At 44.5% G+C, this 72,089-nt stretch overlaps 1 protein-coding gene and 1 long non-coding RNA gene across 11 annotated transcripts; both read right to left on the bottom strand.

Moving 5' to 3' along the window:
* Positions 1-12,785: 12,785 nt before the first annotated feature.
* LOC139827892 (uncharacterized) lies at positions 12,786-15,862 on the bottom strand. The gene is made up of 3 exons (XR_011739015.1): positions 15,769-15,862; positions 13,225-13,420; positions 12,786-13,168 (listed from the first exon to the last, which is right to left on the bottom strand). It is a non-coding gene; the product is annotated as an uncharacterized lncRNA (long non-coding RNA).
* Positions 15,863-42,203: 26,341 nt separating this feature from the next.
* ST3GAL5 (ST3 beta-galactoside alpha-2,3-sialyltransferase 5) lies at positions 42,204-67,264 on the bottom strand. Of its 10 annotated transcripts, none has more exons than XM_065837559.2 (7): positions 67,107-67,264; positions 54,568-54,679; positions 52,707-52,821; positions 50,496-50,839; positions 48,942-49,128; positions 46,186-46,344; positions 42,204-44,820 (listed from the first exon to the last, which is right to left on the bottom strand). In XM_065837559.2, exons 1-7 carry the CDS (start codon positions 67,189-67,191, stop codon positions 44,557-44,559), a joined length of 1,266 nt encoding a protein of 421 aa, XP_065693631.1. In that variant the 5' UTR covers positions 67,192-67,264; the 3' UTR covers positions 42,204-44,556. The 10 variants fall into 10 exon arrangements, with proteins under 10 accessions (XP_065693631.1, XP_065693632.1, XP_065693633.1 ...); XM_065837560.2 differs by having other exon boundaries at positions 52,713-52,821; XM_065837561.2 differs by having other exon boundaries at positions 67,155-67,264.
* Positions 67,265-72,089: the final 4,825 nt, after the last annotated feature.

Below are 72,089 nucleotides of genomic sequence, written 5' to 3'. Positions count from 1 at the left end.
ATGGCACCATTTTAAATTCATGCACAAGACAAAACACTGCAGAAACACCTGCAATGTATTCCTTGCATGTCAGTCTATCAAACAAGGAGGCAGCTCGTTTCTGGATGTGTCCTCTGTGGAGAGCACATCATAGAGTATCTACCCTGTTTCCCCAAAAATAAGATAGGGTCAGTATTATTTTTTCCTCCATAAGATGCTTGCTTTTTTACATGTATAGCTGCCTGGACACTATTTAAATTGACTTTTTTTAATGAACTGTAACTAGGGCTTATTTTTGGAGTAGGGGTTGTATTTTGAGCATCCTCAAAAATCCTGAAAAATCATGCTAGGGCTTAGTTTCAGGGTAGGTCTTATTTTGGAGGAAACAGTGTAGTCTGACATTGGAGCTGTAGTGTGTTCTGCATTATCACAATCATTTCACTGCCTGAAACCCTACAAATTATAAATCTACTTAACAAGAGCACCCAAACCCTATAGACTGGCCTTTCCCAACCTCTATACACTAACCTTTCCATCCAGCTACCGCTCAAGCGCTCAGTCCTTGCAAAGCCTCAACCAGCTTGTTCAATGCAGAGACACCACTTTCCCCAGGACAGTGGGATGGAGAGGAGGAGCAGTCACCCAACCCTCAGATGAAGGCTGGTGCCTGTGGAGGTCCCAGCCAGGGACCCCCACAAGGTTTGCCGTCCCCCTGGGCAAGAAGGGGCAGCTACAAGCACATCCATCGCTCAGCTGCAGGAGCCTGCAGCCTGGTGAATTAAGTCTTCAGCAACCACTAAACTCACAAATAGACAGTAGGCGCCAGAATCCTCAGCTGTGGCTCTTTGGACTACACTGGATTTACGCTGATTTAAGCCAGCTGAGGATCCGCGCCACCGGGCCAAGTCCCGCTGGCCTACCTCAGGCTGATGGCTAGTTGACGTGACTGATGACTAAGATTCCCATTTAACGTAACTCAAAGCATGAGCAGTGCCTATGTAGTGCTACCATTGTTGACTCCAGCCTTTTGTCTCGGGATGTAACCGATAGGCCTAATAACCGAAATCATACTGCATGCATTCATTCACCCTCTTCGCAAACAGCATGTTATTGAGCTCAGTGGTGAAAAGGCATGCACAAACACAATGGGGCTGGGATTAAGCCCAGCTGCATTACCAAAGTAAATACTTTTGCTGCTGACAGTTTGTCTGTAGGGATTTGGAGAAAAGTTTTGTGCATCTACTTAGGCAACATATGGTTTTATTTTCCCTGTTAACAAAAACAGTAGTGGTCAAAAGTCAACACCCTCTGATGACTGTTTGGTGGCCAATGTGGAATGGGCTTGGTGGTCTAAGTCCAGTTCCTTACATGTCCACATAAAAATGACCATTTTCCTGCATTCGTCTCTCACTTGGCACTGAGGTTTATAGTCTCCGCAAGGAAGTCAAGGGGTTTTTGAGGTTAATCTCATCTGTCCTCCTTCCTGATTGAAAGCAATGGGTGACATGGTTTGGGTTAAGATACTTTGCTAGCTTCTTTAATTCCCCTTGTGATGAAAACCCCTCCACAATCTGTTTCCTTGAAGCCTGAAAAGGGTCAGAATTAATCCGCATTAACCAGCAGATGGAGTGTGCCAGCTAGTCAGCCTTCTAAAGCAAACACAGAGCCGATGAGGACGAGCATCATGCCAAGAACACAAATGTTCTGAATTTAGCCCTTCGTCTCCGAGCCGAACGCATACTGTTCTCCAAAGATCTCTGCAACACTCAATCAACAGCTGGTCACCTTCACATCTGAAACTGAGAAGGAAATCCACAAAGGTCTGGCTTTATATTTGGCGATGACTTCAGTGTGGTGGTAAAGGGCAAAAAGTTGTCCGAGTTCCGCGGGTGCCCATCTCGCATAGCTCCAGTGAAGTAATTGGCAGATACTGGCACTCAGTATCACTGGGAAGAAAAGAAGCTGACCACCACCACCACCAAACCCTCCAGAGCTGATCGCCCTAAAAGATTTTAGAGCTTTCAAGGTGCAAACAGGCCTTGTCTACACTGAGGTAATGAAATTACAGCAGCTCGAGCACAACTGCTAACACTAAGCATCTGCAGCCTCAGAGGCAGCTCAAGAGCGGCAAAGGGCTGTTAACTCGACCCGCCACATGAAGTAATTGTTTTTAAGGGAGTGTATCCAAGCTGGAACACAGCAATGCATAACATGCACACTAAGACAGGTGTAATCCCAGGCATGGTGGGTGGGAAGCAAGGCTGGAAAATCACAACTAAGAAGCCAAGAGGTGTTGCATAATGCAGACTTCCCTGCCAAGACAAAGGTAGTTTTATTGAGAGCCAGATCCTGCACAATACCCAGTTACTCCCACAATGTGTTTGCCATCCTCAGATTCTACTGACATCCCTGGAAGCTGAAGGTCCAAAGTATTTGAGCAGGACCAGTTGTGATAGGACAAGGGGTGATGGTTTTAAACGAAAGGAGGAGAGATCTAGGCTGGACATGAGGAAGAAATTTTTTACATTGAGGGTGGTGAAACCCTGGTCCAGGTTGCCCAGAGAGGTGGTGGATGAACCATCCCTGGAGACATCTCAGGCCAGGCTGGATGGGGCTCTGAGCATCCTGATCTGGGTGAAGATGTCCCTGCTCATGGCAGGGGTGGCACTGGATGAGCTTTGAAGGTCCCTCCAAAGCAAACTATTCTATGATTCTATGATTTTGCAAGGGATGCTCAAACCTGCCAGTGATGGTCAGGCAGCCAGGGCTGGAGGAGCTGAGCCATGAAGAGAAAATACCGCAGGTTGACATGCAAAGGGAGCTCGCAAACAGGCCACCACAGTCCCATAGTTGCACATGCATCCATCCACAGAGGAAGAAGGTAAAGCCAGAAATTGTTTCTGTTCCTATGAAAAACAATCGCTGCAAACAAAAGTTCATCTTAACATTTGTCTGCAGAAGTTTGGGGGGTTTCATTCAAAAAGCAAAAACCAAAAAATGTTTGCTTTCTGGCAGTCAAAAACTGGAAACTTTCTGGCCACAACCCAAAATAATTTGGGGTTTCTGGGGTTTGGTTTTGTTTTGGGTTTTCGCCAAACTCCTTAGCTTACTTTTGCCAAAAAATCTGCACATTTTTCAAGCTTTTTCTTCCTCAATGAAAACCCTAAATTTATTGTTGAAATTGGACATTTACCACAGAATTATTATTATTTTTTTTTTACAAGAGCATTTTCATCAAATATAATGTTTTGAATGAACAATTTCATCCTGCTCTGTAAGAAGATCCCTTGGAGAGACTATCACACCCTCTACTTTTATCTCTTCTCCCCAGCTCACTTTTCTCACCCATGGGACCCAGGGCTGTGACCATGGTGTGGTTTTGACCACCATGTGGCCAAGCTTTACAGCTGTGGAGCAGCCATACTGGCCTTCCCAGCAACAAACACCTCTAAGGTGGGAATAGCTTGAGCTTTTTCTATGAAATACCAAGTATCTCTGTGAAAATAAAGAAACATAGCAAAGGAAAATAAGCATCTGGAGTCTAGATTCAGTGGTTCTTGGACCACATTTAGGCCTATGGTTCTGGGAGATGAATGTGCTGTTACCTGTCCTCCAAAGCGCCCAAACATCATTTACCCACAGGTTCGTTAGAGCTGCTGGCCCTGTGTCCACCATAGGCTCCACAAAGTACACAACTCATACGGTCTGCATTAATTTTTCAAGGTCTGGCACAGGGAAGGTGGACATGAAAAATGGACAGGAAATAATAGATATTATGGACTCATGAGACAAACCCAATGCTAGCGACTAAGAAGAAAATTAAAAACTGTAGTATTTTTCTACCCCAAGCACCGAACTCAGAGATGGAACTGAAGAGTGAACCCAGCTCAGAACTGAGAAGGTGTTTGCACCCTGTCTCCGGGAATAACTTTGATCTGACCGAACGCTGAAACCAGAAATTGCACTGAAGTGAGGGAAATTTGGACTGGAGTCTGAGTCACAGAGCTTGAGACTGCACTTTTATGAGGCAGAGCCAAACTACAATAACAAATCTTAGCTTCCTGAAGTTTTGTGAATGCGAATTTGGTCCGGGTTTTGAATTTCACTCTTCCAACCAATCTCCCATTAAATGGCCATTGAAAGAGCCATTCCTTCCCCAGTTAAAACTAAGATATCTTGGAGTTTTTATAACAAAACAGATCCATTTCAATGGCTGCTTTTTTTTTTCCTCTGGAAATAATCTATTTTCTTGCTTTTGAGGTCTGTTTGGATGTTTTCTTTGATTGAACCACTGAATTAGGTGTCTGATGACCCTACCAGAGCTGGGACTACTGTGAGGAAGGGCAGGAGAAGGAAGACCAACACAGAGAGGGCAACCACGCAGGTCAGTGGCAAGTGGGAGAACATGCCAGGAGGGACAGGGGAGGCGATGAGTCTCAAATTGAGGCAAAAATGGAATTGCCACACAAAAAAAAAGCCATCTTGGAGGACTTTGAGCAGTATGTTTGGAGGGTTCAGTCAAGAAAAGAGCTGATGACAGGAAGAGATGGACTTGGGGTGGGTTGGAGAAGGGAAGGAATAAGAAATGTGTGGGTGAGGAGGAGGCAGGTCAGGGGCTGGCTATGAGGATGAAGGGATCTGTCAGGCATTGGGGACAGGTCAGGGATAAGGAGGAGGATCTGAGAGGCTGGTAAGTTCTCACAGATCAGGTCAAGAGAAGGGGGTAATGAAGGATTAAGAAGGCTGGGTGGGTAGTGAGGAAGAGGAGCAGATAAGGTCTTTTCTTTTCTCTTTTATTTTATCTTATTTTATTTTCTTTCTTCTTTTCCTTTTCCCTTTCCTTTCCTTTCCTTTCCTTTCCTTTCCTTTCCTTTCCTTTCCTTTTCCTTTCCTTCCTTTCCCTTTTCTTTCCCTTTTCCCTTTTCCCTCTCCCCTTTCCCCTTTTCCCTCTCCCCTTTCCCCTTTCCCCTTTCCTTTCCTTTCCTTTCCTTTCCTTTCCTTTCCTTTCCTTTCCTTTCCTTTCCTTTCCTTTCCTTTCCTTTCCTTTCCCATTTGGATAACAATGGTCCTCACACTATTTTTTATCTGATTTTCAGCAAAGTTTACTTAAGCCTTGACATAGTGCAACACTGCCTGTCAGCTGAGCCATGGTTAACAGTGCTGTCCCCTAAGCCCAAGACAAGCAAGGCAAGGAGAATAAATTAAAGTCTTTGCAAAAGGTTTCCCAGTTGAAAGGGGGTGAAAGCATAGGCACAGTAAATTACCGCAGCTCAGCTCAGTGTTAAGTCATGCATCCTGCACATACAGAAGAGACACTCTGCCATTAATACAAACCTAGAAAGAAGCTAAAACATTAATACCAGCACAGGCTGGTTTTCAAGGCCCTTAAGCAGAGCAGTTAGGCTGGAAGGGGAGCTGGGGCTGCTTGTGATGAAAGCCTCACACATGGAGAGGTGGGGGAAATGCCAGACAGCCCTGGGAGAGAAGGAAATATTTATATTGATTTACTCTGACATTTGAACTGTAATGTCCTCATAATAAACCGTGCCCCAGGAGTGGGTGATATTTGGATTGTCTCGACACCAGACAGTGAGAAACCCAAGAAGGGGAAACTGAGGCAGGGTCAAGGTTTGACATCCAGCTGTGTAAGCTCCCTTCGTGGTCCTTTATCAGGACTGTTTTCACCCATCATGTACTCACATAGTTAAGAGGATCTAGGAAGCTACAATTCCTTTGCTTTCCAAAGCCATTACTCAGGAAAAGACTAATTAAGTGGCAGTGTTATTACAGCAGGTCCTCGAGTCTCCGAACACAACCAACAGCGATTAAGCAGGCGTCAGCTACTGGGCAGGATTTCCCACTGCCCAGCTGTGTAATTATCACAGCAGCTAAGCCAAAATCATTTGACAAAGAAAACCAGCTGCAGGCTGCAGGTCTCAGAGATAGCACATGTCCAGCGGAGAGAGAAACAATAACCACTTCTCCTCTGTATTTTTCCAAAAGAAGACAAGCATGCCACATTCCTAGAGGAGTAGAGAGCAATATTGATTTCTGGGGAGCACCTGGAATAAGAATCAGGGGTACAATACAGCTTACTGCCGTTTTCTTGGAGAACTGAATGTTCACCGCTGCCTCCCTCACCCAAGGACATGGAGTTGGTAAGGGGGGAGGATTCGTTGTGCGGCTTTGAAATATCGACCCATGCTGCAGCATCACCCCCGCAGAGCAGGGCTGAGGGCTGCCTTTAATATCCCAAATAGAGCGCTGACGTGGACTTTGAGTGATGGAAAAGCTTTGAGTTTGTTTCCTGAATGGAGAAGCCTGTGACCGTACATATCCTACTGCCTCAGTTTCCCCATCTCTAAAATCATAGGATCATAGAAATAATTTTGGTTGGAAAAGACCTTTAAGATCAAGTCCAACTGTTAACCTAACACTGCCCAGTCCATCACTAAACCATGTCCCTAGAAAGTTCTACACATCTTTTAAACACCTCCAGGGATGATGACTCCACCACTGCCCTGGGCAGCCTGTTCCAATGCCTGACAACCCTTTCCAGAAGGAAATTTTTCCTAATATCCAATCCAAACCTCCCCTGGCACAACCTGAGGCCATTTCCTCTCATTCTATTGCTTATTATCTGGGAAAAGAGACCAACCCCCTCCACACTCCAACCTCCTTTCAGGCAGTTGCAGACAGTGATAAGGTCTCCCCTCAGCCTCCTTTTCTCCAGGCTGAACAGCCCCAGTTCTCTCAGCTGCTCCTCATCAGACTTGTGCTCCAGACCCAAATGACAGCATCTGTGTCAGCTGCCTCACTGGTTGTCTCAGCCACATGGCGCGATGCCTTCAAACAAACTGTACAGAGCCAACCCCACAGCTTGGGGGCTTTCTCCTGCCTGTCTGTGCCACCAGATGCACCTTCAAGAGATGTCTTCCCTCTCTGTGGTCACAAGGCTTTTGATTGCCTGTGATATTGCTGTTAGCATCTCCAAAGCTGTTCTCCCCTCCAAGCCACAAGCTGTGTGCCGTCAGGGGTGGCTGATGCACAGGGGGAACAGAGAGCCAAACACAGGAGAGACAAATTGGGCTGCCAGTGTGTATAGGAGAGGAACTGGAGTTATTTGGAAGAGCATACGCAGCTCCTTGCCATGGATCAACAGAGTGTTTAGTGGTGTAGCATGACCAATGCAGGTTAAAAGAAGATGTTGCAGCTGGGGAATGCACCACTGCCACCATCACCAGCATAGTGATATCTCCACCCGGCAAGCTACCCACCAGGTTCAGCTGACCTGTAGAGGTAGAGAGTCTTCCCCCAGTTGTTTTAGGTAAGTAGGTGTCACAGCACATCGCAGCATGGTGTAGAACTGGCTGTGAGGATCTCAACATGAGTCCCACATCCAGCACGTGATGATGGCCAGGACTGGACATAGGACTTGCCTGGACCTCCTGGCATGAAGGATGGTGTGAGTGGTAAGGTCCTTGGAAAAGGACAAGGACAAAAGACAACATTTTCTAGAGTAGCAGCACAAAGACATCTATCTCCATTTATATGTTTCCTACCCAAGTCCATTTTCATATCATCATCCAAAGCTCTCTCTTCACTCCCATTTGAACTTATTTGGAGTACTTTTCTCCCTTCTTTCAAACAGCCTGACAGGACCTTTTCTATAGGTCCCTCATGAACACTGTTTGCTTGGTGGAGCCTGCAAGCAGGGGCAGATCTCACTGCTGCTGCTGCACAGGGAACTCATCGCTTTCACGAAGGTCCGAGCCCCAGCCTCTAACTACATTCTCAGTGCCTGTGCAAATCTGCCAACCATTAGCAAATGCCTTCTCAGAGGGCTCTTCAGCCTGCAAATCCATTTGCACTTAAATTTCCGGCCACACAGCACTTGGCCTAGATGAGTAACGAAGTGTGTGACCTTCCAGCGATCAAGCATTGCTAATATCTCAACTATTTCAAATGTTTAATAACTTAATTTAATGCAGTGAGAATGATTTAATTGAATGCACAATATCTGTAGCAGCTAATTAACCACAGTAGCCCAAAGAGGTCTTGGACTTCATACAACCTTTCAATATAATTACAAATTTTTAACAGCAAAATGAATTTAAATCCAGCCTGACAGAGCAATCCATCTTCATCTCCAGATAAAAGGTAGCACACGCGGTATTAACATTTAAATAAAAGCCATGGGCAGTGGAGAGAGACGAGGAGCATTAGCAGATGTGCGGAATGAATTGCTAACAGCTCTGTGAGAGGGGAGGATGAGTGCATTGGATTGTGCAGGTTGGACTTACAACACAGACACTGACATTGCTTGCTCTGCCTGGAATCCATGAGTTCAGACTTCATGGCAAAGGTCCTTTAGGTCTACCTGTATCTCCCCTGGAGGACCAGAGGTGTTGTTACTGACTCAGCATGGCACACACCGGCAAGCACGGGTGATCACACCCCTGCTTTTATTAGAGCTGTTTTCCGCCAAAGTGGATCTGAACACAACAACCCTCTGACTCCTCTGTGCCTGTGTGGGCAAGAAAATGTCCCAATGGTCTTCTTGCACCCATCTTGCAGTGCCTCATCCTCTACCACCCTCTGACCCACCCCTGGAGCTTCTCCTGGAGATTTCCTCCTTTCCCATCCTCCCAGAGATGGGTTATGTGCCATGGCTTTGCAGGGACATGCAGATTCGGGTACAGAGCTTGCAAGGTCAAAGACTGACCACACTTGCTAGAGCCATGGTGGGGATTAAACTGGACTTTAAGAAACAAGGTGGGATTCATGGCCCCTTAGTGCAGCATTTCAAGTAATTCAGGGGAGCTGGAGGAGCCTGTTCCTCTCCACTGGCTGCAAAACACGTCAGAGGTGATTCAGGAAAGGAATATGTTTGGGTCCATCCCACATGCAGAGCATCTATGCGCACAGAACTGTTGTTTGCATTAATGGATGCAACAAATGTGGCATGGGGTCACTTCCTTGCAAAGCCCTGACATTCAGTAGTATCTGACCTGAAAACTCGACAACCATGAGATACCTTCCCAGACACCTCCTGGGTAACAATAACAAGAGGGGAAGAACATATTTGGAGTTTTAATTTGCTTTCTTGGTTTGAGCCTTCTGCATTCAGAGCCTCTCCTGAAAGCTGTGAAGGCGAGAAGCGGACTTTAAGTGAAAGGTGAGATTCCTCCTTCAACAAGCAACCACCTGCCCTCAGCCACTCGGATAAGGCATTTTAAGCCTCTCTGGAACCTGTAGTACTGTAAAGCCAGAGCAGTCCATTTCCATGGAAGTGCTCCCAATTTACACTGGTGTAAATAAGAGCCAGACTAGACTGACAGTAAAACAGAAAATAAAAAGCTAAAAAAGAAAATAAAACACAGATGTCCTACAATCGTGATAGTGTGTAGCATTAGTGGATATTAGTAGCTCAAAATAAATAGATAGGACATATAGGAACTATTTGTTCTTGCTGGTAAGAACGTTTCAGATTCCTACTTAGCTTGAATCTGTCAAAGACATTTTTTCCCCCAAGAGTTTGTGAAACATTACCATAAATCTGTCCCATGTAGAATTTTAATTGCCGAGTTCAAAACTAGGCTGACTCTGCCAAATGTGATAGCATCAGCTGGTGGCGTCATTTGTCATTGTTACAGGCAAATAAACCAGTGAGTTAATCAAAGGGGATGAAAAATGAGGTGGTTTCGTTTTTTGGAGTCCTGAATCCAATTCTTTCTCCTTTCTTCTCACCAGTCTGCACCAAAATGCCAGCAGCACCAGCTGGCCAAAAGGCGCTCGTTCAAAAATCTATTGTAGATAACACATACATTCTCAGCTGATAAGATCAAGGAGAACCAGGAGGAGATAATAGGGAGTAGGAGACAAAGAGAAAAAAAAGTATCTGGACAGTGCAGCTGAAGGAGATGAGCAGATAGGCAACCACTGCTGCTCAAACAGCATTTCGGTCCAAGGTCCCTCCAGATCAAACTGACACGAGATCTCTCTGGAAGGACAGAGCGGTGGAACATATTCTTTCAAGGGCCTTGGACTACTGCAGAAAACAAGCAGAGATCAAAATCTTAATGGGTCCGGGAGTTTGGGAATCCCATTTGTCAGCAATCTGCTGCCTGGAAGCTCAGATCTGGGCTTCTGCCAATCCTACGTGGATCCCAGCCTTGAGGTGTTGATTGACCACACGATCACTGCCCTTGTCTTGCAGACAGAAACAGTTGCCTCTTAATCTTTGCTCTTAATATGCCAGTGCTGGCTTTTAGCAGACTCAAAGTAGACATGAAGATAACATTTTTTGGTCAAAAGGCACCCTGTTTATCTCTTTCTTAGATCCCGTTGGTGAAAAGACAGGAATTACTAACCAAATGCAGACCTAATGTGTTTCATGTAGTACCAACTGATAGAGCAGGTTCCCTAACACTCAAGGGATTCAGTCAAAGGTTTCTCTTATCTCAGACTCCTGGCTTCCCTGAACCACTGTGAAGAAGTGATGCAGCCAGCACCACACTGGAAGTCTGTGTAGATGTACAGGCACTCACAAATGATCACAGCAGTGGGTTTAGCATTTGAAATGATAGCTGAGTGTACACAGTCCTAGCCTGTTACAAATGCAAAGTAAATGTATGACTGGAACCTTTGCACCTTGCAATTGTCGATACGTGCTTCATGGTTGACCCCAGGACAGAGCACAAGTCTTCAAAGTCCATGGCCAACACCAGGAAGAACATCTCTCTTCATTCTGAATACTTTGAAGACATCTTCTCATACTTTCTTTTCCCGGTTTGTTCGTCCCCCGCTACCTCTCCTAGCAAACTATACTATGAACCTGAACTCAATAGTCCTGATCTTACATTTGTGAAAAAAATGGAAGACTAAGAGCAAAACAGGGTCTTCTGCACAGCTCCACTCTCATCCTCCACTCAGCTGTTCTTACCCCTGCCAAAAAAGCCCCCAAATCTTGCACACATAACAGTTTTCACTCCTGCCTTTTCTATTGCTTAGTTTTCCCTCTCTTTAATGAGAAAACCACACTTTACTTTCATCATCCCTCAACCTGAAGTTTGCTCAGGCAGGATCAGAACAGATAAAGGGTGAGGACTAGATGCTTCTCTACAACCAGCTGTGACTCCTTTTAACTCCATCTTCTTGGCAATTTCACATCCAGAGGTGGGCAGGTCTGGCCCTGCCCAGGTGCTGCTTTCCTGACTGGGGGGTCTGATGGGGCAAGGTCAGCTACTCAGCTTCGCACTTTGAGATGCCGGAAGAAAAAAGCTGTTTTCTTCCTCCATTTTAATGGAATAGCTTCCTCAATAGATGTGGAACAGGAGGAGGGAACAGTAACATTCCCTCTTCTCAGAACTTCCACAGTTTTTAGGACATTTAAAAATTCCCCAGAGAAATAAGTGCGGACTTAGCCCAGAACCCAACAGCATCTGTGAAAAAAACCAAAAGGGTAATTTGAAGAAAAACAAAGTTGCCTCTCCCAGGGCTTGATCTTATGTTCTCTGAATTTGACCTCCCATCCACTAATGTGTATGAAAAACCCTCCACAATGAAACATTTCTTCATAGGCAATTATCTTAATTTTTATTACACAGGAATTCCTTTTCCTGTCAGACGGGGTTTGGGTGAGCTGAGTGTGGCTCATGGCATCTCTAGTTCCTCCCAACAGATATCTCAGTGGATGATCTCACAGAATGTGCATTTCCCCTCCACACAAGTTTCAAAATGGGACCACATCCCTGCAGATCTCCTACAGCCTGGAGGAGGGTGCATCTGATTTGTCCCTCCAGCTCAAAAAGAGCAGTGGACAGACATGCCACAAGTTTTCAGGAGGCAAAGGTTGAGACAGAAGAGAGAAATGCCATTCTAATAAACAAGTGGCAAGCAAGTATATGCTAGAAAGAAGGAACAAACTGCAAGAAAGAAGCAACATGAAGGCAATTTGGCATAATAACTGGTACAGTAGCAAGCTTCTTCAAGTAGGACATATGACCAAGATCTGTTTGCCTGAAATACAGTAAGTAGCACACTGGTATAGTCCGTACAACAAAAGCTGGCCTCAGAGGTCAAATTATCCTACGAGACTTGAGATCATCTACTTTGCAACAAGTGAGAGATCCTACGGATTAATATCTTGAGCTTGTGTCTACTGAGGATGGTCTTTGTAGCCCCACTTTTGGCATCATAGAGCACTGGTCATGGTCTCAGACCCCAGTGCCCTGTGGTAATGGCTCACTACTTCAACATGTTCCCGTTCTGAAAGCAGAAACCAAACAGAAAACACGTGTCATCTTGCCAAAACTCACAACTCCACTCCAAATCTCATGACCTTCGAACTCTCAGATCCTAGAAGCAAAGCTTTTACCTCTACCTGGAAATAATTCCTTGGTGGAGAGCACCCCATCCCTTACAAAAAGAAAAATAGTGCATGTTTTCACTCAACCCTACCAATGAGCTCCCATCCCCACTGAAGAGAGCCATTGTGGAGCAACTGCATTATACAAGATGCTAAGACCTCGTCCAGACCATAAAATATGCAACAAAACAGATTGCCAAATACCAGTCTTTTCCATGGTCCAAGACAAAGAGCCGCCCTGCAAAGCATTAATCCCTGCAGCTGCCTTGAACTATTCATGTCTCTTGGCTTTACGTAAGGACCCGCTCCATTTTGGCTACTGCTCTCACGGAAACAGAGATTTGCAGGGTCTTTAACACAATTAAAGGTCATTCTGTGAACAGAAAACCCAAAGATTTGAATGGGAGACTTATTTCCTAGTAGAGAAGGCCAGACTATTTATGTTAAGTGGAGAATAAATTTACTCAAAAATGCAGTTATGATTACACACATCAACACCTCTTTCTTTTATCTAATAGCTTCATGGTTTGTACACACACTTACACTAGAAGGGACCGCACTTCAACTTCCTCCTTCTCCTGGGGCAATCTGAACATCACACATCTTCCTGCTCCAAACCACCAAACCACAGGGCAGAGCTCCATAATTAAGCATTACCAAAGCCCAGTGAGTTGTCTTCTTGAGGTCAGCTCCGCAGGAGAAGTGTGTTGTCCCGTGGTCCAGCTGGGGACCATGCACCACCTCCTACTGCTGGGGGTGGCAGTACTCAGCTTCAGATGTCCCCCAAGAGAAGGTGACCTGTAGGAGACAGAAAACCACCTGCAGAAATGTGGGAAGCATCATGTTTTGCTGAGCTCTGGACAAAATATACTTACAGTCTAGATACAGGCTTCAGTGTGCCATCTAAGTCACCCTGTTATAGATCTCTGGTGGGGTTGCTCATCTTCTCATACAGACAGTGGAGGAAACTGCATCTAAGTTTCCTTCACTGCTCAAATAGATGTGTCTTTGCGTATGAAGCAGCTCCCACTTCCACACGGCTATTTGGTTCTTTCCTTTTCACACAAAGGCCTGAAAATAAAATGTTTTGCTTTAAACCAAAAGAACATTTGGTTCGACACAAGAATGTTTTTTTAATGTGTTGGGTTATTGAAAGAAAGCTAAAAATTTTGAGCTTGGCTGGAGCAAACCCTAAACTTTTTACAAATGTTTGGTTCTGTAACTAAGGCACACAAACAAACAAACAAAAATCTGTTTCTCACAGCTTAGCTTCTCATCCCAATAAAAGGTCTTTCTCCAAACCACTAGTTTTCAGTGAGTATGAGGTGCCATCTTTGGTGGTTTACTTATCTGGAGGCTAGGAGACCTCTGCTTAAAAGCAACTAGAAGGAATTCTGCCTAGTGACAAGAAGCCCATGTTTCTGGCACAAAAAGCTGTGGCAGTTTATGGCAAGATCAGTAGTAGCGAAAGTCATCACACCAGCAGCCAGACCTTATCGCATGTATTTTAACTCAAAATCACACAAAATGAGAGGCTGTGGTACTACACTTCCACTGTCCATGTGGTAGATGAGAACTTCTGGCCCCAGGCAATGTCTTATGGGTATAACTCTGAACAAGAAACAAAGATAAAGTTGTTTTGTTAGCAAAGGGACTTATTTTCCCCACCACTCTGGTTCCTGGCTGTCCTGAAGCCCCTCATGGCTCTGCTGCCATTACTTGCAAGTGCTCTGATAAAGTACTACCAAATCCTGGCTCCCAAGCCCATCCCACACCATTTTATGTGGCAGCAAACCCTCAGCTTAGAGGCTCACAGAAGTTTAATGTGCAGTGACTGAAATAACTTGTCTGTTTGGTGACCCAAAATGGCTCAGGCAATTACATATCCATTGGGATTCTTAGAGCTGTGGGGTGTATGGAAAGCAGTCTATATTGAGCCATCAGCTGTGAAAGCATTTTCACTCCTAAACATGTGAACAAACTGGGGAAAAAAAGTCAGGTCAGTGTTTTTCCAATGATTATGGCATTTGCAAGATGAATTTTTTTGTAAATCTGACAGCAAGCTGGACACAACAGCAAAAATTGAGGTATGTTGGTGCAGGCTCATCCCTCCTGTGTACCAGCTCCAGTGGGGTTAGAGTTGTTGTTGCTCCAAACACCCAAAATAAGGGTTATGAAATACAGGCTGCTTTATACTGTCATGTTTCATGTACGCAACTGTAGTGTATTAGGTAACCTGGTTTTAGAGGGGAGCCACAGATGGGGTTATACATCAGCAATTGACAAAAACACCTTTTGGAGCCTTCTCCAGCACAAAGGACTACTCAGAAGAGGACATGAAAAAGCAAAACTAACCCCCCAAACAGATATATTTTAAGGTGCACTGAAATAATGGATTTTGAACTGTACGGATTAAAAAATTGGGGTGGCAGACCTAATGAAACCTGTTTTACTCAAGGCTTTTTCCCTACAACAAGTCCACCCCGTCCCAGGCCAGAAAAGATGTGGCCAGTGGTGCCCTATGCAGCCATAATCTAGGTCCCTCCCATCAGTTTGTACAAATCCATTAAAACCCAATTGATCTATGAGACCACCTTGCCTTGGTCAAATTTGGTTACCCAAGTGATTCAGGCAAAGTTAATGACTGGATGGCAGAGAGGCTGCTGAGGAAAGGGAAAGGACCAAAGGAGGAACAAAAACATACCCAAGATACTTGGAAAAATCCCTGGGCTTTGAGCTGGCTACCAATTAAAAACCACAGGCAATGTGACTTAAGCCAGACTTGTGCAACAGGCTGCTTAGGAGTGTCCACAACTATTGAAACCCACGGACAGGGACACATTTCACTAATATCTCACTGACTTGCACCAACCCTCCAAGCTTGAACAGCGCTCGGCTACAAGCCCAAAGCCAAACTCTGTTAGTGAAGGCACTAGAAATCAGGACCAGGTTTTGAAATTGTGGGTAGCATAGACTTGAGTTAGGCAGCTTCAAGCAGAGGGGCAAACCCCCCATGGTGGGTGGAAATGCTTCACTTACTCTCTTCCCCAGGCTAATTCTCTGGATGCTGCAGAAATGCATCAAGCAAAGGCACTTTTTAAGCCTCTGTGGCAGAGGGTGAATCTGCTACCTCCACAATGTAGCTCCTCTGGCTTTAAGGGTTTGCCAGGCAATTGAACACCTGTGAGCAAGAAACCACTCCATGCTGCCATGGGGAAAGCAGGACTTAAGCTTTCCCTTGAAATACAAATGCTGATGCCCCAGAGTGGCATGAGCAAGGGTATAATCCCCATGAATTTCCACCCCATCAGGAAACCACCTCCAAGGCAAAGTTCAACCACAAAGGTTCAGAGTGGAAACGTTTCAGCCACTTGCTTTTCTTGGGCTCCTTGGCTGTTTTTGCCTTTTGTTGGCTTTACCTTCCTGCTGCTTTCTTGTTCTCCCCTCTCCCAATCAAATCTTTCTTCTGCAACTCCCACGCTGATCTCTCCGTTCGGTCCTTTTCATGGCATTTCTTCACCTGAGAGAGAAACAAAAGGCTTTATGCCCAGTTTCTATGCTCATTCCGGCACGGCACATGGCAGCTGTTCCCACAAAACACATTGCTCTCCTCTCCAAAATCCCCATTCAGTCTCCTTCATAGAGGAAGACATCCATCCCAGCTCACAGCGTTCAGCAGGGTTGATACGAGCATCGTGGGGCAAACCCTGACCCAACACCACTCCGTTATTAAAATGTGCCTCAAAATCAGCCATAAAAGCCCTGTGGACTGATCGTCGATGCTGCTGCTGAGCATTTTGCAAATATCCAATGATACAGCCCCTCTCCTACAGACACCACGATATAATTAGGCAAAAACGCGATGGAAGGAAAGATAAAAAGAAAATATGGGTAGATTTGGCACACAGCCTGCTGCTCTCTTCCTTTGTTTATAGTATATACGAGGGAGAAAAAGCAGAGAAGAACGGAGGATTTTGTGTATTTGCAGTGCACTCAGGTCTCGCAGCATTATTAAAGGCTAGTTTGGCGATCTGCAGTTTTACATTCTGTTTTTCCCAGGATTTGTGAAAAAGTACATGGGATAGGCAAAAAACACAGTACGAGGGGACTCTAAATCTCCTTCCAAAGACAATTAACTGCTATGATTATTCACTAATAATGAATCTGTGTTTGCAAACTAGCCCGACTTCAGAGTATGCTAAACACGTTATCATCAGCTCCGAGCTCGGTGAAACCCGATAGTGCTCCAAAACACGTCGGGTTCCTCGCTGCGAGGAGCACTGCTTGCTTTTTTATCTCCTGCCTCCACATTTCAGTATTATTTTAAAACTATAATTGAATTTCAATCGTGTGTGTGTGTGTGTGTGTGAAAAAAGGAAACACTTCTCCAAAGATTTACTGCACGTCTGTTACTGTGTGGGCTGTTTTGACTCCGCAGCATAGCAGAGACCATGCAAACCGCGCACTATTGGAATCAGTTCAAACTTTTACAGTCCTTCAAATTGGGGCTGGAGCCGGAGAGGAAATACTAAAATCCTGTATATACAACTTCTGTCTGTGAGGGGGAGAGAAATTCCATGAAAATTAAGAACTCAATGATGTATAAATTTATATTCTGTTTAAAGGGTGGGTTGGGTTTTTTCTTTTTTCTTTTCTTTTTTCAGCCTTTCTTTTTTTCTGTTGAAAAAACAATTGAACTCTTATATAAGGAAACCTAGGATCTTTAAATAACACTGCGCCCTGTGAGCTGGTAGTAGAATAGGGGCTCAATCTTTTTAAGCCAAGCCATCTAATTAGCATGTAAGCCAAGTTTTATGAAGGTGAGTCACTTCAGACCTGTTGCTCCTGAGCAAGCCAAGCCAATTTCTTTTAATGGCATGTGCTGTGAGTAATTAAACCGGATTCTGCAATCACCGTATTGTCCTTCCCACCCGCAAACAGCCGCCAGTAGGCTACAGTCAACTGGCACATCCAGAGCAGCTCCTGCCTGGCAGGGATCAGCAAACCCCACGGCCAAGATGGAAAGAGGAGAGGATTCAGGATGCTTGTAGCACCCTCTGATGGCTGCACAGCTTTGCCCCAAAAAAGCCTTTCAGTACAAAAGAAAAATTAAATGAAACAACACCATATTGGGGTTCCTAATCCTCCAGCACGATGCCCAGTGCCTGGTACACAGCTGGTATGGTCCTAGTACTGCACTGGTTTTGGAAACATGGACATTGTGACCCATCCTCGGTGGCTTTCCAAAGGGATCTCACAGCCTCGGCGCATGGTTCTCACCCAGAGGGAAGCTGCTCTAACCGGGACTATTCCCATATTGTTTCCATTATATTTTTATGATTGTCATGTGGACAGGGGAAAAGGGGAGGCGAGGGGAGACAAATAAAAGAGAAGCAGGATGTCAAGTTCTGCCTTTGAGGAGGGAGCTGACAAAAATGCAACGGTCAACTCCCTCCAGCACATATTTGCAGACACCAAAAATCTGAGTGAGCATTGGCATCCCCCCGATGGGAAGGACCAAGTGCTTCCCTCAAACACAGTTTTGCAGCCCTTCTTGCAAGCAAGAAGGTTACACTCTTAGTCCCTCTTTGGGGGTTTTTGGTAGGGGTTTTTTTTTTTTGGCCTGGGCAATTTGCTCTCTGTCACACAGGTCAGACAAAGGTAAGCAATACAGTTTGACATATTGCTTTTTGTCTGGAAACCTTTGTGCAGCTCCAGCGGGACACAGCGCTCAGCCCTTCCCCAGCCCATCCACCCATCCCTGGTGGTGACACCACACGACCCCGTGGGTCACAGCACCCCAATGAGCACAGCCAAAAAAACCCACAAACCTACCAAAAAACCCCAAAGGGGGACTAATCGTGCAAGAAGGGCTACAAAACTGCGTTTGAGGGAAGCACTTGGTCCTTCCCATCGGGGGACTGCCAATGCTCACCCAGATTTTTGGTGTCTGCAAATATGTGCTGGAGGGAGTTGACCATTGCATTTTTGTCAGGTGTCCCTGGTGGTGACACCACACGATCCCGTGGGTCACAGCACCCCAATGGGCACAGCACAGCACCCCAGGCTGTTCGCAGCTCACATCTGCGAGATCATGGACACCAACATGGGTCTCCAGACCCTTGCTGTTTGCTGGAGTGGGCCAAACCATCTTTTCCCTTGTTCCTGTGACAAACATCTGACCCTGCTGATCTCCATCTGGAAAATGGGATAATTTTCTTTCAGTCTGGGTTCCTCAACTGGCTTCCACTGGTGCTAACAGGTTAAAGTGCTGCAGCTTGGCTCTGGGTTGATGCTGCTATGCTGCAGAATCTCTCCATCACCACACCACATGGGTGTCCATGCCACCAGGGTTTGGCTCTGCTGCACTGGTTTTCATTGGTCCCTGTCATCCCTCCATGTGCTAAAACATTTCTGGAGTTTGTCCTGCTGCGAAAGAGGAGAAAAACATGAATCTTGCAGAATTGGTCAGCAGGAAAGAAGTTTGATAACCTGGTCAGGGCATGAAAGGCAGAACTGAAGACTTCTCTTTTGGTTAAGAAATGGGCAGCAATACTGGGACTGGCTATCAAAGGAAGAGACGAAAGACAGAAGAAAAGGGGAAATTGTCTTCTGCAAGTACTTTTACTTTGTAAAAACCCTGCACTGTATGCAAGCTCTTTCTGTAGCTGGCCCTCACTGTGATATTTCTTAGAGTTGTACGTGAGCACCTATCTTATATCTCCAGTACTATATTCATACTGGACGAGGCTCAAAGTGCAAAGAGGCTCATCACGTGCAAAGTGGTTGCATCCAATGCTCTTGTCTCTTACAATATGACATGTACATAACTAGTGTGGATTATCTTGTCCACATAGGGTCACATGTCCATCAATATTGGTTTTAACTTTCCCCAGAAAATGACATTTCTGTCACAGAAAGTTTTTGGCCACAAGCAAATTATCAGACACAAAACACACGTTGCAGGGCGTTATGGCAGCTGTAGATCTTTCTTGGGGTTTCTAGCGTCAGGAGGCACAGCCAAACCATCCCCACAAACACAACATGAGAACAGCTTGCGGTGAAAAAGGAGACATCAGGGCAGGCAACCAGGTGGCAGAAACAAATCTGGATGGGAAAAGCAAATTACCACTTCCAGTTTCGGCTGTAACATTGTCAGTTCCTTTTTGACAGACCCAAAAGGACTTCCATTTTCATCAAAAGTTTCTGCAAAAGAAAAATCACTTTCACTCAAGGAGTGGTTTTTTCCTTCCTTTCTGCTGAGTGATGACATACCTCGCAGAAGTCCCATGCGTAGGTGAAGTAGGAGAACCACACAAATACATGCTGAAATGCAGCTATACCTCCTTCCTGTGAAATACTGTCAACTCTTGCAAATTCTGCAACTTGAGCAGCCGGGGCAGAGGTGGCAGGGAACAATAAACAATGGAGGAAGCATTTGCTGGCACTGCTGGAGAAGCTCCTGGAAAGCTCAGGAGCAAGGTCTCCCGTGGTGCTGTGTCCATGTGGTCCCCAGGGGGGTTACGGGCCGAAGAGACCATGAAAAAGCAAAGAGAGTTGGAATAGCTGCCACAGAGTGACTTAACACATCCATGGCAAAGCCATGGTCTCCATCCCTTGTCTGGAGACCTGTGTCTGAACACCAGAATGAGTCAAAGATGAGAAGTAACCTTTCATTCCCACAGTTTGTGCCTTTTTCTCCACTACATGCTCCATGATGGTTGGAGGGAGCAGGTCAGGCTTTGGTACATCATTTTGAAAGCTGACCAGAGGTAAAAAATGTACCACCTCTCCAGCTGAGCAACTTACAGTAGGAAGAGGCATCTCAGGACAGAAGTGTCACATTCTGGTCTCATGCTTGCACCACTTCTTAAACTTCTTAGGGAAAGAGTAAAATTATTTGCTTCGGGGTCTCTCAGTTGTTAGTAATTTCTCAGCATCCTTCTGGATGTAGCAAAAAGGTAGAACGACAGCACCACATAATGCCACATAGATTCGATCTTTTGGGCACCATGACACTCGTGTGTTGGCACCTAGGATGTACCAACAGGAACACTGGCTGCCCAGGTTGCCCTACAGCTCTTAATTGGGACTGCTCAGCCCAACACCCTGAGGCTGCCACGGCCACCAGCCACTGCCAGCCCAGCTGAAATGTGTCTCCACATCTCTGCTCCCTAGGTAATCATCTCCTAAAAAAGCTCATTTAGGCCACAGAATGAAAGCTGAGAAGAGACACGGTTGCTGTCTATAAATACATCAGGGGCGAGCACCAGGGAGGCAGTGGAGCTATTGAAGCTAAAAGACAATGTTGGCACAGGAACAAAGGGGTATGAAGAAGCCAGGAATAAATTAGGCGAGAAATTAGAGAGAGAAGACAACCCTCTGAGAAGCTCTTGCCTGGAACAGTCTTCCAATAAGGACTAGAAGACACAAAGCACTGTTCAGTCAGATGGATCTGACTAAATATGTGGGCTAGACATGGGGTGGCTGTATGCCACTGCTGCCTGAAACACAAAGTGTCACAATGGGCATCCAGGTGATCCTTTCTAGTCCCACATCCCACGTTCTTATGAATGTGTAGGTACCACTATGTCAGACATACAGGTAAAAAGAGATATAGCTACAAATGCCAGATTTGACCTCAGCTGCTCCAGTGTCGCATCAAAGTGTCCACGTTTGTAAATGCAGCTAAGGGAAAAGAAAGCCCACTATAACCTTTTTCATGAGTTTGGCCATTTTTGTTAACTCTTCTGTGCTGATGCCCACCAGCACACGGTTGCAACATGTGCTGATAAGGAACCATGGTCCCTGCTCCACAGACCTAGCCCAGATCTTCTCCAAAGTGCAGGTAAAATTGGAATTCACTGCCTTGATGAGAAAAGGGTAGAACTAGACTGCTCATCCTATGGAAAAAGGTAAGGAAACAGCCTGATCCATCCAGAAGACCAGATGGAGAAAACCAGTAAGACTCACTTTTTCAGAACCATTAAGATAACACATCCTACCATCAGTGGTTGGCACCACCACATCACAATTTATTCTAGGTGAACCTGCTTTTGCAAGTGGGTTGGACTAGATGATCTCCAGAGATCCCTTCCAACCCAACCATTCTGTGATCCCCTGCCCTCCATGGACAAAGCGGGCAGTGAAACAAAGCCCTAAGGTGGAGCAAACAGAGAGCTGCTTCCCTTTGCGTTGGGAGTGGAAGGAAAGACACCGCACAGCCCTGACACAAAGCAGCACCAGGCATGGCCGTGGTGTTGGAAGCCCATGAAGCCTTGCAGGCTGCTGCCCCATCTCACCCCCAGCATGGATAGTGCCCCCCTGAAACACCACTCCCCCATACCTGGGTCTGATTTTCCCCCTCAGGAGTTGCACACTGGTATCCTCAGGGCTTTAAACAGATTTAAAAGGTCCATCCTGCACAGATGGATTCTCCCTCAATACCATGCAGGGCTCCCCAAGGAGCCTTTTCAACCCACGTGCTGCAAAGCCAAGGGTGGGCAAGGAGGTGGGCAGAGATAGGTGCAGTTCTCTGCATTGTCCATGCACACAAACTTGGGATTTATGGCAGCTGAAAGGAGACATCTCACTTCCCACCAGCCCTCAATACCAACATAAGACTAAGTAATAACATCTGCTGGAGGAAAACTGTAGGTGCTCAAAAAGAAATATTCATTATATATATATTTTTTTTTTTTTTTTTTCTACTCCTCATGCTATGAGGAAGATCTGGTTTATCAGCTGAAGATTTGCCAAAAGCCGGCCCCCATTACAAGATCACACTTTTGAAAAGACTGCAGAAGTAGGTTTGTGCTTGAATATGTATAATGCATAAACTTATATGATATACAGGTCCCCTGACATCCCTGAGGTAACCTGAGTACAGTCTAGATATCTCAGGTACTGTAACTCAGATTCATTCTGTAAACACTTTCGGGCTACATTATCTTTCACATCTATTTTACTCAAGCTACATTATCACAGTCACCTCAAACAAGAGCCAATAAACTCTTCCTACCACACCCCATATCATATATTCCCTTTATACCTCATATTTAAGGATGTTTTAATCTGATAGTTTTTAAAAAATACATCTATAAAGAGAATTCAGGGCAGATGGGTAGGTGAAAGGTCTGTTTATTAAACTTAAAATTCATATATAGTTCTCAATTCCTCTGTACATTTAGGTTCAATCCAGGGAATGCTGTTACCAAGTTTAGAGCTCATTGCACATGTTTTTTTTAATAAAAATCAATGGCTGCTCTCACAGGTACAGAATCACCTCACATAAAACCCCACAAGCTCTTATTCTGGCCCACTGTCTTCAAGTGTTTTTAGGATCTTTCTGACCATCAAAGACTCTGAAAATGTGAGCAATGATTTCTAAGAGATGCTGGATGGGGGACCAACAGGAGCAGGGTCATTTCGTGCAATTCTCCTGACTCCCAGAGAACACCAAAAGGCCCCACCACATCTATAAGTGCATCTAGAGGAAAAAAATCCATTTAATTCACGTTAACAACAGAGAGAAACACACTCTTGCAGCTGTGCAATGATCAGCTGTGCAACAGCCCATGTATTGCAAGCTTAATATTTATTCCAAAAACACATTCACCTCAGATGCACTTGGTTTGCAGACTTCAGGAATGTGTTCCCAAGGAGGTGAAGGAAGGAGACATTTGAAAGTCCTCTCTATTCTGCATTGCCCGAAGGTGTTCCCCCCCAACCAGTGCCCTGAAGGAGAGTAGCATGAGCCCCACACTTGTGAATTGAGACCATCGTCCCACTCCAGCACACGGCTCTTGCACATTTTTGCTTCAAAATGAAATGGTGTTAAGGAGGCCTTTGGGAAATGAAACAAAAATGGCTTTTTTTACCTCTGTCCATCACTTCTCCTCAAGACCTGAAGTCCCAGGACCTCCTGCCTGACACAATCAGAGCTGCCCCCTTTGGGCTCTAAATGAAGTCACAGTTTCAGGCTTTCCAGGCAGAAAGTTCACTGGAAATGCCATGGGAGGGGTTTTGTCCTTCCTAAAGAGGATGAGAAGTTGCAAGTGAAACCCAGATGTTGGTTGCAAAGGTAGAAACCAAACTTTGGCTTCTCAACTCTCTGAGGAGCAGGACAAACCCATGATAAATGTTTCTTCTTGTGTCCATATTGATGGTGTTAAAACAAGGTATAGCTTAATTCAAAAGTGTTCACAGCAGCTCACAACAGTGACAACAATTAAAAGGCCATAACATTTCACTCCAGGAGAAGTAGATGGGGAATTTGCAGATGGGAATTTATGAAACCTATGAATTCCCTGCAGCCTTCTCCTCTCTCTGTATTCATCTGGAACACCCATTTTTCATTTCCCTGTTATAGCACAGGAACAGCTTTTCTTTGCTCGCTGGGGAGTCACAAGAACATGAGATGCTTAAATATTCTTGCATGGGAACATCTCCTATGTACCCGAAGAACATCCTTCCCTCCATGCCCTCCCACAGAGGACAAAGAGCCCCAGCTCTGCCTAAGTAACAGTCTCAAGAAGGAGGAAAGGAGGTGATACCTTCATGCTTTTTGTATTCCGTAAATAAAGGAACGCAGGAGGGGCACACACTGCAGCTAAATGTGCTTCTGGTTTTGGAGATAGTTCTCCTTTTTATGATTATGTGTCACTTTGCTGTCACTGTGCAGGGGCCTCAGTAAATGTATATGTTGTGTGTTCAAGCATAACTCTTGGAAGCTACATGGAGACTCAGAAGTCCCTAAATTTCAACCTCAATTTCCTTGCTTTGCTGATCTTTCATATGCAGCAAGAAACAGGGATTTACCTTGAAAACCAATGACAGCAATTTAGCCCATTTCACCCCCACTAAAAGCAGACAGGAACATATAATCTGGAAATCGTCATTACCTTCTAAGAGTGGCCACTTATTTTGAAGACTCAATAAGTCAGAGTTTGCCTCATCTGTGAAGTTTGGCACAGCTTTCCTCCCAACTTTCCTATACGAAATTTCAGGCTTAACACCTTTTTTTTCTGCAAAATTTGCCTTTGAGCAGTCAGCTGTTTTCCTGCTAAAGTATGTCTCATGCTGAGATATGAAAAGTATAGATTTTGGCTAAAAAATCTGTCACTGAGGTCAGAAAGCTTCTACAGACTTCATAAACTCCATAACCCTAAGTGATTTAAGGCTACAATCCTCAGGTTTCTTTTGGGCCAACCTTTGACTGCACCAGGAATTTGGTTGACTGCCTTTCAGTTCCCAGCAGAGACGGTCGCTTTGTGAGATATTTTACAATTTGAGATGGATTTTAAGATGGTGTGTCTGACAGAAACATCTATTGTGTTGTATGGACCGTTGAGACAAAGTTTGTTGCAGCAACAGAGCTCTGATTGCCATCCACAAGATTAAGCAGCGCAAAAAGGGAGGAGGGATCCCTCCACAGGCCCCTCTCCTCAGTCTCTGCTCCTCAGCATCATAGGCTACTGGCTTTGCATGCCATGCTCATTATTGCTCCATCCCAGAGCACTGCAAGCTCATTTTTACAAACCTTTCACCATTTCCCTCTAAAACCCGCTCCTCTGCCCACTGAAAGGTGTCTCCCTCGCCTCCCGTGTTGGGATGCAGAGGGCTCAGCCACCCCAGCACAGCCACCTGGGAGCCAGCGGGATGCCAGGGCCGCGGTTTCCAGCGCAACAAAAATAACATCAAGACTATCAACCTATTTCAGGACCGTTCCCTCATGCAGGGCTACCCAGCCAAACTATTCCAGGCTGCTACTGTACTTGCTGACAGCCGTGGCCTGCGTGTGCCTGGCATACTGTACGTTCCCTTGTAAGGGCTTGCCCCATTCCCCGCTGTGCTCCAAGTCGTCATCTGGCCACTTGCCCCACACCTGCTGACGGGAAGGTCCCCACAGCACCCACTCCTGAAAGTGCACTCCTGAGGCTCTCCTGGGAGCTCCCTGGCAGGCTATGATGGCTTTGAATTGAAGGAGATGCTCCCAGGGCAGAGATGAGGTGGTGCATTGTGGTGGGACAAGGCACTGAAGAGGGATTAGGCACAGGACAAATTGGAGAACTGGGCAGTCACCAGCCACATGAAGCTTAACAAGAGCAAGTGCTGGATTTTGCACCTGGGACACGGCAACCCTGGCTGTACATACAGACGGGGGGACAAGATGCTGGAAAGCAGCTCCACAGAGAAGGATCTGGAGGTTCTGGTCAACAGCAAGTTGAACATGAGCCAATAGTGTCACTGGCAGCCAAGAGGGCAAGTGTGTCCTGGGTGCATCCAGCACAGCATTGCCAGCCGGGCAGGGAGGGGATGGTCCCGCTCTGCTCTGGTACATCCTCAGCTGGAGCACTGTGTGCAGGTCTGGGGACACAGGATAAAAAAGATATTAAGCTACTGGAGAGTGTCCGGAAGAGGCTATGAAGTTGGTGAAGGGTTTGGAGGGGAAGTCTTATGAGGAGCAGCTAAAGTCACTTGGTTTGCTCAGCCTGGAGGAGACTTGAGAGAAGACCTCATCATGGTCTACAGCTTCCTCACAAGGGGAGGAGGAGGGGCAGGTGCCAAACTCTTCTCCTTAGTGACCAATGACAGAACCTGCGGGAATGGCGGGAAGACGTGCTGGAAGGTTTAGGTTGGACATGAGGAAAAGGTTCTTCACCCAGAGGGTGCTGGACACTGGAACAGGCTCCCCAGGGAGGTGTCACAGCCCCAAGCCTGACAGTGTTCAAGAAGAGACTGCACAACGTCCTCAGACACACGGTGTGAACTGTGGGGTTGTCACATGCAGGGACAGGAGCTGGGTTCAAAGATCATTGTGGGTCCCTTCCAACTCAGGACATTCTATGGTTCTGTGGTCCTGCATCGCAGGGTCACGGTGCTCTGGTCATGCAGCAGATGTGTGTCTCATCAGGAAACTTTCAAAAAACACTCCTCTTTTGTAGATCCTATGCAGTCAGCTAAGACCTGGGACTGGGGTGCAGGAGGAGGGAGGGGAACGCAATAGCTGCGTTCAACACGGGATCCCCAACTTGGGTCTACATCCAACAGACGCTCTGCGGCTTTTTGGCAGCAATGTGTCCCTGATGTCTCTGCAATGCTGCTTCCAGACGTGCACAGCCTTCAGTCAAAAGCACCGCTTGACACTGGGCACCTTCAAAACATCACCCAGCAATCTCGAGCCAGCTCATTGCCCCATCATCCCATGCTCAGATGAACTGTTTTGCAAAATCTGGAAGCCATTCCCTTGATCCATCAGATAAGGCTGCTGCAGGAGCCAATTTCTCAGCAGCACTCCTGGCCCGCAGCTGAAGCGATTCCTGCAGTAGCCCAGCCTGATAAAACCACTGCTAGATTCCTCCCTTTTTGGCTGAAGATTTAATTCGAGATCTAGTATCCCACTGTGCACTCCCCCAGACTTCCAAAATGTTCTTCTCTAAACAGCTTTACCGGCTCATGCTGCCAGGCTTTGAACATCTGGAGTCCAGACTTCATTGTCGCTGACCCGGGACTCGCCATAGTTCTCCTCCTCCAGCTCAAAATTAAACACACAGAGTCATCCTGGTCTGAGCAGAACCCTTCTGCCAGGTGGTGTCAGAATCCCACAGCGCCAGGCCCAACAGCTCACATTTATTTTTAATACAAAACAGCCCCAGCTCAAGGCACCCACGCTGGATTTCTAGGAACCCCAAAAAACCTCCATTGTGTCCTTAGAAATCACTACGGCCTCTCCACCCACATCAGTCTGAGGACAAAAAAAGGGAAAATCTATTATCTGGTTTCTTATTTCTCCCTGAGGTGGAAAAACCCAAAATAATCTGTCCAAATGGACTGTAATGGTACCCCTGCAGAAGTCACTGGTAACATTCCCACCGGTGGGAAACCTCTACATGTAAACACACTGGTGGATGCAATTTCTGTCCCCTGCCACATAAGCCCATGCACCATTTGGAGTCATGGACCCGTCAGGATCAGGCCACAGAGGCCAGGCTGTCCCCAGCCCTATAGGAATTGCAATAACCATCCTCACCTCTGCTTCATGTATTTCTGAGAAAGTTGCCCAACTCCATGTCTGCCTTGTGCAGGATGTCTTCTGCCAGTGTGTCACCCTGCCCGGAGCCACCACATAGACCTTGAAGCTGTAGATCCTTGTCATGGCACAGGACCACAAGAAATAATAATTAAAAAAATCTACATTATATAGCTGCTTTGCACTAACATAAAAAATTTTCCCTGCTCCATATGTGATTGCGCATCCAGATTTGAATTTGCCTGCAGCTTCTGGTGACTTTCAGGGTGTCACTGGAAACGTTCAGGAGAGCAAACTTCTGGCAAATAAAAATCTTTCTTTTGCCTCACCAAGATGAATCCCTTTGCTCATGGAGCTTGTCCCCATCCAGACACCCAGCTTAATCAAAGAAACTCTCCAGCTGCAGTTTATCCTGCTCCTGATTGAGGAGAACATCCTCATCTTAGAATCACAGAATCATAGAAAAGTTTGGGTTGGAAGGCACCTTCAAAGCTCATCCAGTGCCACCCCTGCCATGAGCAGGGACATCTTCACCAGCTCAGGTTGCTCAGAGCCCCGTCCAGCCTGGCCTGGGATGTCTCCAGGGATGGGGCATCCACCACCTCTCTGGGCAACCTGGGCCAGTGTTTCACCACCCTCAGTGTCAAAAATTTCTTCCTCACATCTGGCCTGAATCTCCCCTCTTTTAGTTTAAAATCATCACCCCTTGTACTATTGCAACAGACCCTGCTAAAAAGTCTGTCTGCAACTTATCCACCTTCTGCTCTGAATCATCAAGTGTAAATTAGCAGCAATGTTGCCCACAAGTTAGAGTCTGGAGGAAACACAAACTGGACAGATGTTCTGCTTTCAGAAGACTGCAAGTGATATATTTGCAAGAGCGATGGGCTCAGTGAGAGGAGTGAGACTGCTGCCTGGCAGCCCTTGGAGGAAAGGGTCAGGATCAGCTACTGTCAGACTGATGCTATCAAGCTAAACAGAGAAGCACAGGGAGCTCCAAATCCCTCCTTCAAAAGCTCCTTCCTTTAGCATCGCCTAACCTGACCCTTGATGTATTAAAAATTTAATCATTTTTGCTCGATACTTGAATACTAAGGTCCCATCCACCACCGGTCAGTGATGGGTGGCAGAACCTCATCCTGTGCATGTGTCTCTCCTCTTCAGCAAGCACCCAGAGTATCTCAGTGCATCTGATGTTGACTTTGGAGAGCACTTGGGTACCAGAATGACAGTGCTGAAGAATGAGATCTGCTGCCAGAAGGGGTGCTTGTTCAACACTGACTCAAGAGAGGAAAATACTACTTACTGAACTTCCAATACTTGATTCTCAGCAATAAATGTTCTTGGAGCTCTCCCATCTAAATGCGAACCTTGCCCATCGCTGCATGGATTTGAGACCTCACAAGAACAGGCACAGCATAAGGAAGACACTGCGTTATTCAGGGCAAACCAGGAGACAGTTTATAGAAAGAACCTCCTGGATTTTTAATAGACTAGTACTAAATGTTTTATTTGAGCTTTACGGCTTCAAGTTTCAGCTATCAGTGGGTCGGTGTGTAAAATACGCGGGTTTGTTTGTGTGCCTTGGTGTCCAAGTGTGACGATTTGCGTCAGGGGGTCTGCGAGCAGCAGAGAAATGAAAGGGAGGAGGAGGAGGAGGAGGAGGCGGTTAGTCAAAGAAAAAGGGAATTATCACCTCTATACAAATTTTAGGGTGGTAGTTTTCTCCTGGCATCACCTCCCAAGGTCTCCATCTACAATTTGCTCTCAGTGTACTTGTTCACTTAAAATCGGTCAGAATGTGAGATTTCAGCTGTATTCCCCCCACCAACCTACCCTGACGCACTCAAAATAAAGTATGCCAAAGAAAAAGCCTCCCTAAGAACTGTGCAAGAATTATCATCCTGCAGGGACCTCTTTAACTCACCCTCATCGTACCAAAGACCCACACCGAACTCAGGTTTTAGGGATCAGAGTTGAAGACACTGTCATCAGTTGGAGAAAAGGGAGATGGTGCCTTGACCCCACCAACTCCTGAGCAGCCTGGCTTCATCCAGCAGAGCCGCTAAGTGTGTGGCTTATCTACAGCTTAACTGCTTTGATACCTCTGGCTAAAAGGCGCTGCAGAAGAACAAAATAGCAGTTGGCATACCCTGTGCATCCGTCCGTCTGTCTGCCACTGCCCTCTGCCGGGGTTGCACGGGTCTGGAACGCGGGTGGAGTGAGAGTTGGGCGATCTTGCTGATTGTTTCACCCGGCTGAAAAGGAGCTGGGTTGTTGATGGACAGCCGGCTGAACATGAGCCAGCAGTGTGCCCAGGTGGCCAAAAAGGCCAACAGCATCCTGGCTTGTATCAGGAATAGTGCGGCCAGCAGGACTAGGGAAGTGATGTGTCACTGTACATGGCACTGGGGAGGCCCCACCTTGAATCCTGTGTTCAGTTTTGGGCCCCTCACTACAAGAAAGACATGAATGTCTCCATGGATGTGGCATCTCCCACCTCTAGTGCTTGTTTAGGTACCAAACAACACCTCCTCTCTCCTCGGGGCAAAGCAACCACCCCAGGACTCAGGCAGGGGATGGCAGCCAAGGGCTGTACTCTCATCTACTGTTTGCAGATCCTTTCTTGTCCCCTTTGGTGGCTTTATTTGTTCCAGAGACCATGAGGAGCACAGCTAGTGACAGGGGGCCAGAATTACATGGTGACCATCAGAGATAGTTGTCATTTACCTGCCTTGAGGAACCACACGCCCTGCACAGGTGCCTTATTCTGCTCGTGTTCACAAGGAGTTTGGACTGTCACACACACCCTTCTTAGCCCCTGTAAAACATGTTAGGGAGAAGAAGATGATAAATTTCCTCCCAAATGACATGAGAAGTTACGCCACATAATCCAGCATCCAGCCTGGGATGGCTTCTTCATTCTGAGACTGGGACAAGCACAGCATTTTTCAGAAGCATCTTGTTTATGATCCTTCAGCAAGTCCGCACACATTGCGAATGGACAGCCTCAGCAAGGGAAACCCAGATCAGTCATGTTTCCTTCAGCAGACAGCGATGGGAAGGTACAAAAAGCTATAAAAGAGGCAGATATTCATTAATTTCTTGAACACAAGGGCACCCTCCTAAGCTCTAAGCCCTAGAGAACAGCTGAGGCCTGAAAGCAATATTCAGATCTGCTCCAAAACATGTTAACCTAATCTTTTATGGGTTTGGACTAGCATTGTGATCCATACTAATATCCAACCTGCTTTTGAATTTTCCTAAGTGCCTGGGATTCAGCAACACGCCACAGTAACACGCTCCAGAAAATGACTGCGCTTTCCATGAGAAAACTCTGTTCAGATACCCCTTGAATGAGGTGTGTGACATAACAAAATACAGTACAATCACATAAAACAGTGGGAGATCCTTACTTTGGAGAGTGTAGCAATAGCTGGATCATCCCAGAAAGGAAATCCTTGATGCTGAGGCCAGGTCCTCAGCATGGATTTTTCCTGAGCTCTGCACTTACCTAACCACAATGCCTAGGAAGAACTGTAACTGATAAAGAAGAGAAACCCACCACTTTTAAGCTCCTCAACCCTCTTTTTCATCTGGAAGAAGGCTATTTCAGCACTGAGCTCCAGGATGTAAAGGCCAAAGAGTTGGGCAGTGATCAATGGAAAGTCTATCTGAGGGTGTGAAGGAGAAGAAATGCATTCACCCAGGGAAATCTGGTATCAGTAGGAGTAGCAAATGAGACAGAGAGAAAGGTTTCCCCTCTCTCGGGGGGTGAAAGCAAAAGAACTATCACAGCAACTTTTATGGATTACAGTCTTGCAGCCAAACCTGGAACCTCCTGGGTGCTGCAAAGAACTTTATAAGATTTCCCCCGTACATGCACTGAAGTAGCCTGTATCACACACACCACACACCTTTTGATTTACATCCCTCAGACTGTCTGCTGGAAGAAAAGCAGAACCAGCGGCAGGGGAGGTACTTTGAGGAGAACACGACTGCCTTTTGGAAAGGGCTTTGGAGGAGCAAAGTTGTACAATCACAGCAGCAAGAGCACAGGAGAGCATCCCATCACTTCTACTACAGAGCAAATACAATGTGCAAGACAACAGAAGGTGAGCATGGTCCTTCCATCCCTGTCCAGCCCAACCTGGTGATGAGGCTGGGTTGTGTTTCCTGACTCTAATATGATTCCCTGCTTATTGTTAGCAAAGAAGCCATCAAATCAGATAATGATCAGAGGGCTGTAACACCTCACGTATAGGGACAGGCTGAGACAGTTGGCGTGTTCAGCCTGGAGAAGCTCCAGGGAGGCCTTATTGTGGCCTTTCTGTACTTAAAAGGGGCCAATAAGAAAGATGGGGACAGACTTCTTAGCAGGGCCTGTCACAACAGGACAAGGGGTGATGGTTTTAAACTAAAAGAGGGGAGATTCAGGCTGGACATGAGGAAGAAATTTTTGATGCTGAGGGTGGTGAAACCCTGGCCCAGGTTGCCCAGAGAGGTGGTGGATGAACCATCCCTGGAGACATCCCAGGCCAGGCTGGATGGGGCTCTGAGCAACCTGAGCTGGTGAAGATGTCCCTGCTCATGGCAGGGGTGGCACTGGATGAGCTTTGAAGGTCCTTTCCAACCCAAATTATTTGGTGATTCTATGATCCCCTCTTACCTGCCCTGCAGGTACATCAGTAAAAAGGAAACTGCTCTCATATTGAAACTGGGATCCAACCTAAAGGGCTCACAGGGATCACATGAAAGCAAAGTTTGACCTGCTAAAAGATCCATCAGTTTAACACTTCCCCTAGTGTTCCCCCTAAACAGTTGAAGGCAATTCCATGGATCTCCTATGGAAATCCACCACCGGACTTATCTCCTAGAGCGACATCAGTACATGCATGCTGGATGAGGGACCTCAACAACCAAGTTGTCTCCTTGTTTCTGTATAAGAAAACACCTGCATGTCCTCTGTCTTTCCAGGGAGCCGGTAACACAAGGAGTGATTGCAGGCAATTTGGGTGATACCAAAGGCTTTGGGTTTCAGCTGCTGTTAGCAGGTGGAACCATATGCCATGGATGGCATGTTATATCTCCTCTGTTGTTCCTATTCCTTCTTTCATTCCTTTCTTTCATTCAATGATGAATTGAGCATCGTTTAGTTCTTGCCTAACAGTCAGTGCAGATGGGAAGAAAAGTCAGAGCCAGAATAAAACTGCTCCAGGTGTATTTGCTTCATTCCTGCATTTTGCAGCAGTATTCCTAGCCCCGCTGGTTAAGAAATGATATGTTCTTGGCTTACACTTTTCATGGCAGCTTTACACTGGGAAACATCTCTGTCAAAAGATCGAATGCTGCACAGGAATGTATTTTAGAGCTCTGCATGTTGACGATTGCCAGCTGCTGGGTCAAACACCAGGATCTCTTCACAGGTACATCAGGAGGTTGTTGTACTACCAGGTGTGACTATTTTACATTGACTCTGTCTTTTGTGGACTGCAGAAAGCAATGACAGCAAAGCTCTGATCTGGAAACGCTGTTTGGAAGGAGAGCAGTGGGATTGTCCCTGTCTGGCCCACATCATGAGGAACCAGCTCAGGGTTAAAAAGAGTGAGACCTCCAAGCAGTGTCAGCTGGAACAAGAGCCAAAAAGATGTCATTGCATTGCCACAACCCACTGCACCCGTCACCAGCAGCAAGGAAACCGGTCCAGAGCAGGAAAGGAGACTTGGCTGTCACATGTGTTAGACCAGTGACAGGTTACGTCCTAATAACAGTCACAACAAGCTCACGAGATGAGTTATGGGCCAGCATGTACACCAAGAACGGATAATATGGGGTCACACTTGCAAGTGTATCCCAAAACAAGAACATGAGCGGTATGTACACAATCCTTTTGTAGTCGAGGATTGGGACGACGGAAAAATCTGTGAGTTTTGCAGAACAGCACTTCAACCAGTTATGTTTTCCTCTCTTCTCTCCCACAATAAATGCAGAAGTAACACAGTGATCAGAAAACCTTAAGTACCAAAAAAAGCAGAAGTCCTTCAAACACAAGGAAGAGATTCTCCAGGGACTTCAGACACTGCAGTCGGTATCGATGGGTAAACTCACATCAATCACAGCAGCTCCCAGCTATGCAAGCTTGCGCCTGCAAAGAACCCACCCCTCACCTCACTTCAATGGCATCGTGTACGATGATGCATATGTTGTACACGAACCGAAATCCGTCCCCTGTGTCATCGCACCTCATCCATGCTGCAGGTTACACACCGCTGCTGCAGGTGAGAGGTGCAGCTGAAGCAAAATGCCAACTGAGCGAGCAATGAGCCGTGAAGCAAACCCTCCCTGGACAGGCTGCAGGCAGGAGTGAGCAGGGAGTGTTTAACAGTGTCAGGGTCCATTGCATCCCTTGGCTCCAGCTGGCTTCTCCAGGTTTCACACATTATTTCACAGGAGGGGAGTAAAACTAAAGAGAAATACAGGGATCGGGATTCCTGCAGTTTTTGAGCTTCCCCTTTATTTCTGCACAATGTGGAAGTTCTTTTGTCCCCTCCTAAGCTCACATTCCCAATCACCACCCAAGAAGAGAGCTAAGTTTAAGCCTCAGTGATCAAACATACCTGAAGATGCATCTCCAATGAAATAACACCCTCTGCAAGTTGATAAGGTGGTGGGTCTTTTTCAGGACCGTAAATTTTAAATCAGTCCAAGAGACGCTCTAATTTTGGCCATGGTGGGGTTCAAAATGCAACTCCATCTGTATCAAGGACTTAGAATTCCCCTCCCTCTGCCCCCAGCAACAACTTTATCTACAGGGGAGAGTCCATTCCCATTTGTGTGGCTGGGCTTTGGTTTTTCACAACATGTCCTATAAGCAGAGCTAAAAATCCTTCAGGAGGAAGGGTGAGTAACCGCAACCCCAGCATCAGTGTCTGATATCATACATTGAGACGAAAGGGCAGCAAGAGGGAGGCTGGAAAGAACACTCCCTTCCTCCCTCAGGGGCAGCTCAATCCATCCCCTGCCCACGGTGGGATCAGTTGCAGCCAAAACAGCCCTGGCTGGAGCTCATCCAATGCAGCCTTCAAACTTTCCAGTGCTGGAAGACCTCCCGGCACAATCCATGCCAATGCTTCTCTAATCTCATGTTAGAAGAATCTTCTTGTTGAACCTAAGCTTCCCAGGATGCCATTTGCGTCTGTTACATCTCGTCCTTTCTCCAGGGTGACGCAGAGGGAAGAAGGGAATCGCTCCCTCCTGCATTGACCCTTTGCACCGTGTTCTCTGGATTAGTTGGTGTCTGTTTGCTCATGTGTCCTGGCCACGCGTGTTTTCAGATGTCTCAGGATTTTTGTTGCCCTCCAAGTCTCTAGTGGAACAGCGGGCTGAGACAGGCTGGACAGACCTCCATGCATTAGTCCAACTAAGGGGAGACCTTATCGCTGTCTACAACTACCTGAAAGGAGGTTGGAGCATGGAGGGTGTTGGTCTCTTCTCCCAAGTAACAAGCGACAGGACAAAAGGAAATGGCCTCAAGTTGCACCAGGGAAGGTTCAGATTGGATATTAGGAAATATTTCGTCACAAAAAGGGTTGTGAGGCATTGGAACAGGCTGCCCAGGGCAGTGGTGGAGTCACCATCCCTGGAGGGGTTTAAAAGACACATAGATGAGGTTCTCAGGGACCTGGTTTAGTGCCAGAGGTGGTTATGGTTGGACTCGATGATCCTGAGGGTCTTTTCCAACCAAAATAATTCTATGATTCTAACTCCCTGCGAGAAGGAGCAACCAATAATGTATGTACCAACACGCCCTCTAGAGCCCTCCCCTGCCACATTTTCCCTGCAACCACCAGAGAAAGAAAAATAGAGGAGCAACAGACTTAAATACGTCTATGCCAAGCGTGAAGACCCACAAGTATTTTTCTCCTGGTGTGGGCAGTAGATTCAGGACCGGTGCTGTGTTCTGGTGACCTCAGTGTCACCAGCACTACAGGCAAGTGTGATGCTCTGCTCAGAGGAGACACACTTGTGTCTGTAGGGACACAGAGAACAGGAGCAACAGGTCTCCTTCTCCCAGCCCATGTAGCATAACCCCCCCCACTTCAGATGGCTTAGCTGCAGCCGTGCCTTTGGTCCCCACCTTGCTTGCTCCAATAACATGCTCCCCACCAACAGAAATATTTCTGTAGAGAAATAAGCTCGTCTCTGGATGAGTTACCAAATATCACCCATAAACCCACTACAAGACAGGGAAAAAAGTCGCATTATTGCATGTCTTGGTTGTCACTTCACACGCCTCGTATTTAAAAACTCTACAACCCACTTTGCACCTACGCTGCGCTCTCAGCTCCTCTTTGAACACCTGATTTAGGCTGATTCGTCCCAGGCAAGGGACACACGGGTGCAGAGTCACACACTCAGGTCCATTAGCAGCTGCCAGGTACCCCCACCTTGGTCCAGCTCCCAGACCACCAATGGAGACTTTTACTCCAAGGAAAGGGAATTTAGAAATGTTATTAGACACAGGGTTTACTACCTTCACATCTACACAGATGAAATAAACTGAATTTGTAACCCAAAAAAACCACTCGGCCCCTCTCGGAGAGCACCAGGCGTGGGTGCAGGTTGATATTTGCCACCAGGGTTTGCATCCCTCACTGCACTGTGGCTGGGCCAACAGCTGGCCTGGTTTAATATTCGTCCATGGGATAAAAGTCCTGACCTTGAGCTTCACTTGTGTGTTGAGCAAGGAAAACAGTTTATTCCCGTGGTCTTCGCTTCAGGCTTACCTTTCAGCACCCAGCCCACACGTGTTGCGTTAGTGGTTAAAGGGTTATTCGATGCTCTGATCCTCCCAAACAGTGCATGGCAGCTGGAGGGAGACCTTGGCCACAGCCTGAGCGTGTCCTGGCTGAGCAGCACGATTCACACCAAAGCACTAGATGGGGCTACGCACCCGCTTCTCGGTTCCAGTCCTCCTGCAAATATAAAATGTTTCTCTGATGCTCAGCTGCAAGAAAATTCCAGACTGTGTTGATGGACCAGAGGGAGCTTCCTTGGTGCTGCTTTCATGGGTGGCTCCACCACAGTGTAAAATTCAGCATCTCTTTCCTGTGAATGTCCAGCTCGGCTGTCAAGCGTGAGGACATATCTGTTAATACCCAGGTATTTAAAATCATTGACATTTCTAACGCAGCCTGAGTGTGAATTATTATAAGCAATGGCTGCGACTGTCCCTTTGCAGCAGGAGGTTCCAGCTCAAGACACCCCTAAGTGTCTCCCCAAGCTGCAGAGCTACAAACCTCATCCATCCATCCATCCATCCATTGCTGAGCAGCGGCCAGACCGGGGGACAAGTCAGCACAAGCTGCTGGCTGGTGACATGAGGAGCAGCTGATGTCAGAAATCAAGCCGGGTAAAACTAGACAGGAGAAGCAGTGACAGGATTCAGATCCTCGTGACCATAAGGAGGAAAACCCCTCAGGGTTTTGAGCTAAGCTATGATCTGTCCCTGTTAACTATTATCTCTATAAATAGGAAAGGGCTTGTTTAAAAATAACCCCAGACATCTCTATCTGGCCATAAACCTGAAAATGATCGCATCAATCGTGATACTTGCCTGCTGAAACAAACCAACGCTTCTTTCTTTTTGAAGATTTTTCCATTAAAAAAAGCATGACACAACCAACTATGGTAAGCTGCAAACTTCTTTCACAAAATCACAGAATCACAGAATTTCAGGATTGGAAGGGACCTGGAAAGCTCATCCAGTGCAATCCCCCTGCCGGAGCAGGAACACCCAGCTGAGGTTCCACAGGAAGCTGTCCAGGCGGGTTTGAATGTCTGCAGAGAAGGAGACTCCACAGCCCCCCTGGGCAGCCTGGGCCAGGCTCTGGCACCCTCACCATGAAGAAGTTTCTTCTCATATTTAAGCGGAACCTTTTGTGCTCTGGTTTGTACCCATTGCCCCTTGTCCTATCATTGGTTGTCACCGAGAAGAGCCTGGCTCCATCCTCCTGACACTCACCCTTCGGATATTTATAAACATTAATGAGGTCACCCCTCAGTCTCCTCTTCTCCAAACTAAAGAGACAAAGCAGCACAGAGAGGTCACAAAACTGCCGTGAACCCAGATCTTGATCTTTTCCTGCAGCTACAGCAACATCAAGCCCTGAAAAAAAAATGAAAAATAAAAATCACACCAGCTGCTTCTCACGAGCATCCGCCTCCCTCAGCAGAAAGAAGTTGGCCAAAACATTTTGCTGAGCTGTTTTGCGGTCATTTACGTTACAGCAGCATGAAAGGCCCAGGCACGCGGTGCCACATGTTCAACCCTGGCAGCTGCTGTCCTGCTGCTCTTGGACGTTCCAATGAGATGTGTGTATATTCCTGCCTTCTCCAGCCCGCCACCAAGGTCCTGGTTTCACCTCCCTCACACAGAATCACAGAATGTCAGGGATTGGAAGGGACCTGGAAAGCTCATCCAGTGCAATCCCCCTGCCAGAGCAGGAACACCCAGCTGAGGTTCCACAGGAAGGTGTCCAGGCGGGTTTGAATGTCTGCAGAGAAGGAGACTTCACAACCCCCCTGGGCAGCCTGTTCCTGTGTTCTCCCCAAGTCCTCTTCTGAGGTTTCACTGCTGCAGCCTCTAAACTTTACAGAAAACACCTTTGTACCCCATGGGCACAAGCCATTTCCACCTGAACTTCTCCAGCTGGGCAGCCTCGAGAAGAGGCCAAGGAGACATCGGAGCCCTGGCACACAGGAGCACAACAGGGAGGCAGAAAAAGGAGGAAAATGGCATGGAAAAGCACAAAACATATTGATGGCCCAAAATAAAGGAGGCAGAATCAAAAGGCATGCAATGGGGGGGAAAAATCAGCAACAACCCAGCTCTTGCAGAGAAAAACAACTCCTTTGCAGCTTCTCTACCAGTTCACATTGTCTCACCCTGGACTCAGCCTGAAGCGGTGGGGAAATAACTCCACCTTGTGCAAAATGTGCTTGCTTTTGTTTTTAAAAGATCAGGTAGAAACAGGCTGTAGAAAGTCAGAGATTTGCAAGAAACCTTGTTCCTGCTCCCCTCTCAGGACCAGCTCACATACTCAAGGTCCAAGCTGGGGTCAAGGCTTCCTTGAGCTACGGAATAATTCTATTATCTGCAGCAGAAAAGCAAAGACTGCTGAGGAAGAAGTGCAGAACGCTTAGCACTGCGGCGCCCGCTTGTATTTCTAGTTCCTTTTTGTCAGAAATGCGGAGGGGAGGAAAAGGAGCTTGTTTTTCTGTGCCTTGCCTATCATGTTCCTGCTGACCCTTGGCAGCTCCATCGAGCCAAAGCCACCCCAGCAGCTCCTTGCTGCCAACGAGGAGGGAGCAGGAGAGGCTGCACCAAACAAGGAGGTTTTGTTCTCCTCAAAGGCAGATGTAGGAGCTTGGAAACAAGTTGGTTTTGGCCCGAGCACAAGAGAGGGAGGCTGTGAAAGCTAATGACCAGGCAGATGACCCCAGAGGGAGGTAAAGCTCCTACGTTCAACCCTGCTCAACCCCTCAAGAGTGAGCAGCTCTGGTTCCAGTTCAGAGGCTGGAAAATGCAAGTGTTAACAGGTATGAGAATTTCAAGCAAGATTCAATCACAGGTGGGATTTTTTGGTTGGTTTTTTTTTTTTTTTGTTAAACCACAAAGAGGTGACACACAAATGCCTGGGTGAGAAGAAAAGGGTAAATCAGGTGGAACAGGCAGGTCACTGAGGAGATGAACAGAATCTGCAGGCACTGGCTCTCCGCTCCACAGCCTGACTTTAATACAACCTACAGAAGGTGTCACAGCACGTGGATTTAATGCCTGTCTCCCACCTTGACCACTGAACTGCCACTGATGGTGTTGTGACCCTGCAAGAATCAGTCACACCTGACACAGCTTCAACTCCAGCTTGTGGGGAACTCACATCACCTCATCACCAAAAGATCCTGCACCACGTGCCAAGCAAGGCATCGTACTGAACTATTTTTAATTAAAAGAGTCTTGTTGCTTTTTAGCACACGGGTGCAATAAGCTTTATACAGTGAGGAGCAAGAGTAGGAGGATTCCCTCATGGCAACGTACAGATCCATCACAGAGCTATGAGCCTCTGTGGCTCCTTCCCAGGCACAGTAGGGAGGATTATTTATGTATAAAGTATGGGAAGTTTTGGTCAAATGGAGACATCAAAATGCAGCCAAACACTCCAGCCTCAAGTTTATGATTCACACCACTGGTGGACACATAGGTGGGTGATTCAGTCCCCACTCATAGGGCTGTTATAGGGAAAATAAAATAGTCGGAGAGGCAGAGAATGCAGGAGACTACTTGTAGCAAGAAAAGCACTTTTTGTGCCTCTGGAAGGTGATCAGACACACAGGGAGATTTAGGTGTGGTGTGAGCAAGCACCTCAGGGACTCTTGGAGTGGGTCACCAGCCTTCCAACACCTCGTGAGACAAGTGCAAGGCTGATGCCCAACCGCTCAAACCTGTTGCGACCAGGATGTACCCATGTTTGTCTACAAACACAACCGCTCGGGCTTTGGCAACGCTCAGGTCAAGGTCTGCGATGCTGCAAGAGGTGAAACATGTCGAGAACAAGGTGGTTGCAGAACAAAGGGCTTGCATTTCTCAGCAGGGTTCAGACATCCCCTTTCACATCCCTTCACCTTTTAATTCATATTTGCATCTGGTCATCTGTCACTTCAGGCAATGGTTTCTTTGACAGGGCCTGGCTTTTCATCAGTAGTATTTTTAAATATCAACATATTCTCCAGTTTTGCTGGAGCTGGTAATTATCTCAACTCCAACCGGCAGGATTTTGCTGGGCTTTTTGTTTGTAACATACAGGCAAGGTTGTTCTCTCCTGGGAAAAATAAAAAGCTTTAATTTTAAATGACAGCAACAAATATTACATTTGTAACCATGTAATATATCGGATTTATTTAATAATGAAAGAGCGACGTGGAATACCATTGCTCTGGGCACATCTGGTATTAGGAAAGGTAAGAGGCAACAGAAATTTCAGAGGGCAAGATAAAGGTGCTGCTAGAACCAAGTATTTGTATAAAACTTCGCTGCTGGAAGGCTGGAGGAGGAAGTCACAGCATCACATCTGTGCCAGTCTTAATAGAAGCTCATGAGTTCTTCCTTCAGCTGCCCTTGGCCATCAGAGACCACACTTGTGCTCCACAGCTGCCTCCTCTGGTCCCCTCCAGCTCCTGCTGGAGCTCCAACCACAGCACCAGAGCTGAAGGTATCAGCACACAATCAACCACCCGCTGAAGAGGTTGAACTGCTCTTCAGTTCTTTATCAGCATCTCAACCAACAACCCAGGACACTGAACAGCCAGTTCCAATGTTAACCAGTCACCGGCCATGGACCACAAACCACCTGCTTCAGCACCTTCCCACGCTGAACCCAACCAGCTCCATATGCCTCCTTCTGCAATTCTCGCATGTGTTCATGGTTTCATAAGAAACAAATTGTAACCTCACCCATGGTACTTTTCCAAGGGGATATCATAGAATCATAAAATCATTTCAGTTAGAATAGACCCTCAGGATCATCGAGTCCAACCATAACCTAACCCTAGCACTAAACCGTGTCCCTAAGAACCTGATCTATGCACCTTTTAAACCCCTCTGGGGATGGTGACTCCACCACGTCCCTGGGCAGCCTGTTCCAGTGCCCAACAACCCTTTCCATGAAGAATTTTTTCCTAATTTCCAATCTAAACCTCCTCTGGCACAACTTGAGGCCATTTCCTCTCATCCTATCACTTGCTACTGAGGAGAAGAGACCAACACCCTCCATGCTCCAACCTCCTTTCAGGCAGTTGTAGACAAAGACGTCAGTTTGTCTCCAGCTGAAGATAAACTACCTGGGTGCAGGATTCACATAAATACTCAAAAGCCAGCACTATAAACTCACACATGGCAGTTGTAAGTTCCAATATGCTTGAACAAATCAGACGTAGCCAAAACGGTGTTCACCGCGTTTGCTGTTCCCTACGTGGCCATACAAATTTGAACATATCAAAAGATAAAAAAGCTTCATAAATTATCTAAATCTTTTAAAGTGTTTCAGAACTGTTTAGTCCTAACAGAGAATTTCTACCTCTCCCATCTGAAACACTGAAGCTAAAAGATAATGCAAGTGCTTAACAACCATTCTAAACTCAAGGGAGGACAAAGCTGACGCCATTTCCCTGCATAGGAACCACGAAAGAATTCGAAAATCGGAATAAGGCAGACACACAGGTAAGTGTCACAGCTCCTACAAAGAGCAGTTCTGATGTGCAACACAATGGCTTTATCACAGCTCCCAAATCCTTTGTTGACTTTTTAAACAAAGACCACCAAAGCCAGTTCTTTGCAAAGCGTAAGATCTGGGGTGCAGCAGCACAGACACGTGGGTTTTGTTCTTATGTCACCTCCGGCAGGACTGGAGCACAGAGCAGAAGCTGCGGTCTGTCCCCAGCACCAAAGGGGACACATCCTTGAATTCAATGCCAGTGATATAACCCCGTCTGAAATATCCTCATCCACATTCACTACAAAATCCCAGACACTTACAATCTGGTCGGTGCTAAGATGGATTCTCTCTTCCAGGCACCACAGAGGTGTAAATCCACTGACAGGTATTAAAAAAGGCATACATGAAAGGAGAAAGAGTCATCACCAGCCACAGACTCCCCTCTCCTTGAGGGCCTGGGATCGCATCAAGACTTCCAACTGGATCAGTAAAACATGTGAAATTCTTAATAGAGGCGGCAGAACAAATTGCAAACTCGGAGACAAACACATACGTAGAAAGTGGTTTCATCAGTTTATTGCTTTTTGCCAGCTGAACTTTGCTGCCATTTCACGGATGGTCAAGTCTGTGCAGTGTGTGCGACCCTGGAGAACAAGGTTTTAACACAAGCTATGAAACTGGTGGGAAAACAATCTAATTATACATGAACATAATTTGAGCATTTGACAGTAAATACAACACCTCCAAAAAGCTATCAGCATTTACATTCATTGATAATATTTTTAAGTTACTGAGTAAAGGAAACCAGTAAGGGATCAAGTGCTTTGAAACACGTACTCTCAGTGTATCCAAGATGTTCTCCCACCACACACGTTCTGAAATCTTCCAAAATTTCACTAATACCAAATGAAATTAAAGTACTTTGCTTCCAGTTTTAACACCAGGAGAAAATAATTAGCACGTTTTAATATATTAACTAAAAGACTACCCGTATAAAACTCTTTGCACATGAAATACTTTTAAATTAAACAATATAATTATTATACTTACAAGACAAAACGTAGACTAGAAATTTATTGCTAGTACAAAAATCAATGTGTTTCATGGAGAAGTCAGATTAACATTATTGCTGTAAACACAAACAGTGCCAGAGACAAAAATGCGATTTTCAAATCTGTTCACCATCCACAACCGGTTTTCAAGAATGTGTAGGTCCATGCATCTTAGGAAGGATGAGGCCCCCACCTTTCTTCAGAGTTCTGCTTTATGATCTGGTATCATTTTATTGCCTTTTAGTATTACAGCCACAATCAGTCTGCTGCTTCTGCGTTATAACATTAAGTCTTTCTTCATGGAAAAACCACCCAAAAATAAAAACCCCAACCACCCTAATCTTGCTTTCCCATATCAGTACTTTTACAGTTTAAAACTATAACGATATTCATATCTTCACCCATTAATAAAAGGTGGGAGCGTTCACCATGTGGAGAGTTCCAAGACTATGAACATGTTTCTAGGCCAACCTTTGATCAATTTGCTCAACAAGCTTTCACTCACAAATAAAGCATTTTTCACATACTGTAGACTGAGTCACAACACTAGTCAGCGCAAACACAGCCATAGCTACTACTCGTAACAAAATGAACACCCAAACCTTATAGATCTGCACAGTCCAGTTTCTTTGCAATGCACTGATTTCCAGTCACAAGAACATACATGTTTTTTTACAGCATGCTGCTTTCAGCGTTAACCTTGCTTACTACTAGATCAACCTACTCACTCAAAGTGATTTTCTTAACTTACACACACTCACCCCATTGCTGACTTAAACTCCACCTCTCCCTTCAATTAAAAAGCCAAAACTAGAGCTCATAAGGGTTATCATCACTGTAAACTATTAAGGTTACAATATCTGTAATTCATTATGTAAGGATCATAAAGTAAACCAATGGAAATTTTAGCTTAATTATAGATTCTGTTATTGCTAAATGGAAGATTTATACAAACCAGTGTTTTATAGAACCAGCAATTGTCACGTCACTCAAACAAAACGGGGAGGGGACAGATTTTGTGTTAATGTCACTTCTTTAATTGGGGTCACTGAACTCTGCTGCAAATCAACTACTTAGAAACATTCATCTAGGTCTCAAGGAACAGAAGTGACAAAAGATTTGATTCAGGTGACAGTCTCCTACTGGCTAAATCCTTTCGTAGTGTGCCCTGGGTGCAAACACCTCATGATAAAGCAGGATTCTAACCCAATATATTAACGCATCAATGATTTTAACATCAATCGTGAACACTAAAGTACTTACTTCTCAGTTGTTGCCACAACAGTTCCTTTTTCTTCACCTCCACTCCCACATTTCTCCTCCACCTCCCCAAAAATATGAGCACAAAACCAGAAGAATATAAATATTTGAGGGGGAAACGGAACGCTCAAGTTGCAAGAAATGAAAGACTTGAGAAGCATTCACCTTTCTTTTCATGGTACGCATGAAAAGGAGTTATACACCAAGAAATGGATCGACAAAATCAGTAGTTCAGTGAAAAATAACTTGTATATCTTGTTAGACAACTCAGGCTAGCGTTGTGCGTACAATATACACCTGAAAACAAAAACTCTGCTTTTCTTCAGACAACGAAAAACATTAAATATTTTAAATTCATCTTTTTCAACTCCAAGTTCTATTTACACAGTTATCCACAAAAATGTGCAAAGCAAAATCTGACACCAAAATCAATTTAGAAGTCCAACAAATTGAACTTGACGATAAAAATGGCAGCAGAGATTCCACGGCCGTTCTAGACACACTTTAAAGAACTACTGAAGACAGTGAAAAAGTCATTCCAGCTGAACCTCTGGAAATGGACCAAACCCAAACCAGGGCGCACTTCAGTCACTAGCTGTCTGTGCTGCAGAATTCACAATGTATCCCGCCCGTCAGGTCTTTGACCACTTTTTCTTTGATGAGTTTTTGCAGGAATTTTGTTTCGCTGGTCACGTTGTGCATGGTTTGTCTGTTCATGGCGGCCATGCAGAGGTTGTTGTAGTAGTGCAAAGGTGTGCTGGGCTGATCCAGGTCATAGCCAAACCCTGCTAAGCTCACTTCGTCACACAAATGTGTGGCCAGGACAACTGCTGTGACCCCAATTGTAGGTACATTCTGAAAAGGGAGGAAAAATAAGCCTGCTGAATTCAAATATATTCTCCTTTGCTAGTTTTTAGAAACACTTTACAAAATTTAATGGCTTTACCTATTCCCTCTCCTCACTTAAAACTGAAATCAATTAAATAAGCCAACAATTAAAACTTAATTTCAACTAAAACTAAAAATCAACCAAGGCCTGGACACCTTCCTGTGTAACCTCATCTGGGTGTTCCTGCTCCAGCAGGGGGATTGCACTGGATGAGCTTTCCAGGTCCCTTCCAATCCCTGACATTCTGTGATTCTGTGATCAAGCAAAACTAAACTTCAGGGCCAAATACTCATTCAACTTGAGCAGTTGCCTTTAACAAGACTTTTGGCTGTCAACATTAGATTTATCATTTTCTGTGAAGGCAAGATGCCCTATTACTATGTTAAACCACAAGTGAACCCTCACTCCAAACACTCAAACAAATCCTGACATGCAGTTAAACTTGACATTTCTTGATGTATTTTTACTTCAGTCTTGAGGACCAGGCTCTCTGACAGCATTCTTCAGAATATGACTTTTCACTGAAGAACATGTGAAGAAAGCCAGTATATCACAATACATAGATGGGTATGCTATATTATTTTCATAAATAAATGTGAGAAGCTCCTTCAAACATTTGTGCAATAACACTACCATTAAACGCTTTCATGCAAAAGGTGAAAAGATGACGGTTATTCAGTGTTTTCCGTAGTTCAAGAGAACTGGTGACATCCAATTTCTCAAACAAATAATCAAAATAACAAAAATGCAGCGTATCATCAAATTGAGCCACTCAACACTCCATAGTATTGCTGGTGAAGGATGTAGAGGGGGGATATACCCATCCAGTTGCTTTGAACATGCTTGCAATTGCACCAGCTGGCAGGTTGCTTTACACTGGCCCAGTTTCCATATTCTGCTTTCCCTGCAGCTGGAGACACATCTGTCTACAGCTGATTACTGGTTTGACTTAACAGAGCTTCTCTTAACACACTTAAATATTCAAAACATGCATTTGATGTATGTTAACACCAGTCACAATGATGTGTGAGTGAACACGCTGCACTGGAATGAATTTATGTCTCACCACATGTGAATGCTTTGGCAAACGGGCCACTTCATGTCAGCACGCACAGACGCAACACCTCATCTGAAAAGGTGAGCTGAAATCCTACTCTGATTTTGCACAAGAAAATACAGGAGTCTTCTGAGAAAGTGTTAATTTCCCTATTACTTGAGACCAGCTCTGAAACTGCGCAGAGGAACTATATTGAAGGAAGAGCCAACATTTTTTTTTTCTTTCTTATTTTACTTTGTATTTTACAATCTCCTCCTAAAAAGAAACCTCTTACCTTATCCCAACCCCAGAATTTTGATCGAGGTTCAGGGAACTGTAAAATGTCCAAAGCCGTCTCTTTGATGATGACTGGATTCAGAATCCGAAACTGCTTTGACGTAAAAGGAATTTTCTCAGCAACCTCCTTCCAAAAGAAGAGTCGCATCCACAGAGGCTAAAAGAAGGAAATAAATAGTTCAGTAAGGGCAAACTCTGAGACTGCAAAGCGTATGGCAGACAGTACACAAGTTCTATAATTCATCACTGATTCTGAGAAACTCAGGAAACAGATCATAGCTAAGGCAGTTTAGGAATTCCAGTGTCCAGCTCAAGTGACTGACCTAGAAAAGGAAAACATCTTCAGAGTATTTGGAATTGCAGAAAAGGGAAAAGTTATTTATCCTGAGTATTTGACTGCACTTTGTGTTTAATTAGTCAACATAACCACCAGCACCTCCAGGTTCTTTGGACCTTCCCCAGCACAACTGAGCAGACAGCAGTAGTTAAAGTGCAAAAATGGAACCAGAGGTTTCCACAAACATTAACCAGGCATTCTGAATCAAGCACTGCATTTTAAACAATTTTGCCTGGCCTTTGAAGTGAACAGCAGCTGTTTGACAGCATCCACCCAGTGATACACGTAACAGTTCAGAAGAGGATTTACACAGGACTCAGCAAACTAGATACTCATTTCATGCCACTTGCGGTCACTTAGAACCATATTAATGGGAAAACAACACTAAATCAGGTTCATTTTACAAATCTTTCCATAATAATGCATAACATGAAGCCACTAAGCAAATGATGAAACTTATACAGCTGCAACATAGACCTGTATTTTTAAACAGGCGTATTGCTACTCTGACATACAACTCTACAGCAGCTTAAACTGATCAAATCTAGGTTGTCACGGTCCCACCTTCCCAACCTGTGATCTGAATGAGTTTACTAACGTACTAATGCCTGCACAGAGAGCTGATCCAACAAACTGCCTCATATTTGAAAGGAGAAGTACATTCTCAGTTCACAGATTCACAGAGTGAGACAGGAAGGGATCTCTGGAGGTCATCTGGTCCAACCCCCCTGGTCAAGTAGAGGCACCTAGGGTTGGTTGCCCAGGATCATGTCCAGGTGGCTTTTGAATAACTCCAAGAATGGAGACTCCATAACCTCTCTGGGCAACCTGTGCCAGGACTCACAGTCAAGAAGTGTTTCCTCACATTCAGAGGGACCCTCCTGTGTTTCAATTTGTGCCCATTGCTGCTGGTCCTGTTACCCAGCACTACAGAAAAGAGCCTGGCTCTGTCCTCTTTGCACCTTCTCCTCAGGTATTTATGTACGTTAATAAAATTTCCCCTTGAGCCTTCTCTTCTCTAGGCTAAACAGTCATGACCCTCTCAGCCTTTCCTCATAGGAGAGATGCTCCCATCCTTCAAGCACCTTCACGGCCCTGCGGCGGACTCTCCACTATGCCCAGTCCCATATCAATTCCCAAAACTGTCTCTGCACCAGCAAAAACACCAGAGCAAGGAACGAGGTGGGAATGAGATCTGCTCCTAAACCACACAAAACAAGAGAAGGTTCTCTTTTTCATAAAGCATACACTTCACTCTTGTGTTGCAAACGCCAAAAAGCATCTTTTAATGCCCCCCAATCCAATTTTAATAGAGAAAGCCATCCTTGGCCTAGTCATTCTTCAAAATCAAACCTTAAAACATGAGACAGCCAGACAGCTTGTAAAACAAGTTAGGGATTCAACTTAAGTTAGAGAGATGATCATCACAATTACCACACGGCTGCAGGGAAGGTCACAGACCAACACTGTCTTGTCCCTGGTTAAAAACGAGTCAGGGAGCAGAAGTTCTTAAACTTGTGCAAATTTGAGCATTCTGGAAAATCTCCCCTCTATGAAACTTACTCAGATTATTCAAAAGAAGGCAACATCCCTGCACACACTCTCTAGACTAAAGTGGTAGTAGATGGTCATGGTCAATATTAAACAGACCTTCCAGATGTTCTCATGTCATGTAAAAAAAAAAAACATCGCAGAATTAAGAAGGGAACTTGGAGTACCTAAAGTAGCTTGTATCAACTTGTTAGAGAACTCATCAGGCTTTCTTCTAAATCTCTCTCAATAATTTAGAGCACTTGTTTTCAACCTGTAGTCAGAGGAACCTAGCAACTGGTTTTCAACAGAAATTATCTGCCTCCAAACTGAAAGAGGTGAAAACTACCAATTTAAAGAGAGTTGGGAAACACAGAGCCCTCCTACAAATTCCTTAGGAATCTCTGCACTTCTTTAAGTACTCAGGGAAAAATAAACTACCTCAATTTTGGAACAACAGACAAACGTGAACTAACAACTGTGATGCTTCGACTACCCATTAACTGCATCTATGCCTGTTGTAGCAGCACAGACTTGAGCTGTTAAAAGAAAAAAAAAATAGGACTGGTATCAAGAAATCTCATCTCTATTTCAGGCTCTGCAGACTTCAACGAGTCACTTAAACCTAATGTAAAATGAATTCCACTTTAGTCAGCACTCGATATGTCACGTAGCTCGGTGAAAACAACCAATATCTGCAGAAAATATCTATCAGCATGAGGCCTCAACATGAATGCTGGTACCAATTATAACTACGAGACATAGCTAAAAAACCACAAGGTTGCATAATAGAAGCGGAAGCAACAGATCAGCCAGCTTCTTAAGAATTAGAAAAGGAAAAACAAACAAAAAAAATCACAGGCAGGTAACACTGCTACAGTACATACCAAGGTTTCGTTTTTCACCATTGCTTGAAGCCAACTGAAGTCAACACTTTTAAACAAAACAGCCACAAACAAGCTAGCAGGAGGATACTCATGTTCAGAAAGGGGGGCTCCCTCCGGGTAAGTCATCCGTATAGTAGTTTTGTTACCAACGTGATCTGTGTATCCCTGAACTGGTGCATCATTTAACCTAAATAAACAAACATACACAAAAGGGAGAGAAACTGTATTTAATAAGCACAGGTTACAATCTCATTAAAACATCAGACACTAAGCAAAGTACTTATATCTGGCCCACAGATTTTTAACAGAGTATGTTCTCAGTATCTCCATGTTCCTTGCCTCACAGACTCATCCATCCATTATCTTTGAGAGGAAGCCAATTCTATTTCTGGATTAATTGGCACAAGTTCAAAACTTCAAAAAGAAAAGCTTTAATAGAAAAGTTAAAACAGTGCTGCAGAATTTCACATTCAGCCCTTTGTGCCAACTCAGAGAGGCTTAAAAGGGAGAGAAGACACACAGGAAGTTTCCTGCATTATCTTTTTAGATATAAATATATTTACACACACACAATTATTACACACAGAAAGGCATTCAAATTATCCCTTCGATGCAATGTAACATAATCCCATGGGTTTATATCCTTCCAGATCATCAAAAATTTCAGGTGCTAGCACACTGCTGACAAGAGCAGCATCATCCAGCTCCATCAAGTTCTGCAGAACAGCTTAAGTCCCGCAAACTTTTCTATATCAACAGAAAATTGACCTTTACATTGCCATCCTAACTCCAGAGAAGTTCTTTGCCCCTCTACATGCTAACAGGTTTCTTTACCTTCGTATAAGATATATCAGCTCACCGTATCAAGTCGTCCCTTTTTAAGAGGAGCAAGTCTTAGTTTACAAAGCAACTTGGGAAAAATGCTTGTATTAGAATTTGTGACTTTACATGATTCAAAATACAAAGGAGAGTTCACACAGTAATGTTTAGAAGGCACGAATACAGAGTGTGTATTCATGTAATTCAAACAGAAAACATGAGTAATCACTGAGGGCTCACACCAAGCTCGTAAAGATAAAGAAAGATAAGCAAGCTATACACTATGCAAACCAACTGTAGGCTGAAACACCAATTAATTTCTATTATGTTTGAAATAGCTGTTATTAAAAAAAAGTCTTCAAATAAGCATCCCAACTAACCAAGGGGAAAAAGACATACGTGAGTCCTAAAGCCTATCTCTGAAAGCTTAAATATATGAATGGATAAAACCAGGATTGTCTACTTGGCTATGATTTCACCGGTTTCTTGCTCATTTCTGCCCATATTTTTTCAAACCTGAAGCCCACAAACAACTACACTGAATTCCTGTCTTGTGAACAAGACAATTTATTTTGCTCCTAAGACTTCAAATTCCATCAAAGTCCCAGGCAAACTTCTCAAAAGCCCTTTCAGAAATAGTCTTACAAGTTGCATAAATGCTGGCGATACTTTCCCCTTAAAAAACAAAGGCAGCTCATAGTTGTAGCAGTTGGAATTAATAAGGGAAATACGTACCTTATGACAATATCAAACTGATTCAACAAGTGACCCAGCTCTGATCCATGAAGAATTCCACCACTGCCAACAACAACACAACGCTTACAGTGTTTTGACTTCAAATCTTCTGGTAAATCATGTTCAGGTAAGAGTTCAAGGAGATCTTTAAGCTTATCGAAGTACTTGTAAAATCCAAAAGGAGGTCCATATTTAAATAAAGCTTCATCTTCATTTATATCTTTTCTTACAAAGGGAGATATGTCCATGCTGTATTTCTCCGCAAATAACTTCCCCATCTCTTTCTTCACATAAGAAGGCCGGCACTGTTCCTGCAATGCAGCGCTGGCGTACTGTTGTGCTCTCTAAAACAAATCATAGATGATTTCAGTCAGGAAAATCAGCTTCAGGAACACACAAAGCCCTCTTAATGCAACTCACCAGCTGACCACCAGCAGTTCAGCAAACACAGCAGTTTATAAAGAAAGCTGCAACATGGAAATACAAGATATTTAAAGCATTCACTCAAACACAGACACTAACTAATGCAGGGTGAAAACCTGAAAAGGAACATCTCCCCATCCAATCACTGAAATCTGGATAGGAGCTTTTCTAAAGAACAAGCTACTAAAAGAGATAAGTGCCAATGAGCCATCTGAGAGCATTTGTACTGTTACTTAAAACAGATTAAAAAATCTAGACGTACCTCTGCCCACCTAATTCAGCAGCAAGCCAGCAAGTGGAATTCTACTCCTCTGCTCAAATGCATGACCCAAGTTCTGCCTGCATGAGGATTTTACCGGAGACACGTCCACTGGGTAAAAATTCTGTGAAATGGCAGGCTGGACTTGCTTACTAACCAAAATGAAGCAACTTCTTCCAGAAGTATTGCTAAAGTGGTACTGCTAATGATTAAAACACAACTTTGAAAGGAATGCAAAGCGGTTGTGGTTCAGGTCTTCTTTCAAAGACAAGTCACCGAAATAAAAGTTCTGTATTGCATAAAAAGATGAGGCTGTCAGATAAAACTACAAACTGATGTGTTTCATAAAAACAAAAACACAAACACACCACCAAATTATGCATGTATGTTTTTTAGAAATCTGTAGTGGGAAGCAGGTACTGAAGTAACAAAGAAAAGAAATAAAGGTATTACTTTTATCAGTGTAAAATAAAATTGTTTTGCATGTTCTTTTCCCTGATACAACTCTGCTGATCTTTCCTCCACTGTACTAAAAGAAACCATGAGGAAGCACAGGGTCACATAATCAAGACTGAAATCTAGTGCTCAGTTCCCCTTCTGTACTGTTAAGGGAAGTGTGTATCTGGGTGCACAAGGAGGGAAGTTGTGTTGCTTTTATTTTAAATATATATATATATATATTTTTTTTTTTCTTTTTTAAACAAGATTGTTCTACAGAATTGCCTCTGCCACCACTGTAACGGTCTCTGCAAATGGGGTCATAACCACCACACTTCTTTCCGGGCAAAACACAACTGAGCAACTTCACGCTGTACTTTGTGAGCAAGAGTCGGTGCTTAATTAATGGCAATCACTTGACAATTGCCCCAGACAACGTGCAATCAGCTACTACCTAACTAGATAGAGAACAATGCTATTTCCTCATCCTGCATCTAACACAAACAAAATGAATCATGAGACAGAAATAAACAGAGCCCATGCAGTCTTTAGGTTTGCTCAGCTTAAGGTGGTCGTGTTCAGAAGCAAGCATATGTTATTGAGAAAAGAAATAAGTCAAATAAGAAGTAAAAGGGAGACAAAGAGGCTCAGAAAGGGAAAATATGCACTGAAGAAGGTGGGGGAGGATGGACATGCAGTGATGCTAAGATAAGACTACCTTAAATCAGGGCTTCTGCTCTAAATTGTGTCTTAGCATTGAGACATTCACAGACAGAAATGTAACAACTCTAAGCCAAGGTGAGTATGGAGCAAACAGGTGAAGCAGCAAAGGCAGAGAAATGTCAATGAGAATGCAGAGACAGCTTTATTGGCATCTTACACCAGTTTCTCTCTGCGCTTCTGTTGTCACTCCACAAGAACAAAAACCAGAAGTTCTATGGCATGAAATGAAGCAAAATGTATTTTCTTCTCACAGGGTATTTCCAGCATCTAGTTCTTTGCTTTAGACCCCTGTAACTCTTATACTGTCAACTAGAAACTTTTAAGCCAATTAAAAAAAAAAAAAAAAAACAAAAACAAAAAATACCAACCCTTACACGATCGAGGTCCACATATGGCATTTTTGTTCTGTCACATTCTTCAGGGCCAAAATGTAACTTGAGGATATAAAGGAAGCACCCTCCAACCACACACAGTGCAAGAAGCCTAAAAATAAAACAGGAGGGTGTAGGGGTAGGAGAGAAAAAAAAAACATCCAATCATTATTTTTTTCCAGTAATCCATCCATTGTTAAATGAGTATTTTTAAACAAATTGTAGGCAGTTGAGGAACATCAGGTGAATACCTATTGCTTTGTTCACTGTCTTTCCTAATTCTTCAGAGCTATCTGCAGGGAAGTACAAGCATGTATAGATCCTTCGATAAGGAAAACGTCGCATACTGACACTGATTTATGCAGTTCTATGCCTGCATCATATAGGTTAAATGTATCTCTGATGGGTCAAACGCTCTCCCCACACAAAGAAATCAAAAGTGACTTTTGTTTTCCTACTTTAAAGGGCACTGTTATTTTAAAATGTGTCTTTTTCAGGCAAGTTAAAAAAAAGAGAACTTCAAATTGCAAGATTTTGGGCCAATGACCATCACTCATATGCAAAGCTTTCTTCATTCTAGACTGCCAGTGAGTTGAATTTAGATTATCTGGTTTATCTTGAGAAGGCTAATTTAATTATTACATTCCCCAGACAAACAAAAGAAAAAAAGCACCTTTAAAATTGAGTAATACAGACTATCCACATTTTTGATCTACTCATCTCTCATTCCTAAGGAATCTCACGGTTGATCTTCAAGTATTCACTTGGCTCATTTCATGTCTGAACTGATTTGCAAAAATTACACCGTTATTTGGTTAGAATTGTGGTTGTTGCTCAAGTATGTTGTTCAAGCTTTATTAACGATTTTCATTTCCTATGGCTTCCTAATGACTGGACATTCGTTTAAATGTCTTAAAAAACAGACAACCTACTAAGCATTCAGTGTTTCTCAAAACTCTTTCAGATGAAGTTAACACAGGTTTCCAAGGTTTGGGTTTTTTTTAAGTTTGTACCATATGGGCTGATAGATGCAATCATGGCACTTAATTTGCAGTATGTGCTGCAAATAAGGCAGCCACTGGAAAAGCAGCACTGTTCTCACATCTGATTTAACTAAATTATATTCTGCACTGATAGGGGGTCTAAAAACATCCATCAGCATGTTGGGCTTGAGCTCCTGGAAACCAGCTGTGTGGCAGCAACAGGATTCACAGGGGATGAACGAGGCTGGTTTTCCTCTACAGAGGTTTATCAAGTATCTCTAGATTCAGCTGGGCTGCACCACTCAGGTGCTCAAAACACCAGTGGATATAACAGTCTACCCTTGTGTTGCTTTAAGCTTTAAGACCTAATATTCATATGGCAAAGAAACATCACAGTAGTGAGATGTTTTAGTTTAAAATACGGCTCCAGATGTACATGAGCAAACACGCATTAATTCCAATTTGATGTTAACCTACAAGCAATGGAGTAAAGAAGATTTTGTGATGGAGCATTCCAGGAGTCTTCATGAACAAATTAACTATGAGAGGACACCTCCCCAAAATACCCACTAAACATGCACTGCTCTTCAATTTCTTCAATTACCAGACAAAAAGCCTCAACTTTTATTTTTTTAATCCAGATAAGTAACAAAGACTGGAAATACTTCTGAGTGTAGTATTGGGATCTAACACTGGCTTGGAGAAATGGACACCACTATTAGAGAGCCTCCTCAAAGTGTTTTAGGTGCCCCAGGCCACTGTCTAACCCTCCCTTCAGTTCCTGCGGCAATCTCAGCCCTTGATTTTTGCATCCTTTTTGTAACTGCCCAGGCTCAGGGACAGCAACTGCCATAATGACACTTACTTGCGAATACCTTTTAAAAACCAGCTTCGTCTTCTCATCTTCACGCACAGCCACCTTACACCATTGCACAGGAGGCAAGCAATCACTTTTCGGCTTCACAGGGTTATTGTCACTGAGCATTGCTGTAAAAACAAGAAAAATAATCATCATAACCTTTCCTGAATAGAAAAAAGTTCATAGAACATTCAATGACTGTTAATTTACCCTTGGTGTAATTCTTGCTGTTTGTGTCGGAAATATTGAACCACTCCCGACCTCCTTGTGATCAAGAACATACTCATTTCAGATGCACTGCCAGGACGTGATTCTAAAAGTACATACATATCGCCAGGTATAAGTCTTTGTACTCTTCATCAGCATGAAGTCTAATAATTGCAACTACATCAGTTACTGTCAAACACTAATGTTTGATCTTCAAACACCATTTTGTTTAAGCAATTATCAGACTCTGAACAGGAAGTAAAATCTACACAGCATGCTCATCCCTGAATCCAAGTGTCCAAATATGACACTACCTTGATCCCACCCTCAGAACTGGAGTCCACATCTTGAGTCAACTCCCTGGTTTCCCTGAGGTTAAGCAAACTTGTCTCATCACCAGTTTGAATCTAGTGCAGACCTTTTCAGAAGCCCCAACAACATCGCCAGCAACTTCAACAGCAAGTACCAAGGAGGGTGGGCAGGAAATTTGGCCTGGTGCTGTAAGCACAAGGGCAGTTTCTGTGCACAGCAACACTGTAAACCCAGAAGGAGCTCAGAGTGCTCCCTCACAGATGGGCAAGTCACTCCTTATCAGCTAACGAGAAGCTATCTCTCCACTTACCGTTTGTAAGCTCCCACAAGTTTCTATCAGCATGTTTAAATTCTGATTTTGGAAAGAAAAATGAAAGCGGGCACATCAGCTTCTCCCAGGCTGCTGCAGTTAGTAGTTAACCGAAGATGTGAGCAAACAAGGAAAGGCCATGCAAAGCCTACTGGCTTTGCCCTGAAAGGAGAAGGGATGTGGCCAAGGGTATTTCCTGCCCTAGCGACCTCCACGGGCAGCACTCCCTTTACTCCCTTTGAGCAGCCTACCATGCAAAGATACAGCTCGGTCCTCCACCCTACTTGTTCCCTTTGATCTCGCTCTCTGCTCTCCACTGCAAAGACATTCACACTCTTCTGTTCTACTGCCAAGAGCTCCATCTCAAGAACTTTAAAAAAAAAAAAAAAAAGCAGAACTAAGGGAAGGCTTTTATCTAGGGACAATCTTCCACATTCTCTTTTCTGCTCAACTTCTTTTTATTTTATATGGCAATATGACCCATTTAACTAGCCTCTATTGCCACTTCACCACACTGTTTGTTTGGAGAAACAATCAATGTTCTTAAACACGAGGATGAAGGAGCTGGTAAGATAGAAGCACACTGAAATTTCAGGGCTATCTAATTCAGAAGATGACTCAAAGTCAACATTAGCCATCTCAAGTCCTGAGGTGCAGACAACAGTTAAGTGATGCTTTCTGGAGTCACCTGCAAGTGGCCATAAACCACAAAACAGAGCGAGGCAAAAAATAATAATTAAAAAAAAAGCCTAATGGTTTTTGCTAGCAGAAAACTTCACCACTTACCTCAAACATGCATAACTTGGTTATTATGATACTACTAAACTCAAATTACCCACCTAGTTGTGTTTATTAATTGCACACTCTAAGCTATCACATCCCAATACTCTAAAAACCTTTTAGTGAATCTGGAAGCATTGTACAAACCAGAGTCGGTACCATTACATTTGTCTTGGAACAGCATAAACCAAGACCCAAGGGGTGACAACCCAAGGTCCCCCAGAATGCTAGCAGTTAAGTTGGAAACCAAATCCAGCTCCAGTCATCCACACAAGCTGTCAGGACACAAGACAGCAGGTCACAGGGAACCTATCAAGTCTTACAAGCTCATTATTTCCTCAGAGCAGCATCTCACCCTTACTGGCTGCATCTATACCACTGAATAAAAACAGCACTGAGGAGCAAAACTGGCTGTTGACACCACCACCCCAGTCATCTGCACTTCAAGTCCATTTTGCTCTCAGCTAAGATTTGCAGCAAATCAGTCAAGTCCACATGGGTAAACACCTAACGTGCATGAACAAAATGTGTTACAAGGACCATACCGTAGTGCCAGTTATGGATCACCAAGGTGAACTGCTCCACCTTGACATGTCCAGTGCCAATCCAGCAGGACTTAGACAACCGCCTTACATTCCAGGTAGGACACATGTCCCTCCTGCCATACTACGCAGACAAGACAACCAAGCACCTCTCATCATTGCACACGATGACAAGTGGCACACACAACAAGCGGCAATTAGAGGATGCTGTAGAGGAGAGTGCAAACAAGGTCTGCAGACCAGGTGGAAACTCCAGGATTACACCACGTACCACAGAGAGTACCAATGGCAAGATGACCGCAGAGGAGACCGGCTCAGGCCAGCACAAACAAGGGACACAGCATGGTTTGGCAAAAGGGAAGGGGTTTGCTCACCAACATGGATGGCTTATAGCAGAGATGTGATCGCTGAATACTGCATTTGCCTAAGCTATGACATACGTCAAAGCAATAATTCCATCTGTCAGTTCCACAAATCTCTCTATACACAGCGGGCGAGAAGTATAAAATTGAACTTTTCTTTTCCAAAAAAGAAAAAACAAACAAAAAGCAGGAAACAAGCTTCAACCATTCTCACTATAGAACAATGGAGGTAATAACTCTCTCCTGCGTAAACAACAAAAACAGGCAACTTGATCATAGTCTACAGGAACTTAGAATGGATTCTGCACAAAAGCACCGGTCAGACCAGGTACCAGAGGATTGTGCCACCACAAAATCATTGCAACAATGTCCCAAGTGACAACATGAGGACTGGCCATTGTACTGGTAAAATTTATGAGTGAATACACTCCAGATTAAGCACATATTTTCCAGTAGTTCGAATCAAATCCATAATGTTTTACAGCCAGAATTACAAGGATAAGGTTAAAGCCTCACCGCCTCTGCTTTGTTCAAAGCAGATTTTTAGTTCTTTGCAAATTAGTCTTTCCTGTGCTAGGACCCGGGTTCTGTAGTAATTTGACAGAAATGCTTGTGAAAGACCGCTCAATGTATAGAAAATTGTTTATTGCCGAATGGCACTAACGTACTTCTGGAATCATCCTGCAGCATGGAACAACATGGCAAATCTCCTCCGCCACATAAACCGTCAAAGAAGAGTTTTGCTCTGCGAACAGCACTCTTTTAATCAGTTCCAAGGGTGAGAATTTCCTACTACAGAACTGTATGCAGAGATCCTACAACAGATGCACTTTTCCTGAAGCATTTTGAAACAAAAAAGGGGAAGCTGCAAGAGAACTAAAAGACAGAGAAGGAACAGAGGACGTGGAGAGGGATGAACACAGAAGGGGATTAACAAGGAATTTGAGACTGCACAAAAACAGCGCTACCTGAAAGCCTTCCCTGACTGTGAGCAAAATAAATCCCAGGCAGCCCCAAATGGTTGTCTACCTCATCCTGGATGTGCAAACAGGAAAAAGGAAACACCACGGATTTAATTAATCACCTCAGCACATCCTTTCTGAGTCCAGCCCTTATGATTTAGTATGCTCAATGGTTTTGTTAATTTTGTTTTCTTTATAACAGAAATAATGTCAGTTTTCATTTCATTTGCAACTTCAGGTTGACTTTTGACAGTTGTTTACTTCAGATGATTCCTTGCTAGATCAAGTCTATATATATAGATAGGCAGACAGACAGACAAAGTCAAAACACATCCATCCAGCAGAGCATTTGTTTTTAAAGACTCAGGGTTTGATCCTGCACTCTTATCTATGTCAACAAGCACCTTCCACTGGCTGGAATGGTTTGAGTGTTCAAAAGGGCAAGGTTGGTGCTAACAAGCACCTAAGAGCCCATCTGTCCCACAGTCTTCCTGAGCTTCAGAACAAACCTGTGAGTTTACAGAGAGAACCACAGCAGTTAAGAAAGCAAGGACCAAAGACAGGCTGTGCCTACAGCATCCAGATTCTGTTGTTTGAATGCAAACACCATCTCCAAACATCAATACACCCTTTCGGAAAGGGGCAGTTCTACAGTTGTTTTGGGAGCCATGAGTGCAAATGTCTCTATCTGCCTACAAAAGATGCCTCAGTAGTAATGCTGTATTACAATCACATTTTGCACTGACATTTCCATAGCTACTTATCATGGTGTAATTAGTGTGGACTCAAGGGACTTAAATTTGCTTTTCATCTACTGAACTTAAGTGATTTGTGTAAAGCTGCTGCTGGAGCAGTCCATCAGTAGGAATACACTCCAAAGCTTTTTGTGCTGCTCTTCTACTCACCATAATTTACTTATGTCTCATTGTTATTCTTACATAGACAAAATTTCCACACTTGGAATATTTCAGAAGCAATTAATTTAAGTCTTCAGGATGTCTTTTTATGTGAGAATGCAAAAAAAACTAAAAAGCAGCATGTGTCATGTTGTACATTACCAGTGTCATGTCCTCAAAAATCATGTTTGGTTACGTACAGCACCTGAATTTACTCAAAGACAAGAACAAATCCCCCATTGTTTTGAGTGCCAACAGTGTCACCAGGCATGGAGACACGACCAGACCAGCCTGCGTACAAGCGCAGACTGACGCACACACCTACAGCCCTCACCAGCCTCTTTAACCCCCCAAAACTGTAATATCCCACGCAGGGGATGTTTCCACTTACCTCCTTCGCTCTACCAATTCAAGCGCAATCCAGCCTCCCCACAAACCAAGGGTCCAGTTAACAGCCTCCACAACTGAGCTCAGCATTTTACGTGGGCAGGTACTAGGTTCAAATTAACTGCACAGGCAAGGACCAGAGCCACAGAGGAAATGCTGGCAGGAACAGTTACTGTCAGTCGGTAACTCTTCATGCAGAAACTTCTGTCTCAGATCTACAGGAGCAGCTGCACGTAGGGCTGTTATCTGCCACCTGCAACTCGACTGGCTCTTACCCAAGTCCATGGGGAAACCACCCTAGGCAAACCACTGCTTAGAGCCCAGCGGGACAAGAGGAAGAAATTTTTGACACTGAGGGTGGTGAAACACAGTTCCAGGTTGCCCAAAGAGGTGGTGGATGCCCTATCCCTGGAGACATCCCAGGCCAGGCTGGACAGGGCTCTGAGCAACCTGATCTGGGTGAAGATGTCCCTGCTCGTGGCAAGGGTGGCACTGGATGAGCTTTGAAGGTCCCTTCAACCCAAACTATTCTATCACCTTCTGTTCTACAGTTGTAGAGCATCTCATATGTAACCTCAGTGTACACCGAAGCTCCAAGTAACTGAAAACACAAATTAACTGCCCCTCTCACGGTACCACCAGAAGCAGGAGGAACAGCCACATTTAGAAGTCATTCGCCAGGCAGCTCATCTCACAGTCTTGTTGCACAATGCAGCCTTTGAAGCTTACGCAACAAGATCAAGAAGCTTGCAGTGTAAAACCCACAGCAACTGAAACCTGAAAGTCACACCTGTAAAACAGAACTACTAATCAAATGCAATAGGGCTCAAGCAGGCAGTGAAATACAAGGCAATACTAATGGAAAAATATCCAGAAACACTTGCTCATTTCATGTCCTCTCCTTTAAATCAAATTACTTAGGAAACATATTTTTAGAAATGGTAAATGATATAACAAAAGCCACTTGGTTTTGAGTAACATTTGTGCTTCAAAAAAAAAGACAAAGTTAAAAGGCACAGAAGATTTTTTTCACATGGAACAAACACGAGCAAGATCTTCTTCATTGAGATGTTGTGCGTATTTTTAATATCGGTGATGAATTCTGCATGAACTTCCTGTTCCAAGGCCTTTTAAAACAACAGAAAGACTCACAGACATACTGCAAAACTTTATGCAAGGAGTTAAAAGAGTGTATTTAAGAAATCTTAAACCCATTACAGATTTGTTTCCTGGGACAAAGTTGGGAAAAACAGATGACAAAAATTAAGTGACAACTACAACACTAATGTCTGTGATTACTTGTGAGAGTTGTGCCCATGAAAAAACGACACATTTTAATCTATGCTCATTATTGACCAACTAGATATTAATTTTCATTAAGGCTTTCAAGACTGATAGAATATTTGAATAGAACATTATTCAATTTATGTAACAACATAAAAAATAGTTTGGTAAAATTTATAGTTAGGACTAATTTTGTTTGCTTCTGCAGTCTGAAACCCATTGAGATCAAACATAAGAGCTGAGGTGTAAAAAAAAAAAAAAGTTAAAAAAAGAATGGTTAATTGGATGGCAGTTTTTCTGATTTTTTTGGTGGTGGGGGAGTTTTTTTGAAATAGAAGTTTCTAAGCTAAGCTTAAGCCAAACACTTCTCCTCCTCCTCCTCCTTTCCTCGTCTCAATTGCCCTTATTTTTGACAGAGGTTCCACGGAACCTGTCTCAGCTGCTCTGGGGAAGCCACAGGCAGTGCAGGAGTTTGGGGTCACATGCACAATAGTTTGGATCTGCAGATCCTCTGTGTTTCTCACTGGGTTTCCTCTGCTCCTCTGTGCTTCTTACCAGCTCACCTGCCCTGGCATGGGTGGTCCCCAAGTCACCCAGGGTGTATCCCCTCCAGGACTGTCCCTTCCAAGTCTCCTTATCAACCCACAATACCTTCCTACGCTTTCAAACTTCATCATTGCTTCACTGGAAACAATAAATCACAACTAAAGTTTTGCAAATAATCTACCTTGTTTAAAAAATCATAACAAACCTTTTTTTTAAAAAAATCAACAGCTGTGCAATCCACTATACATGGAGGATTCTGCAGTTGCAAACATCCTTATAACTGCAGTACAGCAGAGGTATTTTTATCAACCCAAAACATGGAATATTTCTTAAAGAAAAACAATTTGAAAACCTACTCTCTCATAACTTAACAAATTATTATTAAAAAAAACATAACATATGAGCTCCTCTAGCAAGAGGCACTCAAGAAACTGCACCCCAGTGAAGGACTGCCTCAATTTCCAGTGACTTCTGCAGACAGGAATCCAAATATTTAAGCCAAATTTTAAACACAGGTTTTACAGACTAGGAAAGTCACTAGAAAAATTGCCCAGATGTTAAAATTTGGATTTCAAACCTATACAATGAAAGTAAAAAGCCTTCCATATGAATGGGCCTATTTGCCCATAGTGACAAAATAATTGGGAAAAAGCAGGGAAAGAAGAAGAACAGACAAGTTATCCCAAAGGAACAGTTTTCAATATGGAGATCTCTTTCTATAACACAATTAGCATTGAAATACCTTCTTTTAGACTCATGTTCAACGGCACATGACAAAAACCCCCCAAAATCACAAGCATGAGGAAAAATTCCAGAGCTACTGAAGATCTGAGGCAGACTTATCAGGGACACGCTGAGGCACGAGAGACTCTTGAGTTATAATGTGCAGCAATGTGTTAACTTTTGGGTATTTATCTTCAAATAATCCTTTGATCATCATCCTACCACTTCCTAGCAGAAATAGTCACAAGACATGGAAAGACAGCAGCCTAGGAGCTGTTGCAGATTAGACTAACAGCTTCTCAATGGAGGAAAAACTGGAACTAAAGTTAAAAATTAGAGACTTCTGTCAGTTATTCTGTTGCAACTATCTAAACCCCACAGTAAAGTTGGTATTGAAATATATGTAGGTATTTGATAAACTTTTGAATATTAGCTGCTTAGCACCTATTACTGTTAGATCGAAAAAGCAGACATGCCTGTTCTAATTAACAGTAGAGCCCGTTGTTTCCGTTTATTTAACAGTCAATAGAAAGATGATCACAGAAAGAAGTTTAGCCTATAATAGGGTTATAAGCAGCTACAACAGGACACTGATTGCATTAGCACCTAATGTGTCTTACAAAATGACCTTTGACTAGTAAGGCTTTTCTAATCAGACAATAAAAAGTAAAAACCAAATTTTTTCTGTACAAGCTGCCATTTGGTCAAGATCCATCTCCTCAGAAAATGAGGACATAACAGTGAATCCCACACATGTGGACACAACTGGCAAAAAGTGAAACAAGGAAGAAATTATTTTCAGAACACTTGGCAGACATTCCCAAAGGTACCAACAGGACAGCAGGTGGAAATTATTTTGCCTGGAGCCAAGAATACCAGCAAGAAGCAATCGTACCTTAGAGGCATCAGCATTTTCCATTTTTTTGCCTTATGATGCTCTACTTGTACTTTCTTCTAATTTTTTAATGGCTCATTCCTACATGCTCTTTGCAAGATCAACCACCAACTCATGAAATCATTAATTAACTTACATTATTGTGTCTATTTGCCCTATCTTTTCCTGTAGGAAGGATACACATGGCTAAGTTACAACTTGCTCTTAACCTCGAGTCAGCCAGACAGAACATAAAAAAATTGGTTCCAGCTCAAATCTGGTCCAACTTAATTAGAGATATTCAGAGTGTAACATCATCACTTCCTTTCAGCAGCATTCACGGGAAGCTTTTCGGATATTAATAGTGTCTGCTAAAATAACATTATAGGCAAAGAACTCTTAGAAGGGTTCTGAATGTACAGGGATCCCTCTCTTGACTTCACTTCTGCCTTGCCACCCCCTTCTCTAGTAAAGCTTTCCAAGTTTTTCTAAGCTTTTCTGTGAAACCTCTTTTAGTAAGGAACAGCTCTAAAGTGAAGAAGAGCAAAAACCCATCATGCATAAACACAAGAAATATCAACAAGCACCAACACTGAGGTCAATTGTATGGGGTTTAACAAGGCCGAATGCCAGGTCCTGTACTTGGGTCACAACAACCTCAGGCAGCACTACAGCTTGGGGAAGAGTGGCTGGAAAGCTGCCTGGCAGAGAGGGATCTTGGGTGTTGATCAACAGGTGGTTGAACATGAGCCAGCATGTGTCCAGGTTGTCAAAAAGGCCAACAGCATCCTGGCTTGTATCAGGAAGAGTGTGGCCAGCAGGACTAGGGAAGTGATTGTGCCACTGTACTCAGCACCGGTGAGGCCCCACCTTGAATCCTGGGGTCAGTTTTGCACTCCTCATGATAAGAAAGACAGTGAGGTACTAGAGAGAGTACAGAGACGGGCAATGAAGCTGGTGAGGGGTCTGGAGCACAAGTGTGATGGGGAGCGGCTGAGGGAAGTGGGACTGTTCAGCCTGGAGAAAAGGAGGCTGAGGGGAAACCTTATCGCTGTCTACAACTACCTGAAAGGAGGTTGTAGCATGGAGGGTGTTGGTCTCTTCTCCCAAGTAACAAGTGATAGGACAAGAGGAAATGGTCTCAAGTTGTGCCAGGGGAGGTTTAGATTGGATATTAGGAAAAAATTATTCATGGAAAGAGTTGTCAGGCATTGCAACAGGATGCCCAGGGAATTGGTTGAGTCACCATCCCTGGAGGTGTTTAAAAGGCATTTAGACGAGGTTCTTAGGGACATGGTTTAGTGCTAGAGTTAGGTTAGGTTATGGTTGGATTCTATGATCCTGAGGGTCTCTTCCAACTGAAATGATTCTATAATTCTATGAAAACAGTACATGAAATTGGGATTTTTCTGACTCCCAAATGAGTCACAGAAAATCAGTGCTCCAGCCAGGCAGGAAGGACCATGTGAGTTAAAGCATTGCTGTTTTGAACAGCATGGTACTAAAAAGATAGGTTTATTTCTTGCAGAGGAAGCTTTTGAGGTTCCCCTTGTCCCTCTCCACTTTTTTTTTTTTTTTTTTTTTTTTAAATGCAAATCCCAGTCTTCCCTTTTATGTTATTTGTGTCAGAAACAGTGGCCTGTCTGCTTGAGGTGTTCAGAACCTGAGGTCAGGCATTCCTCACAGCATCTGCACGAGCAAGCACGCAGGAAGAATGAATTGCAGCATAACAGCAGGCAGCTGCTCCTCAGAAACCCCTCCGGCACACATCTCACGCGCCCCTTTCCGCAGCGCATCCTCCTCCCCAAACTCACAGACCCTGCACATTTGCAAGTGGTGCTCTGCTCCACTAGTTTGAGGAAGAGCCACCACCAGGACAGGAGGAAGAGAGCACAGCTTATCAGCACATCACCCACCACAAGCTGGGTGAGTTCATCTAGCACAAAGTGGAAGATATTTCTGAGCCCCTGCAAGAAAGCCAAAATGAATTAGGTCTTTGCCCTTACACAAGAAGTTTGAGGAATAAATCTTCCCTAAAAGAAATGGTCAGAAAAGATGAGGCATAGCATTAATCTTTACTGGGCTAAGGAAACATGCCAGAAGACTTACACAGCCAAGAGGTTTCATATTACATCTGAATTATGCAGCAGAATAGCACCGAACAACTGGTAATTATGGAACAATGTTAACAGTACAGCAGCATTTTTATCACAGTATCATCTAACACTACAAGAGACCATGGTAAAAATCACACTTGAGCCTACGGAATGAAAAGAGGGGATGTCAAAAGTCTCCCATGAAGAAAAGGTTTAAAAATAAATTGCAATATAGCGGAGGATGTTATTGTAACTAATTTTAGTGCTTAACTTCTGAATTCAAGACTTCAGGACCAAACAGGTTGCAGAGAGACCTAGTGGGTCAGGTGAAGGAAGAGCTGCTCCCAAGGAGAACAGAGCTCAGCTTGTCTTCACAAAAGAGGTTGAGAGTTTCTCCTTAGATACACCAAATATGTAAATATGAAAGTCAAAAGCAAACAATTCAAACAAAAGGACGCACAGATGGAAAAAGTCATCAATAAATATGGGCTACACGCAAAAGATTCCTGAGCAGCAAAGGAATTACTCCTTACCATAGGAGTAACGGAAAATAACAGCCAACACAAGTTTTACGGAAAGCCGTTAATAATTTACGAATGATGTTACAAGAGTTGCCTGCAACAGGGGAGATTCCCCTATGATCCAGATGTTCTATGTCCAAATTATCACTGTGTTGTTTCGAAGCACTGGATGCGCCCGCTGCAGAAGCTTTGAGCTGTTGTGTCTGAGCTTCATTCAGATTTCCTTGCAATTTGAAAATCACTCCATGACAAGTTTGAAGCATTGGCTGGCTCTTGTTGGGTAACATGGCCTTTATAAAAACTCAAGACCTACTTAAGTTTCCCAGGACCTCATATCTAAACAAAATAACCCCCTCTCCAAACACCTCAACTCTGCAGCAATCTTGGCACATTCTGCATCTATCACCTAAACAGACGTATGTAAAGCAAACAAAATTAAACATTCTTAGCTCATTTTCCTCAGTGAAAGGAAGCTTCTGCTATTGCACTTTGTCTTCCCACATCCTGCCTCTAGTTGCCCATCAATCATTTGGTCAATTTAATCAAACAAAGGGAGAACGCAAAATCTGCAGAAGTTCCAGGAACCCAGAGACAGGACAAGCCGGTTTCTCATCAGCCCCGAGGAAGCAGCCAACACACCAAAAAGCTCCTGTGCACTAACTCTCAGCTGCATTTTGACCTTTCAATGAAACTCCCTGTGTTGGTTGCCTCTTATCGGGTTAGCAGAGGGCTTGGGAGACAGCTCAAGGTTTCCTGCTGCATGATCTAGACAGGAGATAGTAACCTTGCTGCAGTAAAACAGATGGAATAACACAGTCTGCTGGACAACCGCACACCACTTCTGAACCGCATCTGTACTGTCCTGTCACAAGCTGCATTTAGAAACATTTATCCACTTTAGACACATAAAGACTGTTTATCTAAACAAGTTTTCCTTAAGAAAGTAAGAAATATACATGTTTATTTACCCTTTTTCTCAGAATGAAGCAAAACCAGCCATTTGCCTCAGGAAAGCTGTTTACCTACAGTAGTCTTATGAGCACTTTCCATTCATTTCTACAACTAAAGATAGCTGCAAAATAAACACCTTTCCTCCATCAGCTTTATATTTTGATTTTATCTACTGGGAAGAAAAAAAAACTCAGCACAAAACTCTTCTTCCTAAGTAGCGCTGAAGAAAACAAAAATCTTTTGGCAGCAACAGCACAAGTCCTATCTATTTCGCATTTATCGCTCCCAAGAAGGGAAAAAAAAAATCACCCTTTAAAAGGCTATCGCAACCTGCAGACAAGCAGAAGCCTAGAAATTTTATTTCAGAAAAACAACTCCAGACAGCCCCAACTACATTCCTCTCCCTCCCGGGGGAGGCCCGGCACAGACCTGACTCCCATCGCCCATCTGCTCCCGCTAAGCCCCCTGGCCCGCCGGCTCCTTCGCTTCCCCGGGGCACCGGTAGCCACGTCCGAACCGCTCAGCCCCGCGGTGGGGTAGACATCGCCGTCCGAGTGTCCCCAGAGGCCTCCGGCCGCCCCCGGCCCTCCGAGGAGCGGCACGGAGATAACCCCAGGACCCACCCCCCCCTCAAAAAATACCCCTGAACGGTGACGCCTTCACGCCTCAGCTGCACCTTTTCAGCAGCGCTTCTGAGAGCGAAGCCCCCTCAGCACCAGCCCCCCCCTCAGCACCCGCGCCTCCAAACCGCCCTCCCCACCACTGGAATAACCACCCGCTCCCCCTCCTCGAATTACCCCACCCCGTGGGCGGGTCTTTGGTGGGTCTCCCCCGGCCCGCCGCCGCCAACCTGCTCCGGGCTCGGGCCGAGCGCTTCGCCTCCGCATGGGGCCGGGGGCGGCACAGCCCCGCCGCAGGTAACGGCTCCGCGGGGCTGACGGAGGGAGCAAGGGGGCGGGGGCGGAGCCACACGTGACGGAGCGCAGCCAATGGGGGCCGAGCGCGGCTCCGCAGCGGGGCGGGGGGAGCGGGGCCTGCGCCAGGGTGGGCGCGGCGGCCTGAAGGAGGCCGAGCGCCGGCTGAAGTGCCGCGAACCGTGCGCTCCGCAGCGGTCTGTGGTGTTTCCCGAAATAAACACAGAATCACAGAATGTCAGGGATTGGAAGGGACCTCAAAAGCTCATCCAGCCCAATCCCCCTGCCGGAGCAGGAACACCCAGATGAGGTTACACAGGAAGGTGTCCAGGCGGGTTTGAATGTCTGCAGAGAAGGAGACTCCACAACCTCCCTGGGCAGCCTGGGCCAGGCTCTGCCACCCTCACTGAGAAGAAGTTTCTTCTCATATTTAAGTGGAAACTCCTGCGTCCCAGTTTGTACCCATTACCCCTTGTCACCGAGAAGAGCCTGGCTCCATCCTCCGGACACTCGCCCTTTATATATCTGTAAACACTAATAAGGTCACCCCTCAGTCTTCTCCAAGCTCCAGAGCCCCAGCTCCCTCAGCCTTTCCTCACACAGGAGATGCTTCACTCCCTTCAGCATCTTCATTGCCCTGCACTGGACTCTCTCCAGCAGTTCCCTGTCCTTCTGGAACTGAGGGGCCCAGAACTGGACACAATATTCCAGGTGTGGTCTCACCAGGGCAGAGCAGAGGGGAAAGAGGACCTCTCTGGACCTACCAGACCTTTGTCTCCTCAGTAATTAGTGGGTTTGGGTGGATTTTTTCCCCCACAGACAGCCATGCTGAGGGAACCCGGCGTCCCCCGTCCCCTCAGCTCAGCTTCGCCACCTCATTTCCTCGCCTCACCACCCTGTGGAAAAACAAGATCGCTCCCAAAATCACAGCATTTGAGCTGCTTTTATTGCACCTTATGCTCCCAGGCGCTTGGTTGCATGAGGGTTTTCAGGCCTCTCTGCCACTGTCTCGGGAAACTTGGGGTGTTTTTCTGACAGGATGTGCCCGACACTATCACAATAAGCATAAGAAAAATGTATGACTTAGTGGTAGACTCGTGTGAATGACCAGTTGACTTGCAAGGGAGGAGAAATCGCACCTGACCATGGGTGTAGAAGTCGCAAGTTGAACCACCGAAACAAAAAGAGCTGAAAAACCACTGAAGCAGAGCTAGAAAGCCTGGGCGCTGGCTGTGGGAGAGAGCTGATTAAGCAAGAAAACAGATTAAGTCATTACAAATTGTGCTAGCTAGGAATTTTTTTTAAATTTTAATATCTGGCTCATTGCTATGGCATCTAAAAATTGCTCTCTAACCTAAAAGGTTGCTCCAAAACAGGAATAGCAATTCCAGACGTCTACACAAAGAGATTTGAAAAGCACCATGATTTTCTGACAGATAAATATACATATTCCCATACTGCAAGGCTTATGTCCTGAAGCAGGGTGGTTTAGATGCTTTCAGTTTTTATACAAGATGAATACAGATGTGCTTTTTATCCATAGATTGGCCTTTTCTTCACATTTCTTGCCAAATTACACCTCTTAGTATCTACATGGATGATATATCACTTTTGTGTTCTCTTGGCTGTTTGGTGGTTTGAGTTATAGTCAGCGCAGATCCTTGATCACTTTTTAGGGCATTTCAAGAGAAAAAATATATATATCAAAACCAAAATATTTTCTTCTCCGGTTCTTAAGCCATTAGCGTAACTGAGGACATAAGATTAATTTAGAATTAGCTCTGAAATTTAGTCCTCCATAATTGCAAGCAAAAATTCATAAGTTTGGACTTTCAGATGAAGCCAGAAGATGCAAATAGAGACACCACTTTACAGCCAGGTGTGCACCAGGGTGTCACAGAGCCCATCACATCGGCCTTTGGCCAGGAAACAACTGAGCTTTGCAGGCAACTGTGAATCATAGAATCATTTTAGTTGGAAAAGACCTTTAAGGACATGGAGTCCAACTGTTAACCTAGCACCATCAGGTCCACCTCTATAGTACATCCCTAAGAGCCACATCTATGGGTCTTTTAAACCCCTCCAGGGATGGTGACTCCACCACTTCCCTGGGCAGCTTGTTCCAATGCTTCACAACCCTTTCCGTGTAGAAATGATGTTTCCTAATATCCAAAGTAAACCTCCCCTGACACAACTTGAGGCCATTTCCTCTTGTCCTATCACTTGCAACTTGGGAGAAGAGACCAGCACCCTCCATGCTACAACCTCCTTTCAGGCAGTTGCAGACAGTGATGAGATCTCCCCTCAGCCTCCTTTTCTCGAGGCTGAACCCCCCAGTTCCCTCAGCCGCTCCCCATCACACTTGTGCTTCAGACCTCTCACCAGCTTCATTGCCCTTCTCTGAACTCTCTCTAGTACCTCAATGTCTCTCTTGTCATGAGGCGCCCAAACCTGAACACAGGTCACCAGCTGCAACAAAGATGCATTATATCCATTTATTTTAAAAAATGCAGGAGCGATATCAGTCAATTAGAAAGAAAACCTTCCTAGATCTGAGAAGAAACGTCATTCTAAGAGGAAAAAAGGCATCTATGGGGAACGACAACAACAACAACAAAAATAACTTGCAGAAAGAATATGTTCACTTCCAGTGGGCTGAAAAAGTGCTAGGAATAGATTCAAATCAGTTTTCAACCGCTATATTTGCTGCTGAAAGTGTACCACTACAGCTGCTTTGACAATGGCAGCATAATGCATTGCGGCTGTAACTGTGTTTGGATTTGGGAGCTGGCAGAGTGTGGAATGTCTGTGCTGGCTCCTGCCACGGGATGGGGGCTCTGAAACACTAGCAGCTCTTCCCTGGGACCGGGTGGTGGATGGAGGGTTTGGGGTCTGGACGGAACGGGTACACGGGGATGTGCACATCACTCACACCGCTGGGCAGTGCTGGAATGCTGGATGGGCAGAGAGGCAGCATCTCGTCAAACAGTATATGAGGATAATTCTGGTTATTCTCATGATCTCTGAGATTTGTGGTTATCGACTTAGTGATTCTCAGAGACATCTAGATGCTTACACATATAGTTAGGCATGGAAAGGATTTTTTAAGTGCATCTGGGCACTTCTTTGCTGAATCAGCAGGAGTTAGGCACCAGAAAGCCTTGTGACATATTTATCATTAATATCTTTATTTAAGCAAGCACATGCACCAGCTGCTAACAGAAAATTATTTATTTGGGTCTGGTTTTAGATTTGTGTACATGTGTTATTTTCTAAGTTGACTTTTTAGAATTGCCTTCTTACTCCATCTGTATTATAATGATTTTAATTGTGAACTTGTGTCTAGCCATTTCCATAAACTTTTCTGTAGCAACACTGGGACCCTGGCTGCCTCTCAGTTTTTATTGGTGAATCGGAGTGATCCATTGCTGAATTGATACCTCAGAGATCTCAGCTCTGAGCATAATTAGGTCCACACAAGAAAAATGTTTTCAGGTTCAATCATCCTACTTCGATGGGGGGGTTAAGGTAAGTCATCACTTTAAAAGGATGCTCCATTTAAATATTATAAATGGCTCTCATTACCAGTCTTTGTAATTATTTCTGTGGCACAGATCTAATGGTTTTACTAAGCTGTGTTATGCTTTAATGTTTATTCTGATTGATGAATGAATTACAGAATAGTGACACTGCTGTTGTACTGGAGAAGAAATGCTTGGGCAGTCCTGCTGTAAGAGAAGGTTTTTCTCAACAAAGTGCTGTTGTAACTGGGTGTTTCTTGCTAAAAATACAGACTGTTTTCCACAGTAAATTTAAACAGTGAAGTGTCTCCTTGAGGTTATGCATACATTGTGTATCTAGAACAGTGTATATAATGACATTACTCATCTGTATACATGGGACCTGCCCAAGTTGCACGGAAGACAAAGTGAAAACCACATGGATATGTGTGATCTTCATGTCCAATCCCACTCTTCTGCCTGGCAGATGACTTCTTCTGGTGCTGGCCATGAAATGTGCTTAGTGCCAGAACAAAGAAATCAAAATACATTCTAGAAACAGTTAAGGACAGAGTAATAGAGATAGGACTCCGTTGTAAAAATCCACACACCCCAGCTATGCTAATAGAGAACCAATTACTGGTGTAATTATGCAGTATGCATATACCCTCTTACCATGAACAGCCCATGAAACCATGACCTGCCCATCTTCTTTCAAAATGATACAGGAACCACAACATTATTAATCTCAGTGGGAAGATAGCCGCACCTTCTAAAAGCTAATAGGAAAAGTGAACAGACAAATTTGTTATGTATTATATTGTTGAGATGTAAAATATGAAGTCAGGATGAGGCATGCCAGTGGATGAGTCATGCTATATTTTAAAGAAAGCTTAGAGTATCTTCCAATTACCAGTTAACTCTGTCAATAAATAAGAGTCTCAGTGGACTGAAGTCCCAGAAATAAGTAGAAAAATCTTTGTCAGCAGTCTAGATAACAAGGAGGGAAGATCAGAGAGTCTGCAGGGCAGGAAACACACTCGTAAGTGTCTTCAGTAATTCAAATGTAGGTTGGGTAAATGTCACAGGAGAGAGTGATGCTGTATCTAACTGTCTGTCACAGAAACTGTCTGTGACCGCTACTTGGGAAACCAGAAGAGGAAAAGAAGTCCCTGGTTTGGTCCTAAACGGTGTAATCATATTATTGACAAAAAAAAAAACCACGCTGGAGCAGTAACTGTAACATCCTTGGATTGAACACCCTTGGATTGAACATCCTTGGATTCAACACCCTTGGATTCAACACTCTTGTAGCAGTGAGAAAATCAGTAGTATTCTGCTTTCTTCAAAAAAAACAAAACCAAACCTCAA

The sequence above is a fragment of the Patagioenas fasciata genome, chromosome 4, assembly GCF_037038585.1.
Source record: "Patagioenas fasciata isolate bPatFas1 chromosome 4, bPatFas1.hap1, whole genome shotgun sequence".
NCBI classification, from domain to species: Eukaryota; Metazoa; Chordata; class Aves; order Columbiformes; family Columbidae; genus Patagioenas; species Patagioenas fasciata.
Note: the sequence above shows the minus strand (reverse complement) of the source record. Positions and strands in the feature narration are given on the sequence as shown.

Excerpts from the sequence above, each read along its gene's own strand:
- ST3GAL5 (XM_065837559.2), bottom strand. The coding sequence starts at position 67,191 with ATGCGGAGGCGAAGCGCTCGGCCCGAGCCCGGAGCAGGTTGGCGGCGG. Across the intron at positions 50,840-52,706 it reads TGGACCTCGATCGTGTAAGG|AGAGCACAACAGTACGCCAG; the intron begins GTTGGTATTTTT and ends GATTTGTTTTAG. Across the intron at positions 46,345-48,941 it reads TGGTGAAAAACGAAACCTTG|CCTCTGTGGATGCGACTCTT; the intron begins GTATGTACTGTA and ends TCCTTCTTTTAG.